This window comes from Pezoporus flaviventris, unplaced genomic scaffold (genome assembly GCF_033815535.1).
Source record: "Pezoporus flaviventris isolate CSIRO_AGI_PZ_B2104156 unplaced genomic scaffold, CSIRO_AGI_Pfla_v1 ptg000066l, whole genome shotgun sequence".
In the NCBI taxonomy this organism is placed as follows: Eukaryota; Metazoa; Chordata; class Aves; order Psittaciformes; family Psittacidae; genus Pezoporus; species Pezoporus flaviventris.
In genome coordinates this window covers 28,321,372-28,392,751 of record NW_026892614.1, presented here as the reverse complement: position 1 = coordinate 28,392,751, position 71,380 = coordinate 28,321,372, and the positions used below count along the sequence as shown (strand labels likewise).

Here is a 71,380-nt window from a genome sequence, read left to right as displayed (position 1 = left end):
AATAGCTGAGACGCGTGTTGGTACACGTGAGGAGCTGGATAAATCAGATACATCGTCCCTCAATTTGTCGAGGTCCTGGGACAGTTTTTTCACAGCTGAGATGATGGAAGGAGTGAGATTGTCTTCGAACTCTCGGAGTTTATGAACCATTTCATCCACTGTTAGTGGTACTATGTCATTCCAGGTCACTGTTGCCAATGAATGGGCATATGATGACGGTGCATTCCGTGTAAGTTTTCGCCACATGGGTCGTGTACATTCAACTTCATCTGGATCTATAGGTGTATCCCCGTTATTCGGCTTGATGTGATAGATCATCTCTACGATGGCCGATTCCCTCAGAGACTGGATGCCTTTGTCTATAGTAGTCCACTTGGCCGAACGACTCGTAACATCGTCCTTGTACGGAAACCTTTCTTTCACAGCTGCCAAGAGCCTCCTCCAAAGGCTGAGGGACTTTTTCTCTCTTGCAATTGCTTTGTCAATTCCCCCTTCTCTAGCAAGTGATCCCAGCTGCTTGGCTTCTGTACCTTCTAGTTCGTGACCATCGGCCCCATTGTCCCAGCATCGGAGTAACCAGGTGATGATGTGCTCCCCTGGTTGACGGGTAAAATCTTTTCGCATATTCCGCAGCTCGGTTGAGGTCCGAGGTCGAGAAGTTACCTCTTCTTCTTCTTCTTCGTCATGTGAGGATGACTCCTGATCAGATTCTGGACCGGGTGGTGAATTCATTGGTTCTTCATCTCGCTTCACCCTTTTTGCCTCCTTTTTGCTTGTTCTCTTGCGTACAGGGGCAACCGATATTGGTACGAATTGGTCCTCTGGTTTGACTGCAGTGATTATCACTGTGGTTTGAGTAGCGACTGTACTTGTTGCTGGGGGTGGTGTAGCTACCGTGCTTGGAGCTGGGGTAACCGCGCTGTCTGTTGCAGTTGAAGTTTGAGCAGCTGCTGTACTTGCCACTGGGGTAGCTGCGCAGTTCATTGCAGCCAAAGTTTGAGTAGCGACTGTCGCTTTGCCCTCAAATCCGCCGACATTCTTTTCCTTTTGAAGGTGCTGGATAGTGTTGAACAAGGCCCTGTAAGCATAGGCCAAGCCCCAGCACGTTGCCGTGATTTGTCCATCTCTGGTATGGCCAGAATGACCACACACCTCATTTAAGTGTTTTACTAATTCTTCTGGATTTTGCAGTTGTTCGGTAGTGAAATTCCAAAATACTGGGGGGGCCCACTGACCTAGATACTTGCCCATACTATCCCACACACCCTGCCACTCATGGCTGTCCAGCCTCTGGGAAAATCTCTCGGTCCTCCTACATCGTCGTTTGACCCCAGACAAGACCCAAACCTGAATCTGCTTAACTCTTGAAATCAGTAGTGGGCAAAACACACTCTGTATGCGTGTTAGCATGGTGATTCCCATCACCATCAGCAAACAAGTCTCAAGAGCATTAAAAGGCCATTTAAAAAATTCGAAACTCTCAAATGTAAATGGTCTGGGGGGACGACTAGGAGGGTAAAAGGATGTCTCCTTCACAGGTTGAGCACCTGAGAAGGAGAAAAAAGATGTGTAATTGCTAAGCACCTCCATCATATACCTCCCAAAGTATAAAGGTGGTGACCACACTGGGAACATAAGCCAGATCAGTTTCATGATCAATGATTCTATTGTATTACAAGTCATTACCATAAAGTACAATGGGATAAAAACCTTAGCCCAAGCCCCACACTTGAAAAACACTAATACAGCCAATACCGGATGGACGTAAGATATGGTATACTGAAACTGTGAGATCAAGAGGAAAAACCTTGAGAGCCAATAAATCAGCATTGTGACGAGTGACTATCAATCCAGTCAGATCTGTCGTTATCTCAACCCTTCGTGCCCCACGTTGGGCGCCAAAAAGAACTGTCGTGGTTTAAACCCAGTCAGGTAACTTGTTCACTCACTCCCAGTGAGTGGTGCCAAGCTGACAACAATCAAGGTCCGTGTTCGTCTCCCCCCCCCCTCCCTGCACCGGGGCTCTCCCCTTCCCCGCTCCCGGAGGAACGGGGAGGAGGATCGAGAGAGTGCAACTCCTACGGGTTGAGACAAGAACAGTCCAGCAACAAATCACCACTGCTACTATCAGCTAAAACAATGATAAGGGAAAATAACAAGGGAAGAGAATACGATACCACCGGCCAAGAAAACGAGTTCCACCCGGAAGCTCCTGTCCTTCCGGGTAACTCCCAGTTACCCCCCACCCCGGGCATGACGTGCTGTGGTATGGAATACCTCCCCGGCTAGCCCGGGTCAGGCGCCCCGTCTCTGCTTCCTCACAGCTTCCCCTCCTCCCTGGCAGAGCATGAGCCTCACAGAGTCCTTGGTCAGGGTAAACATCACTTAGCAACAACCGAAAACATCGGCTTCACCAACGCTGTTCTCAAAACTAGAAGTCAAAACACAGCACTGCACCAGCTAACACAAAGAAAAAAAACATGACTGCTACTGCTGAACCCAGGACAGTTGGACAGCAGTCTAACACCAGTCAAAAGTGTGGTGTCAAACACCAGTTTGACACCAGTCAAAAGTGTGGTTTTGTGTAATGGTCAGGCAGTCTAGCAATAGTCTAGAAACACAAATGTAAAACTAAAACTGTCTCCAAGTGATGTAATTCAGATGCGACCCTAAATTTCAGGAGGTAACCCTGCATTAGCAGCCCACAGAAAAAGCCTGCTTCTAATAAAAATGACATGGACTACAGTCTTTTTTCCTTTCTTTGAAACAAATGCCTCATTGTCTTCACATTACATTCAGCTTCTAGTGTAACAGAAAGATGAGTCTTTTGTGTTCTGTGATGTTGTGGTCTATAGATATTGATTTAATAACATTTTGTAGTACAATCAGCAAAGAAAGAAACAGTACATTGACACTGCTGAGGCAATTTGCCAGTTAGGATCTACCAGAATTACCAGGAGCAGAAAAACGATCCTTGAAATCTGAACAATAACCTTGCTGCTGGCGCATGACCTGTTCTCATATGTGAGAACCCAGGGTGTTCACATGGAAGCATGAGAGTGTTCATTCTCTTTGTGAACAGAAGATGTAATGCGCAGTTCCAAACACTCGAGCCGGTCATTATTGTTTTGTGTTTGGTACTGTGCCTTCCCTGTCTTTTGTGCAGAGGGTCAGACTGAGGTTTAAAATACAACTTCTCAAATTGTTTTCAGTCCAGGAGGCTTCTTCTAAAACAGTCAATGGAAAGGCTATCAATAACTCTGCTCTGAGAATAGCATATGCTCCAGAGTTAACACCCAAATGTGTGGATTCCTGTACAAGCAAAGGACAGGTGAAGTTCAACTGCCAGTTACTGTGACCAGAATTCAGGTTATAGTTTCATGAGATACTGTCACAAAAAAATCCCCAACTGGATCACTGCAGTGATCTGAGTTAAAGTTAGCTCTTTCTGGTGGTGATGGTGGGGTATTTTTAACTGAGTCATTTGAGCAACCCAGTTCAAGTGCAGCCGTGCAGGAGCACGCTGGCGAGGGCAGTGGGTGCAGTTTACGGGTGGGAGCAATGCCTTGAACAGGGGAAGAAGCTGTCAGTCATGTTACTGCTAGAGCCGGCATGTTATTTCTGATTCTGTGAAAACTGGTGGAATGAGCTGGGAAGGGGTAGCTGAGTAACATGGGGACTAGCACAGCTTGACTGGGGATACCTGGGACTTGCTGCAGGTGTTTTTCTGTGTACGACTGCTGTGGCACTAGAGGTGTTCAGCTTGGCACTTTGTTTTTCTGAGTTAGAAACTGAGCTAGCTGGCAGTCTGTAGGCTGAAGCTTTCTGGTGTGAGCTGTAGGGCACCGGGACCTAAGCTGGGAAAACAGAAATTCCAGAAAACTGATTGTCGTGTTTTAAACCCAGTCAGGTAACTCGTTCGCTCACTTCCCCCCTTTCTTGCCCTCCCCCTGCTCCCGGAGGGACGGAGAGGAGAATCGAAAAGAATGCAACTCCCACGGGTTGAGATAAGAACAGTTTAGTAACTAAGGTATAACGCAGATCACTACTGCTACCACCAATGATAATAATGATAAAGGAAATAACAGGGGAAGAAAATACAACACCTCACCACCAGCTGACCGATAACTCGCCCCCCAAGCCCGACCAAGCTCCGACCGATACCTCCTCCAACCCTGCAGTCTCCCAGCCCTTCTGGCTAACTCCCAGTTACATCCTGGGCATGACGTGCTGTGGTATGGAATACCTCTTTGGTCAGTTTGGGTCAGGTGTCCTGTCTCTGCTTCCTCCCAGCTTCCCCTCCTCCCTGGCAGAGCATGAGGCTCACAAAGTCCTTGGCCAAACCAAAACATCGCTATCAGCTCTGTTCCCGAGCTGAAAGTCAAAACACAGCACTGCACCAGCTACCAAGAAGGAGAAACATGACTGCTACTGCTGAACCCAGGACACTGATGAACCTCAACAAATGCTGATTTAAAAAAAGCCATTGCTTTTGTTGTTGTTTTTAGTAATATCCTTCAAAGGGGACTGAGCCTCACAATGACCAAGTTAATGTTGGCACCTGGCAAATCATGGAATGATAAAACTAGGACGGACCTTGACGAGCTCCTTATCTGAGTGGGGTTGGCATGGTCTGTGTGCCCAAGTTACACAAGCCAGCTCTTCTAGCCCTGTGTGCATAGCTCGCCACAATGAGCTGGCATGTGGTGAAGGGACCTCAGAGATTTCTCCAGTCCCCTGGAGCCTAGACCATAACCCTTACTTAAAGAGGTCCGCAGTGTCTTATAGCACACCTTTTCCTTCTGGGATGCAAAGGCAGATCCTGCCACAGCCTGCCATTCAGGGTAGCTTTTTTTTTGGCCTAGAAAACTGCCCAGCAAAGTGAAAGTGATGTTGATGTACAGTGAGTCACCTACACCGATTTTTGCAAAACAGCTGACAATAAAATACCTTGACTCTGTGTGTATATTGGTGTTTTGCACACTGGGTAATAACGCCAGCTGTGGGACAGCAGTGTGAAATAAGAGGGATCTTCCAGAGGGGCGAACTGGCCTGAGTGTTACTGATGCGTGGTCGGTATGGACGCTCAAAAGCCTTTGACTCCTCTCAGCTTCCATACTGAGAGGAGCACTAACACCCCAATTCTGTAGTAAGCCAGTTTTGGAAGCCCCACCAGCAAAAATATAGGTTTTGTTTTCTTTTGCAAGATAAGTTTTCTGCCAGGTGTCCTGGGTTCAGCAGTAGCAGTCATTTTTCTCATTCTTAGTAGCTGGTGCAGTGCTGTGGTTTTGACTTTCAGCCTGGGAACAACGCTGATAACACCGAGGGTTTTAGTTGTTTCTCAGTAATGTTTACTCTGACCAAGGACTTTGTGAGCCTCATGCTCTGCCGGGGAGGAGGGGAAGTTGGGAGGAAGCAGGGACAGGACACCTGACCCAAACTGACCAAAGGGGTATTCCATACCACAGCATGTCATGCCCAGTATATAAACTGGGGGCAGTTACCCAAAAGGCCCAGATCAGTGCTGGGCTGGGCTGAGTATTGGTTGGCGGGTAGTGAGCAGTTGTATTCTCTTCCCTTGTTATTTCCCTTATTATTATTGGTGGTAGCAGGAGTGGTTTGTGTTATAGCTTAGTTACTGGACTGTTCTTATCTCAGCCTGTGGGAATGACATTCTTTCGATTCTCCTCCCCATTCCTCTGGGAGCAGGGGGAGGAACAAGTGGGGGAGTGATCGAGCAGCTGTGTGTGGTTCTGAGTTCCCGGCTGGGATTAAACCATGACACCAGGTTAAACCCCAAACCAGCCCGCATCTGGGTCAAGGGGTGACAGCACCCAAATGGGAGAGGAGGCTGTGATACCCAGCAGAAATGGGGGAACGAGGACTCCTTCTTAAAGAAATAACAAAATACCCATCTCCTCACAATAGTCTTGCATCTGGTCCTGTATACTGGCTATGGCTATGGCAATAGGGAGATCACACTTCAGGTAGCACTGTGATTAACTAGTAAGTGAGCAGGATTTTTGTACACCTTAGCTGATCTAGTAGCTTGCTGCTGCCAGAAGGACTATTGGCACTTTATCCATCAGTGCAATGACATGCCAGAAAACAACCCTTTTTTTCTTATCTGGATTACTTTTCTGTTGGGCTGGTGAGTTAGATCAGCTCATCAGGGAGCCTGATAAGCTGACGCAGAGGAGGGTCTGCAGAGCTGTAAGCTGGTGAGAGAAGCAGGACATCCCCCGCTATGAAGACAGGGAGCTGTTGCAGCAGCAGGTGTTGTGAGCCCTGACCCAGATCCACTGTGAAATGAAATCTGAATCTAATCATACTTTGTTCTATTTTTACCAAGAGCTACCCAGCAAGCAGAATAGGTTTAGACCTGTCATTGGGTGGGAGAAGTGTGAGAAAGACTGAAGAGCTGCAGGAAGTGGGTGAAGAAATCATAGAATCACAGAATGGTTTGGGTTGGAAAGGACCTTAAAGCTCATCCAGTTCCACCCCCCTGCCATGAGCAGGTTCACCTTCCACTAGACCAGTTTGCTCAAAGCCCCACCCAGCCTGGCTTTGAACACTTCAAGGGACGGGGCAGCCACAGCTTCTCTGGGCCACCTGTGCCAGGGCCTCACCACCCTCACAGGAAGAATTTCTTCCTAATGTCTAATGTAAATCTACCCTCTTTCATCTTAAAGCTATTCCCCCTTGTCCTGTCACTACATGTCCTTGTAAAAAGTCCCTCTCTCCCAGCTTTCTTGTAGGCTCCTTACGGGTACTGGAAGGCTGTTATCAGGTCTTCCTTGAGCCCCCTCTTCTCCAGGCTGAACAACCCCAATCCTCTCAGAAAGAACTCTTTTGATAGGAGAGATGGTGCTCTGCCTTTCATCCTTCCTGAGCAGAGGACGTGAGCTGGAGCACTGCAGCACTGGTTTGGAGGGGCTGCAAAGCAGAGGCTGTGGCCACTTGTGGTCAGTAAAGACTGGGTTTTTTGGTACTTTTTCTAAAAGTAGCTTCATTAAATGAAGGGTGTCGGCCAAATTCTATTTGTGTAAATCCATTTTGTCTCTCTCAGGGCCCCTGAAGTATTTTATTTACTTCATGTTCACTTCACAGAAAGAGAGGACTTGCTGATGGTGTGGTAATTCAGCCCCTTGGATGGATTCTCATTGGACAATCAATGTGTGGAGCTCAGCTGGCTTCCGATTTACTCCCGCAAAGAGCTGGAGCTGTATTTTCTGCTGATGGCAGTGCCAGAACTATCAGGGCAAGATACAAAAAAAAAAAAAAATCTAATAGGGAATAAACTAGTAATTTAATAGGTTTCTTTCTATTACCAGATCAGTTTGTGGTAGGATTCCGCTCTGAAGCTTTATACCTAGTGAAAGTCTCTGCCCTAACTCTCTGTATTTCTGCAGCATATTGCTGTTGTAGTACAACCTAGAGCAGGTGGCCCTCAGCCTGAAATGAAGACATAAATAATTCCTTAATATTAGTGCTTGAAAAGCATTTTGGGATCCTATGCAGGCACTCTCTGTGGTGTATTTTGGTAATTAGTGTATAAAATGATTCATGAAAAGAAGAGGGCTTTTTTAACATCCTTCCCTCCCCCCTGTTTTTCTCCTCCCCCCCCCCCCGAGAAAAGGAATATTCTACTAATACAGAACTTATTTGCTTGATCAGTGAACGTGAGGTATTTTCTTCCTCTCTTCTTTTTCTTATAGCTCATGGCCACATTTTAGCACAACTTCAGAATCATTTTGCTAAGGCTGCCTTTCTCTCAGGCTGGATCGCAAGTATTTCATCTGTACATCAAAGCTGAAGCCTACTAACTTTGTCAGAGACAGACCTGCACTCAAGCCTCTCCCTTTTCTTAAGTGTAAAAATATTTTTCATGGGATAAACAGAGATAGCAATTTCAAATCAGAAATGCATGAAGAAATAATAATAATAATATCCAAATACAAGGAAAGGTAAAGCCTTTCACAGTCTTCCAGTCAGGACTACAAGCAGCTGTGACAGAGTGAGGATGATGTGGTTATTGCCTCCTTACGGGACATCTGCTCCTTACAGGACACAGAGCACATGCCTATTAGGCAACATGAACAGGTGTATGTGCATGCCTTCCTAGCATCATCAGAGTAAATCCAGGACTAGCCTGGATGAATGACTTCAGTTGCTCTGTCTGGGCATGTTTGCATTATGTGGCTTCCTTGAATAGGGGCAAAGAGCAGTCCCTTTAGACCCTTGTCCATACACATTTCTGAACCACTACCTCTTTTGGCTCTTTATATGTACTTTCACGTAATCTCCAAATATAAGTGCTGTGGAAGTTACTCTGTTGATGTAGAAAATTACTGACAATACCCTGGCATCTTTCTCTGCCACCCATCTTCCAAGGTCAGGATCGAAATGTAAGAACCTCCACCATGTGTGAGCTGAGGAACTGGTCCATGTTTTCTTCAGCCATCTGTGGCTCACAGGCAGTTACCACTTGACTTGCTGTGTTGGGTCAAGTGTGATGAGCAGCTGGGGCTGCAGGGTGACCTGAGCTGTCAGCCACGTGAAGCTGAGAGCAGCGGGGACTGTGGATATTGACATTTCTGGGTTCCCCTGGAGTTTGAGTACTGGCTGAGCACAAAAAAATCAGGGGAAGGGAAGCCCCCCAGCGCAGCAAACACCCTTTCTCCATGTCTGCCATTCCCTGTCCTTCCAACTCCCTCATTCAGCTGGCATGTGCTGACTTCAGCAGGCAGGCTGACTTGAGGGCAGGGTTTTCTCCATTCCTCATGCTTGCCCTTGGATCAGCAAAGATCATGGGTGAAAATTAGTATGAATGGCAATGCAGGGGTAGTGTGTGGGCCCAGGAGAGAAACAAGTCCTGCTGCTGTTTCCTGGCAGAATAAAAAGAAAATCTAAATTCAATACTGATGAGCGCAGCGGTGTTAACTGTAAAGCGAGAGTGATGGTGTGAATCCAAATATGGCTACATATGTGGTGGATTGCAGTCTCATTGACAAAGTGAATTTAAGGATGACGTTAATAGTGAAGCCTAGAATCAAAGTTGCACTGTATTTTGGCATGTTCTGGGTCATTTGCACTACTGCTGCAGTTCTGTCATCTGGATTGTATATTCTGTGCCTGTGTCTGCTTCTGTTCAGTTTTGTGGGGAAAGTTAAGTTGAAACAGATCAGCTGTTTCATACTAATCTCTCATCAGCAATATTTACCATTACTGTGGTCTGCCATAGGGATCAAAAATTAGGTGAGAAGGTCGTGTCAGCATCATGGATATAATTTTAGCTGTCATCATGAAAATCCCCTCACATTTGGATAAACTGGGGGTTATTGAAGAATGTTGGGCTTTACAAGTTCAGCAGGGGAGCTCATAAATTTCTGAGGTGACAAAGGTCAGGCATGTAGAAAGGGAAAATATTTTTGTCCTTTCCTTGAAACTTTTGCAAATGCAGGTTGTTTCTGGTTTGGAAGTAGTGCAGCAATGGGTGGTTTTAGTGAGGAGGATATAGCTACCATCATCACCTTTCCTCACCCTGAAATCTGTGCCTAGTGGTGTGGGAATAACTGTGTGAAATAAAAGCAAGACTGAAGGAAGCAACCACAGCACACACCAGGATTGGGGAGGCTGGCTGTATCAGTAGAAGAATGATAAGGATGATCACTAGGGAAGATGCATGTCTCACTGCTACTTACTGCCTCTGAATGACCACAGAAGTGTGGTGGATTTCTGTGTTTGAGTGCAGAGAAACCTGAGGATAACCCAAAGGTTTTTCACAAGGACATTGCTACCATACAGAGGCAGTTTTATACTGGGTATCAGTACAAGAAGAGAGCAAGAGGAGGTCAGCAATTAACATTGAAAAAGACTGAGAATGGTTAACACACAGAAATCTGTGATGATGTTGGTGGTTTGAACTGCCAGTCTGATGCAATGGATGACAAACAGGTACATGGTTAAATCTTACAGATTTTCTACCTCTATGCCTCTTTAGTCTCCCACAGCTTTATAGACCATGAGATTACACATAAAAGTCCCTATAGTTTAACTATAAATGCTCCATCCATCCTGGGATCAGCCAGAATTTTCCCTAAATTGCTTCCTCCCATCTCTTGCAAACATGTGAGGCCAAATCCTGGAACTAAAATCAGGGAGGGTCACCCTCCTGTTCTTTCAGTGTTGCATGTATGCACTGAGAACACGGAGAAAACTGTTGGGGAAAAATGCAGTTGGTGCCTGGTATGGAAGAAGAGAAACAATAGGCATGTGGGTAGAAACTCAGAGAGTAATAGGAATTGCAAGTATGTGAGTGTTTTAGATGCAAGAATTAAAAGGGCAAAAATGAGGAAGGTGGAATAGAGTGGGAGTGATTTTCCCAGAAGGCTGTGTAATTATTCATGAGGGATGATACTGTAAGAATCAATCATAACTATGTAGGAAGTTTTTATCTGTAGGATCCTTGTCTCCCTCCTTGCTGAGGTTGGAAAGAATGAGGCAACAATTATACAATTAAAGATGTAACCATAATGACTGCACAAAATGGAAGCAAGTTAAAGTTGCAAGGCCATGTCGATCATTATTATTATGTAATTCAATATTTGAATGTATAAGAAAACTTAAAACAGCTAAAGGCACTCTAAGGGCTGACTTAAAGAAGTTGACTTCATGCAGGTAATTAATAGAATGGCAACAGAATCAAACAAGATAAGAAAGGAAAAAAGCCATTAATGGGTATATAAATTCTATTAGTTTTAAAAGTCACCCTAACAACAAAAAAACTTGTAATGGAAACTATATTTCTACAGTCTTAAGTCAGTGGAAACTTCAAAAAGTATATCAGGTGAGTATAACTTTTTATCTTAGGATAAGGATTTGTTACAGGTTAACTTTTTCATAAACACATAGCTGGCTTGACTTTCAGAGATGACCATTCACTGAGGGCTTTGAAGCTGAACATTTGGTGGAATTCATGGCCTAATTTAGACACCTAATAATGGACATTTTAAATTTAAGCTAATTGGTTTAGGCTTGGTGTAGAACCAGTAAAGAGAAAAGGCATCTTCAGGGGGAAAATAATTTCTCATTTTGGATGCCAGTTTTACCATGAGATGACTTGTCCTTGAAAGATGCCTATTCTTCTCCACTGCTTATAAAAGAAGCTTAAGGTAAGACTTGAATGATCTACTTTCAGGTGATTAAAGACATGAAATAAATCCTGTCAGTCTTGATATCTAACATAAGGCATCCACTTTTGAAAACTAGCCATAGCTGTTTGTAAGGCAATATCAAAACAAACTGTTGCAAATCACACTGTATACTCCAACAGTTAGCTCTCAAAAAGGCTTGGCCAAGCAGTGCAGACACAGACATACTTAACCAGGGTGTGGGCCATGTTGGCAGCAAGCAAAGATTCAAACTGCACTTTTGGAGGATGGTGGGCTGGAAGGTCTCTGTGACTGCAGTCTCCCACGGGCTGCCAAAGATGGCATCTTTTCTCTTGGTTTACCTGTATTTCAGTTTCAGCTAGAATGAGTTGCTTTGTCTTCTGGGGCTTCTTGGTATATATCTATAAGCATGGGTTTGTTTGATTGTAACATTTCCCTTTCCAGACTCTGGACATCTTGTTTAAATGCTCTTTTCAAATTTCTAAGCTATCCAGCTCAGATTCCAAAAGGCCTAGACTGGGGGATTGGACTAGACGATCTTTTGAGGTCCCTTCCAATCTCTAGCATACTGCGATCCTGTGATCTGGAGGAAGGAGATGAGAAACAAGAAATATGCCAACAGGATTTTTTTTAAACTTCCAAAAAGCCTTCTTACTGTCCTTGCTGGAGACCATATAGCTCTCTGGGTAGGTACCGTCTCTTGTCCCCTTTTTTTTTCATCTTTGTTCTTGGTGCCGGAATGAACCAGTTTTTGACAAGGTGGCTGTATTATGATGGATGTGTTGGCAGGCAGACAGGAAGATCTGGCTCACAAGAGAGGGGATGAAAATAGCCAGCTCCTGAAGGTGTCTGTGAGACGGATTCTTGCTTTCCTGGTACCTTTTATTTTTGCTTCTGGGCTATTTACTTGTGTTCCACTCCAGCAATCAGGGTGACAGGTGACTGTGCTCAGCCTTCTCCTGGTGGCATCAGCACAGGCGGCAGCAGCAGGAGGAAGTTGTTGTGAAGAGGGTCATGTGGTTGTGACTGGAAGAGATGACACCATTCAGAAGCATGATCTTAGGGGTATCTTCTGGAGTATGTCCTGGTACCTTCTAGTGTACCTCCAGTGTGTTCCTCATCTAGAAGCTGGGATCTGGCAACCAACTTCTGAACTTTTGACCTCATCTGTGAGCTGGAAATAGTCATAAGCCCCTCTCTGGCTCATGATCCCCAATAGCTTGACAAACTAGCAGGTTTCTGTTGGATACAGAAAGAGGGTTGAGACCCCTACCTTGGGAATTGTGATCAATTTGTAAGTTGCTGTTGTTTTCAGTCATTTTATGAGGAATCTAGAAAAGATCTTCTCCCTTCCCCTGCAGTTCTGTTGAAAACAAAACCTCTTTTAGAACCCTAAGCAGAAAATAGCGATTCAAGGTAAGGCTAAGGGTTTGTGGGTGTTCAGGCCACAGTGCTGAGTAGTAGTTTGCTCATACAAAAATTCACCTTTGCTATTGTACCTTTCCTTGGATACGGCTGACCACATCGCTGGTTTCGCTATTTTACTTTGTAATTACAGATTCCTTTCACCTCATTTATGAAAATCACTATGTGTCCAAGTAGGCCATCTTTTACACAAATAGATATAATTAATGATGAGTTTTAAATATATGTATGTGAATAGCAATGATTTTTGAAACGTGAAACTTCAACACTTTAAAATTGTTTTGCTGAATTAGATGACTCATCATGCCTGGGAAAAAAAGATCCTGTAATTTCATTGTATTTTCCTGTCATTAAGAAAATATTATGCTTCAAGCAGATGAAAGACAGCAAAATTTGGAGACCCATTATTACTGAATAGTGGTAGCAAGGAGAATTGCATTACATTTGCCTACAGATTTGTGAGTGTGTTTTAGCACCCACTTTTTGTTTCTTTAAAAAAAAGTATCAATTTAGAGGACAAAGTAGAGTTGTGGTTTTTAGAGGACAAGGCTGGACACACCAGCATCTTCAATCCACTGCTTCCATGTCTGTGTCACCCATTTGCTCTGACGACTGAGCTTGGACAGACCGTTCTGCTGGGTCATCCACACACTCTGCAGCTTTTGGTGGACTTATTGTGGGTGCTGGCATATTCTCAAGGGGAATGGGCATGTTTTGTGCTGGTGTTGGCAGGTTTTTGGGGGTTGCTGGCATGCTTTCAGTGGGTTTTGGCATGTTCGCGGTGGGTACTGGCACACTCTCAGGCGGTATTGGTGCACTTTCTGTGGGTACTGGTGCCCTTTCTGGGAGCACAAGCATGCTTTTGGTGGGCTTCGTCATGTTGTCAGTGGGTGTTGTAATATTTTCAGTGGGTGCTGATGTGCTTCCAGGGGATGATGGCATGTGTTCAGTGGGCGCTGGTGTGCTCATACTGGGCTTCTCACAGGGATTCCCAGCCTCTGATTGTGGGGTTAGAGGAGAATGAAGCTCTGGCACCAGGATGGCATTACATGTCTGAGCATCACTGGCCTCTGGATTGCTGCTGTTGCTTGGGATGGACCCCTCTGCCTTGTGGGACACCCTAAAGGCTTCAGCCAGCTCCTTCAGCATCCTCTCATCATTAGCGTGCAGCTCAATGCTTGCCTGCTCAGGAGAGGAAGGGCTTCTATCAGCATCATCATCTTCTTCTAAGATGCCATTTCCATTCACTTCTTCAGGGAACTGTGCTTGCTTTATTTTTTTGTACAATTCATTCCTCTCTTCCTGCAGAGCCCGGCAAAGGTTCTCAAGCCTCTGGATTTTTAGCACGAAACATTCATATTCCTTGGTCCTCATGGCTTTCTGTGGTCAAAGACATCAGACAAAAGTGAGAACTGAGTTTGGGTGCATGCAGTTCCTTGGTGGAACTGGCAGGTAGGAAATAAATTGAGATCTAGGCAGCCCTCACAAGACTGTCAGGTAGCTGGCTTTTGCCAACTGCTCTACAGTAACTACGGTCTTTTGTACTGAAGCTTCAGGAGGAAATTCAGCCATGTTACTGCACTGTATTAAGCATTCTCAGTCTCCATACAGATCCACATCAATTTCACTCAAAAATATTTGCAGGAGTACCTGTTGATCTGTGGAGGTGGAAAAATGTAGCGGATGTCTGTATAGACAAGCATCCAAAAGCCTACCTGGACATCCAGTGGGTGTGAATTTTGGTGAAAACAAGCTGTATTATATTTTTTGCTTATTTTGCTTCTAGATTCTGTGAAAGCAGCCTGAACTGGAACATTTTCTTGTTTCTACAATCAATGAGGAAACAAGAGATACAGAAACCCAGAAACAGCAATAGCACAGATCTATAAGTCTAATCAGAAAGGTCTGGTCCAAGTTCAGTGTAAATTTGGGGTGAAACTTTGAGCAGCCTCTTATCTTATTTGGATGAGTTCCAACATGCTTATGAATTTCGTCTGCAATGCCCCTGTGACAGCATGTTTAAAACTATGGTGAGCCACAGTACTTGCTTTTGGCTCTTAGAGTTTGCATACACAGGAAGTTAATGAAAAGTGTAAATTTGAAGTTCATTAGCTAGACCACATTAATTCCCTGGGAGGATGCTCTTATGCAGAAAGAAAGTTGCATGAAGTGAACTAATGCCAATTTGCTTCTATGTGAGAGCATTAACAATCGCACATTTTTAGAGCACTTAAAATTCACAGTTACATAATTCAGATTCTCATGGACGTAATGAATGCCTCTGAACAACCTAAAAGCCCCAGCAGCTGGGGTTGTCTTTTTGTGTGAATATATCTGATTACCAAGGTAGCTGGAAAAAAAGACCCTTAGATTCAAGAACAAAGTTTTCATTGACTTCAGGCAGTTTCAGGTCACCTCATCTCATAGTTAAAGCTTTATGTGGGAAAAGAAGTGCATCCTGAGAAGAAAAAGACTGTTCACCTCTTCAATCATGTCCAGTAATGCTCTGTTACAGTTCTCAAACCTGGATTTCCATGTAGCAGTATCCTTTTCCAACTTCTTCATTTTCCTTGTCATCTACAGAAGCAGGAGGAAAAGCTGAATCACAACAGGAAATCCATGCTGAAGATTAAATTAGGGCAGTCCTTTTATTCAGGTCTTTGGCTGTACTCATAACTCTGCTGCCAGCAGCTGTAGTGGCTGTGCTAAGTAATAATGTATGGTAAAGCATGGATTTTGTTTTATGTAGCTGCTATGTAACTTTCAGCCTTCAGTCTGCAGTCCTAAAGTAGGACCAGTTGATTATGTGGTTATAAGTATAGCCAAATCCCACATTACGAACTATTGCAAAAACAAAAGGCAAAGAAAATGTGGTATTATTCTGTTTGTCTCTTTACCAGACCACAGTGTTAGATTGCTGGGAAGCTAAAAAAGGGCTTGCATCTTCTGAGCCAGCACTGCCAAGGAAGTTCCCTCTGGATTAGTCACCTCTATACTACCTCCAAAATACACTACTACCTAAATAGCATCATCTTTCCACTTGGTTTTCTGCAGACTGAACTCTCTGTGCAAATCCTTAGTGGTTGCCTGGGTCAGGGCATCAGGAATTTGGGCCCCAGTGGCAGAGCAGAACATCATTTATTGTGAAAGTGGGTTCAACACGTGGGTGTGTTTGGTTTTTGACTCCCATTCATTACAGGAAATAAGTACACCAGCAGCAGCGAAACAGCCACTTGGGCTTAATGGTGGAAAGGTGTTGATGGGCTTCAGCTCTGCCTGTCTGTGCCAGTAGGAAGATGTGTAACCTGTGTCAACCTTTCTGTACCAGTGTCAGTCACCCAGGAGGCTCTGGGCACTCCTGGAGACATGGGCTGACAAATGCAGCTTCAGACTCCCCATTTGATATCTCGGGGGGGTCTGTACCCAACCACCACACTAACTTCTAGGTAAAATGATTGTTCTTCCAGGGAAATTTTGGTTTTATCTGAAAGGGAAAGTGAAACATTCAGCTTACATTGCTGAAGTGTAACCTGCTATTGGTTGTGGCTGAGTGTGCCCAAGATCTTATTTGGATGCTGATGAGATTGTTCTCCAAAATGGGCAGAAATGGTCCCATTCCAAATAAATTTATTGCAGTGAGAAATACCAAAATTTAAAAGGAAAGTGTGAAGCATAGAGTTCAGGTATGAGCTGCTACTCACTTTCTCCATCTCCTGTTTGAATGTGGCAAACACTTCATTGCTTTTGGTCAATGTTTTCTGAAATTCTTCAAACCTTTCAGAGTAGAGAGTGATCTGCATTAACAGAGGAAAAAAAAACACAGTAAAATTTCAGAGTCTCCAGGATGGTGAACTTCCTCTTTGGTGGAAGACAGTAAGTTTTGTGTTTGGGCAAGCAAATTAGCTTCTGTTTGGAGACCATGAAACACAAACATAAGGGAACTGAGACTCTCTGCATCTTTTTAAGTTTTCAAGCTATTATGATTCTCTGTTGCAGAAAGGTAAATGGAGGAAAAATAGGAAGACCCAGGCCAGAGATTTTAAGAAGATCTGGGAAATATGGGTGCCTTATCCTCCTGAATGTTGCAGCTATGGGATCTCTAAACTGGGTGCTCAGAAGCAAAAGAGTTCTCTAGAAGCAGAGACTTCTGAAAACATTTCCCTTGGTAACTATAGGGACTATAAAGGGCAGCATCAAAGTCTGAAAAGCTTTCTACTCCCTGCCTTTCCTCACAGGCCCTGTATACTTCTATGTAGAATTGTGGTTGAAATCTAAAGGAAAGAACTCCTAGGATGACCTACAGAATGGAAAATGATAATGTGATACCTGAGCCCATGCCCATGGTCAGGGACTAACCTGACCTGGTCCAACCACTGATGCTGTGCAGAACCAGGCAGCGGGATTAAATCAAGGTGACAGCCAGCATGGTGAGGGCTAAGCTCTATGCCTTGTTTAACCATGCAGACATTGCCAGACTCAAACTTTAACCTGTGGACATAAGCTCTGGCAGGCTTTAGAGGGGGAGCTGAGTGCTACCCTGTGTAAACTGCTTCTGATGTCCAAGTAAACTGTGGGAGAGGTATCTACACCACAGCCACAGTTTCCCCTCTTCCATCTTTCCAGTCCCCACATGGTGGCTCAGACTGTGGCTAGGAGCTGCACCAGGCGCTTGATGTGCTTCACTGGACTTGATGTGCTTCACTGGACTTGATGTGCTTCACTGGACTCCACTGTTGAAGAGGAGCATTGCTGTTCCCTTCCTATGTTATCTGGCATACAGGGTAGCCCCAGCACTAAGCAAAACCCACCCTTGGCTTCACACCCCTGTAATCCTGCACTGGATCCCTTCCAGCTTTGTCTCTGCTCCGTGGTTTGAGTGAGCTGAGAGGGCACCTTGTCAGCTCTGTCTTTTAGCCTGCCTGTGGGCTGCAGCTGCAGGCAAGGCCAGCAAAGGCAGAGAAAATAACCCCCTGACAGCCTCTTCTGCCAGTTTCACTTCACTTCATGAAGCAGAGCAGGAGAAAGATCTGTTGCAATGTACCAGCATTTAAGACTATTAGGGCTCCATATTTTGCTATGGGTAGCCACGTGGAAGCTCATCTGTGGCTGTATTTTGTCAGTGATCCAGATTTTTATATCTAAAAAAAATAAATTTCCAAAGGTCTGAGATCAGTTTTTCTGTAAGAAGAGCAGCTCCATCTCCTCCACTTCTATCTGGTACCAGAGCACCCCCAGCAGTGTTTAGGTGACTGGACATTTCATCTGCCCAGCCTAACAGCTCTCATTAGAAGAGTGACTGGTGTAACATGCAGTGGCTGAGGCAGGGTGGGTGCAGAGTGATGGGAGATTCAAGAACAGCCTGCACTATTCAGGTGTCTGGCTGGAGGCTAACTGCCCTCTTCACACCAGCGGGGTGCTGACTAAATGACCATCTAGGAGCTTGTATTTTGTGTGGTGCCAGGCAACACACACCCTCCCCTGGTGCCTGCTCTGCAGTTACTGAGGAAAAGAAGATTTAGAAAATGTAGTGAATAGTGGGTGGGTTTAATTCTGATTTTGAAATCAGAACACCTAACATTATATTGTGTTTCATATTCATTCTGGCTAGTAGTTATGATGCCCCATGTTATGGCCGTAACTGCAGCGTACTACGGATGTGCCTGAGATAAGTTTAAACTAGGTAGTTAGGGTCTTGGTGGCTGTGAATAAGGCACTGGCTGCAGCCCTTCCTCACTGAGCTGGGTGAAGGCATGGGAGGTTAATCCATGTAGAGCTCGTGATGCCAAAATCAGAGGTAGCTGACAAACTGTATTTACACCAGGCTGTAGCCAGAGCTGTGACCTATGCACAAACAGAAACTGTAAGGGATTTGTTTTACCAGCTAGAGTGCCACAGCATAAGTGGGACATTGATACCAAGTTCGACATTTGAAATAGATGTCATGGCTCTAAGGAGAAATGCCTGAGCATCCCAAAGCCAGTTAAGGGAGCAGAAGTGGGAGCAAGCAAATTGGGGTTTCTAGCCCTGAGCCATTGTCTTAAAAACCTCACCTCAGTTCTCTGTCTCTGCTTTTCCCTTCCAACTTTTGCCTGTTGTTTAATTAGATTGAAAACCTTTTAGATTTGAACAGGGCAAACTCTGATCTCAGCTGGCGCCTGAGGGAATATCATAGCACCAAGAATAGCTTATGCAATTTAAATTTGAATAATAAATTAATGTTTTTACAGTGGCTGGGAACAGCGTGTGAGAGCTGTCTCTCAGTAGGAGCATGCACTCCTGCTCCTCAGTTAGGGAGATGAGGACCCCCTCACTGCTGTGCACCATCCATCCAGTGGCCTTGACAACATGGGCAGGGGGAGCACAGGCAGTGCTGCTGCCAGGTGAGAACTGAAAGCAAGGCTTTGGGAAGTAAGGACATCTCAGCATCATCATGCTGTGAGGTTGCTACAGCTAGGACACCCCTTCGGCCCTGTTAAGTTCTTCTTGGTTGTCATAGCCGGGTGATTGCACTTTGCCAGCTGCTGAAAATTAAAGGCCTTGGCTTTTATCTTCTCACTTTGTTTCAAAGCACAAAGCTGAAGTCTTTCTAAGCAACATGCCTGGAGAGGGTGTGAAGCGTCCTGGGAAGCACCAGTGTGGTTTGGGTGTATTCCCTCACCTGGTGCCAGATCTCTGTTACCATTTGGAGGGCCAGATTTGGCCACCTCAAGGCACACTGTGCCACTCAGAGACAGGCTTGAAAATCATGTCCCCTGATGTGGCAGGCAGGTGTGAAAACAATGCCCCCTGATTCCTTCCAGCTCAAGGAAGCAGTGGGTGTTCATCACCTCCTCTAAAATGGAGTGATATCTTACTCACTATAGCAGACCATGGGGGCTGTATTATGGCTTCTCCTTATCTCACTGACCAATGTCTTCTCATAGTTTCCATGGAGCTGTCCCTCTGTTAATATCTATTTGTTGTTTTTTGCTGTTTGCATCAAGGAGCTCTTTATGCTGTTTCTCTTCTGTACTTCCACAATGGCACCTGGTCCATGAGGGAGGCCCTGCAGTGCCTACTATACTGGAAATAGTAATAATAGTAATAGTAATAATAATAATAATGATGTTATTCTTTTCAGTAATTCCAAATGGAGGTTGCTATGTAGGTGACAGAGCTCTCACACTTGAGCTCTAACTAATGCATATTTCATTTCAAAAGTGAATCACTTAATTTTCATGTACCCAAGTCTGCAAAGGGCACATATATCACCAATGCCTTTGCAGACTTGTTTGATTGGATTGTTCTAAAACCAATTCTACTATTTCAAATGTATGCTTCATATATTCTTGCTTTTATCAGTATCTTCAGTTTCATTAAACTGGCTACAGAGGTCTGCTTCCATACAAACTCTTTCTGGTTAAACATAAAAGCGTAATTAAAACCATTCTGAGAAAATTGGGAGCAGGTTTGCAGTTGGGACATACTCAGCTGGAGGCCTTTGAGGTTTGATTGCAGAACCTGTCAAACTGGTGTCAGCAGCAGTTTACGGGATGTTCTTTGGTACATTACCAGCTTATCTCAGCCTTTGAAGAAACATATAAAGGACCAAACCCCTCTTAGTGTGTTTCCAGGTTATCAAGTTTAATGATAGCCTTTCTTGACTGCTCAACAGGTAGGAATTAGACCATCTATAAGGGCAGAGCTGGAACAACTTACCAGTATGACTAACTGTGAAGAAGGGCTTGGAAGGGGCTTACTGATGGGTGAGGAGATGAGCAGCTGCAGGGGGGCTGAAGGACTGACACCCTCCCCGCTCCCCAAAGCTCTGCTGGGGAGGACCTTTCTTGCAGACAAGTTAATGAAAAATCTACATGGCTGTTTTTATAAGTCTAGGAAAATCTACTAATGCTATCTCTTTTTGATGTGAAAGTCCAAAGTCAAACATGTAATTGAGTGTTCTCACTTGCATTAAAGGTGGATGTGGATTATTGCATTGCTCTCAAAGTGTAGCATATACTGCCTGTTTCTTGTTTTTACTGCTTTTCACTGCAGCCTGACTCTTAGTATAATTTTGGCAAGCTTTTTTACTTTGTTGAATGTTTCAAATTGCAGCCAAACACTGAAATCCTTTGTATAAGCCCTTAGCAGGCAGAATTCCTGCTGAAGTTAATGAAAATGTTGCCTTCACACTGCAGTACAGAAAATCCCATGAGCACATCAGCTCTAGTTTGGTAAATGTGTTTCATGATATGTATGTATTCCAGTGCTTCGCTGGATTAGAAACCTGCCTGAAGGGTAGTTACAGTGAATAATCAAGCCAAGGCACACATATTGTTACGTAGTTGAGTACTTTAAACACTCATAAATCATAGTATTATAGAACAGTCAGGGTTGGAAGGGACCTTAAACATCATCTGGTTCCAACCCCCTGCCACAGGCAGGGATGCCTTCCACTAGACGGGGTTGCTTAAAGCCACATCCAGCCTGGCCTGAACACTGCTATGGAAGGGCTATCTACAACTTCTCTGGGCAACCTGTGCCAGCGCCTCACCAACCTCATAGTAAAGATTTTCTTCCCTAGATCTAAACCAAATCTACCCTCATTCAGTTTAAAGCCATTACCCCTTGTTCTATCACTACAGGTCCTGATACAAAGCCCCTCTCCACATTTCTTGTAAGCCCCCTTTAGGTACTGGAAGGCTGCTATAAGATCTCCCTGGAGCCTTCTCTTCTCCAGACTAAAAAACCCACATACGACAGTATGATTTGCAGTATGGGTTTTACCTTACAGTTGGCTTGAAAATAACCTGTCCCCTTTGCAATAGCCTACGGGTTGTAGAATGAAGCTGGAGGGAATACATATAAAGTAGTATGGATACTTTACCTGGAACACGTCTCATGGGTTAAAAATGGAGAAACAAAGGCACACCATGCAATCACCTCTCCTACATCACCTGTGCCTGCAGGACAGTCTCTTGCTCCTTTAACATTTTGGCCTGGAGCTTCCATTCTGCAGCTTGGTTCAGGAGCTGGGTTTTGGGCAACAGAAAAAATTGTTAGGTCCCTAGTTTACCAGTTGGAAATCCTCATCCTTCACCCACCTGTGCTTCTGCCACTACTACCATGATAAGGAGTAATCTAACTCTTGGATGAGTGTAGAGGAGCTAGGCAAGATAGAGTATCTAGTGCTATCCTGAGACATGGAACAGGGTTTCCAGAGGCATATTTGAATATGAGTTCAAAACCTACTTGGAATGAAGTTGCAGTACAATGGGCTCTAGAAAGTGTGGTATTTAACCATATCTTCAGCAGACTTCTAGAGAATGGTTATAATACTTTCTGGCACTTTCATTTCAGCACAGCTCTGGCCAAATTCCTGCTTTCCAGTGAATGGCAAACTCCCCTTTACATTAATGATCAGGACTTAGCACACAGGTATGGTCACAGTCAGATGTGCCTCAAAAAATCTGCAAGCTTTCAGAAATTTACTATGTCATTTCATGACATAGTAAATGTCATATGCTTTTTGGTACCTATTATCTTTGAGCTCCATTTGCATTGACATGTTCCCAGTGGAGTATCCCAACTCAGGGTGATGATTGCCTCACTTAGATCAAGGAGGCAGCCTAGGAAGAACTTGACTGCAATGTTATCCCTGGCTGCTCCTGGGAAGATGTGATTCCCCACTTTAAGGTATTTGGCAAAATGATATTATGAAGTGGAGGCTGCAGAAGGAAGGGTTGGTCAAGGCTGAATGAACTGTAGGAATGAACTGTACAGAGACTTTTCCAGGCTGCAGTTCTGAATCAGCACTTCTAAAGTGCATGGCAATGTTATAGCAATTGGTTTAATCTGAAAGCCAAAACATTTACTGAAGTGTTAAAAGAAATGTGCCTATTGCCCACCATACATTTGTAAAGGGTTTTACTGGTTAGGCCAAATGTGTTTTAGAAAAAGAATGTTTATGATAGCTTGAGAAATGAGGTAGAAACAAATCAGTTTACCACAGGACTTCCTTCTGTTGGATTAAATTGTACTGCTTATAACACCTCTGCTGGGCTCTGAAAATATGCTGATAATAAAAGTACCATGTAAGTCAATAGATCCTACTCTCATATTGGAAGTGAAAGGTGAGTAGAACCACATGCAGAAAATGCATTTGACCCCTAGTTAAAACTTTTATTCTAACCATTTTGCTGGAAATAACACACGTAAACTACTTGAATACCACCTGGCAAAAGAGCTGAGAATGTACCCTACAAATGCTGACTGAACAACAAAATGAATTCCCTCCTTACAGCTATTCCTGGCACAGAGACTATTTGAATTAGACTTGTTGCCAACACATTTATATATATATAAGCTGTAGAGAAATATTTCTTCCATCAATTCTTTTGATTTAGACCCACTGATTTTTTACCATCTACAATTACCGAGACTGTACACAGCTCGAGTATGCATTTTGTGAAGCAATAGTACATTGTGTTTTATACCTACCTCTTAATATTTATTTTGAGAATTTAATCTAATGCTTGATTTAATGGAGATGAGTCAAATTCTTGCGTTAAGATCTTGTTGACTAAAATTTCAAATAGGTTGTGTCGTGACCAGTAAAAAGAGATGGTATGAGTAGGCCTGGATTAAATGAGCCTCAGTTCATGCATTTATTTTCTTGGGAGACAGTATGTTTTACACACAGAGAAAGAATTAGTTTGGCTTTTTTTTTTTAAGTTTGGATGAAATATGGATTTTTAAGTTTTACCTTTTTTTTTTTTTTTTTTTATGAATTCTAGGGTGTCTGGTTTGAATGATTTAATGAAAAGTGCTTTGGAAAGCTTCAGAGCTACCCAGTCTATAAGGCCAATTATTGCTTCCAAGAACTGGGCTTTTATCTGTATTGTTTAAATCTCAACTATGATTGCCTTCATGCCCACTGTGCCTGGGATAACGAAAAGGTCTCACCTGCTGCACCACATCTTCCGCCACAGCACAAGAGATGGACAGCGAAGGCTAAGAAAAGTTGCTTCTTTTGCCCATACTCTCTCTTATTGACCCACATAGCTTCTGCAGCCAGTAAAAGTTCAAAAATTAATAAACTCTTCTATAATGGAAGCAAGCCACAGAGAGGCTTGCTCAAATTAGCATGTGCTGTTATGCAACCTGAGGTCATCTGCAAACACCAGGCTGGGAGAAAACAAGTCAGGAGAACTGATACATTTATTAATAGGCTATGAAGTGGTAACAAGGAGGCCAGAGTATAAAGAAATGAATAAATATCGCATGTGGTGTTTACAAAGCAGCACTTCAGTGAAGTGTAGTGATGTTACACTATATTATTAGAGCAGTGATAGCTGCTGGAGGCCCAGACAGTCACATCATGCTCAGGAATTAAAGAACCAGTCCCCAGGAACATACATTCCCATTTAATGACATGGATCTAGGGACTGGCTTAGTGAAAATTAAGCTTCCCTTTTTGCTGCAAGACTCTGCAAGTTCCAATTATGTAGAAATCTGATCAATACCTTTCAGTCATATACTTGAAAGCCACAGAGGATTTAAACTGCAATTAATTGCCCATCAAAGTTTGCATTACAAGTGCTAAAAATGTATGGTATGGGGAGAAAGTCCACGTAGTTCTGAGCAGTTATGGGATGATAGTAAAATTGAATCCTTAAGTCAATCTGACCCTTTGGGAAGGCCACACAGTATGAATCATTGCTGCTTATATAGGAATTGCATTCTTTGTTGCACATGTAGAGTGGATTGTGCAAGCAATGAGATAATCTACCTATTGAGATGTGATGTACAGAGGCTGCAGGAGATGACATTTCTCTTAGTCTGAGGTAAAGAAGTTTTGTATAGGGGCAAGGATTCCTACATGGAAGAGCTACCTAGGAAGACATCAAAGTAAGCCTACAAGGAGTAATCAAATAGGTAAAAGAATAGAGAAAAAATTCATTTACAGACATATGCAAAATCCTGCATCAAAAGTCATGTGTAGGGATGTAAGAAAATGGTGCCAAGAGAAAGGTTTTGAAAGCTGTTCCCTCAGATGACAGGATACTGAAAAGCAGTAAGGCTCTGGCTTTTCACGCTACTGGGCTGGAGAAAAATTCAGCTAAATGAGAGGACTCCATCAAAACTACTTTGATTTCATACATACAGATATATATATACATTACTCCCACAGACATTAGCACAATAGCTGGGTGGGTGGGACTAAGAGCTCAGCAATAGGATTAAGGTGGGAGACAAATGTAGGCCAGCTCTCTGGGTGCTGGGCTACCTGTGATGAATCATGGCATGCTAATCATGCCTTGACTTGTAGCATGGCTTTTGGCCAGTCACTTCAGTTCTTCAGCTAAATCTACTTTGCTCTAAGGTGATGTTAGCCATACATCACCAGCCTACATCAAAGGCAGGGTTTTTAAGCATTACTTTGGACAGTACAAAAAAATATTCTTTGTGCATGGTGCATATCATTATACACCCACTGCCTAAAGGCTTTGTAACTTCTTTTCAAACCTGCTATTTCCTAGGTGCTAGTCATACATAGCAAAGCCACAAAGGAAATCTCCCACTCCCAAATGTAGATAGTGATGACGTTCACTGCTTTAGAAGAAATTAAAATATGGGCATATCAGTTCTGGATAAACTACACAAAGATCTGGCTAGGAACAGGGCCAGTCATAGGCAACCACAAAATGCATGTTCTGTGGGGCACAGTAAGAAAGATCATTGATACAAAGCGGTATATGTCAGTTTTCTTCTGTTGCTTTTGTTGGTGTTTTTTTGTTTGCTTGGATTTTTTGTTTTTGTTTGCTTGGGAGTTTTTTTTTGTGGCTTGTTTGGTTTTGTTGTTTGGTTGTTTTTTTCACCCAGTATCTGAAATCTGGTACTAAGTACCAGAACTGTGACAGCAATAAAGTAAGCCCAAATTTGCTTTGTCATTGCAAGGGATTTCTTGGAAATGTTTCCTGGGATTTGAACCTGCCAATAATCAATGGTCGTGAATGAAATTTTGGGGTTTGTCTTTACATGGGCATCACAGGGAAAGAAAATAACTGAGCTGGACCAAAAATCATCATGCAGTGACATGCAGATGTGCACACGGAGAGCCCTTAGCTCCTCTTCCCCCTCAGCCTTTAGCTGGGAGTAAAGCTGAGCAGGAGTGGGTATTCCAGTCACAAGATCAGTGCAGAGATCTTGTGCAGTTATGGGATGATAGTAAAATTGAATCCCTAGGTCAAATTGAACTTTGGGAAGTCCATACAGTATTGGATCGGGGCAGCCTCCTCCATCAGACCCAGAGGAGGATGTCTGGGGGTCTCTGAGCCTAGGGGGATAGTAGTCTTCAGCCATCTCATGTTAATCCCATGTTCTTGTTCTCCTCTCTGGCTGTTTAAATATGCTCATTTATCATGTGGGGAGATAGAGTATCAAATATCAGAGCCTTTTGAAAACTAATGGCATCATCTGACCCATCATGATGATTCAACTGTGTAGTAATGCTGAGTTAGCTAAAGCAGTCTGTGGTCTAACCTACCACTCTGCAGTTAGCTTCCAAATCTGTAAATGGCAATGGAAGCAGCCTTTCAGATGCTGTTTCTTTACATTCAGCATTGACAGTAGCAATAAAAGCATCTCTACTACTGTAACCCAGCTTGGACCCGAAGAACCAATGTATTAGTGAAATAGCATGCAGGGCTCATTTTGACCTAACGTTAGGAAAGAGGCAGGCAGATTAAAAGGATAGGTACATATTCCTTTTCTTTCTGATGTCGCTCCTCGGCTTCCTTCATCATTTCCTGAGACTGCTCCAACTTGGCATCCACCAGTTTCTGTTGAAGTTCTCTGTGCTTAAATATTTTATCAAGGTGCTGTAAGAAAATAAGTTCTGCTGAATGTGCAGGTTTAGTTATGTACACAGAGCTTCATGCTCACACATGTACAGCTGTCTACTAGAACGCTCGTAAGACAAAAACATTGCAAAACAGGAAGACTCCCACCCTACTGCAATTATTAAAAAACTACAGCACTGACAAGAACAAATTGTGCCAGAATTTGCATGGGAAAGGAAACCTGTTTACATTACCTATTTTGATTTATTTTGTGAAAATGAAATAAAATAAAATAATAAAGTAAAATAAAATAAAATACTTTAGTGTCTTTGCCAGTTCCATAGTCCAGCTATGAAGTCATCAGTACAATCCAATATAACTGAAGATCAAATAATTGCTCATCAATAATAAATATGCAGGAGGGACACTTTTTTGAGCTGTTAAGTGGCCAGCAGATCTAAGCCACTGTGTAGATAAATGTGTAAAGATACATTGCACTTGCTGTACACAGCTCTGTAAATACAAGCCCTGTACACACCCTTTGCTCTGGACATACATGCACAACATGGGCTTGGAGGGCCTGGGTGAAAGTACATGAGTGGGGATGTGGAGGAGATCAAACCAGCTGAGCCAGAGGCATCTTCTGCCCTGTATAATGTCTGGCTTCATGGTGACCTTTGCGAGGTAAATGCTGCTGATAGACCTCTTCACTTTTGATTCATTCAGATAAAATTCATAGGAGCCAATATTCTGATTACATCCCTCTGTTTTTCATCTTCTTCTCATAGAAACCACAAGACAGGAATGTACATTACTTTCATTCACCGGAAGACTTCATACATGATTCAATAGATTTGGTAATGCACGTATTTTATTGGGCATTCCATATTGTAAGGACAGATTACTTACGCTTTATTCAGTATGATAACGTTGTCTGATTGCACTGAGGCTCACAGTAAACGTATTTAGAAACAATAAAAAGACCCACTGTGATGTTTTGTAGCATTTGTCATAAAATACTAAAAAAAAAAGTTAGTTTGGGATCTTACTGAAGGGATGTTTTTGTGTCAAAATTTTCTGACCAACTCTAATGTGTATAGAACAAATAATTTAACAGCTGGCTACTATCTGCCTGATCTTACGGTGAGCATTGTGCCTGCAAAAAAGAATCTATTCCAATGCAAAGGGCCTCCTTTATCTGTCATGTTTTCTGCTTCTGAGGAAAGGTCAAAGCATTTACACCAGAGCCCATCAGACTTGTGTCTGAAGAGAACACAAGTGTACCTGGCATCAGCAACAAAGCAGGCTGTCCAAAAAGATGGCAGCCGGGAGGTGTTTTGGGGGTGACTTAGGGGAAGCAGGAAAGGAGAGCTGGGGAGATCCATGGGGATTTGGGGAAGCTGTGAGAAGGACAGGGAGCAGCCTAGAAGATGGCTGGCACACCTTGCTGCTTGGGTGTCTTGGCCCCTGTCCCCAGAGCAACAAGGTGGGTGCTGCAGGCAGGGTGCTGGTTCACACAACCCCTTGGCTGCAGAGTTTGTCACACAGAGTCTGGTTGGCTTCTTACATGCATAGGCCAGCTTGGGGTACTGCCCTTGTTATCTCCATGAGACATGGTAGCCAGAGGGGAGGACAGGCTGGCAATGCTTTCTGCTTTCCCTCAGTGAAACCAGGTTTGCTGCCTGCCCCTGCGGGCAGCCAGGGCATTGCTCTCACCTCTTCCCGCAGCTCGTACTGGTCGATGATGCTTTTCAGCTTCTCTGCAAGCTCTGTGTTCTCCTGGCAGAGCTTCATGTTCCTCTCACTTTGCTGCTCGATCTGTGCTTGGATTTCACTCAGCGTGCCTTGGAAATGATTAGTTATTTCTTTCCTCTTCTCATCTTCCTCCCGTGCCCGCTGAATTGTTTCTTCCTGTTGTTAAATGGGAGAGAATGCAGTCATGTAAGAAAGACACATAATAAGAGGTTCAAGAAAGATACTGTTTCAGGGTAGCATAATGCTTCCCTTTGAAGGATTATACGTGTTTGTATTCCTCTGTGGAGATTTTCTTGCTTTCATCTGCTCCAGCATTAGGCATGATTCTAAATTTACAGAGCAAATTGCACATTGGCCTTGAAAAAATTAGGGAACTAAGAATTTGCATTTACAAAGATGGATGTAGAGCAGTTTCAGATCAAAGCAAGCCTGGAAAGGGGGCATACATGCATGTCTTGATTCATGATACTGCATCACAGTTTTTGATTTGGAAGAAGATATTCAGTGGAAGTAGTCAAAAGCACTTTTATCAAAATTCTTTTTGATTGAATTAAAAAATCACCCTTTAAATTGCCTCCTTTTAATTAGGAATCCTCATATCAAATTTACAGTCTTTTGGACTTTAATGTTTAAGAGAAATCCATCACTTTCCGTAGAATTCATCCCAATTCCTCAATTTTTCTTCCGTAGCTTTTTTACTGACACCAGAATTTGCACTGATTTATTAGGTAATGGAATCAAGGAAAGCTTATCATCTGTTTCTTACAGAATCAAAGCAAAGAATCAGAATTTTGCCTGGAGGATTCTGGAGATTTTTTTTTTTTTTAATTACTGAAATTCTGGTTTGGATTTGGATATAAAAGACAATGCAGAAAGAATCTGCATTCATTGCTTTGGATCCAGAAATACGGACTATTTTTATTCCCTACTCATTTTCTTCCAGGGCAGTCTGCCCTTCTGTGGAATGTAATCCTGATGTGCAGTGGCTAGGACAGTATCTGCTGTAGTTACAAATCATGCCAGAATCACGCTAAGAATCCACTCTGCAGCATGCAAATGGCACACTCTAATGAGGTTTCAGCTATCATAGTCATTTACATAAAAATCTCTGATAACACTGCATATGGATAGTTTCTATAAATGTACTTGAATAAAGCCTTAGCTGACTCTAATGAGGTATAATTTATATCATAAATTTGACATAAAAGGTGTAGATTTAGGCCCTAGTCTTAAAGTAAGATGAATACCAAATGACCCTAATTCTACTTAGCATGCACCACACAAGCCTGATCTTGGACAGCTGCTGTTCAAGGTAGGGGATGTTTGTCCTTTAGCTCACCAGGGAGTGACAGAGATGACAACACCTTGGATGATGGGAAGAAAGTATTGGAGCCATTAGTGCTAATAATACCGTAGTGATTAAGAAATCACCATGAAGCCCTGCTGTGCTCTGCAGTTCACACAAGAACACATGTGAGTACTCACAGACAGAGTAAAACAAAGTGTAAACCCAGAAGGATTCTCACTCTTAAGAGGAAGAAATGGTTTCAGATAAAGCTGAGCAAATGACTTGGAGGGGTCCTGGTTCAGTCCCTGTGATGAAATTGGACACACACAGTTTGCAGCAAGGTGAAAGAGAAGCTCTCCAATATTTATTTATTTTTTACATTGGCGAGAATGATTTTAATTTAGCCTGAAACATTTTGCTTGACCAGAAATAGGGCTGTGTTGTTTGTAATTACTTTTAGGTTAGATCTTTTTAGTGCAATATTGAAACAGAAATGCTGTTGCAAAGTGCAGTTAAAAATGCTACTCAGAAGGTGTTTTAAATCTGCTCCTTTAGCATTCCCAAATGAAACATCTGATTATCTTTTTTTTGAAAAGGGACGTTTACAAGCAGTTCCTTTTTATTTTTGTTCAAAACGTTGCCAAATTAAACTTGAATTCCTAGAGAGTTTTGGTCAAGTCAGAGCTCCATTTTACCTTTAATACAGTGTTTGAAAAACTGCTCAAGCCTTTTAGTTCTCAATTGGATAGGTGCAGCCCTTAGCAGGGAGAAGAATGACCAGGTGCTCTCATGTCAAGAAATCAAAGACAGAGTGAAAAATTGAACTTGCATGTCTGGAGTCCTATTTCTATGGCTTCATAACATCCTTCCTCAAAAGTACTTTATTGTTGCAGTGGATGAGATGGTGTTGTAACACGTCACCACTGTGATTTATAGCTCCCCAGAGTAATAAATCCAGCTGAATATAAACCAAAAAATCAGTGGATGGTGCGCATGTCACACTGAACATTTCTGTTACAAGGTGAAATGAGACATTCTCTAGAGTAGCAACCACGCAAATGTAAAAAAAAAAAAAAAAAAAAAAAAAAAAGAAAAACCAACCAAACCTCTATGCGTTACTCAGAAGATCTTATTTCCTGCTCATTCTCTCCTCTGAGGTAGAATAATTACACAGCACAGAGACAATACAAATATTCAAGGTTAAAGACACTAAGCCAGGAAGCATTTAGTTGCAGGGCGCATTGTTTCTCTTGACCTCTTCTGCTTCAGAGAAAAAGATATCTTAGGAGGATATTTGCTTGGGGGTCTGGCTGTGTCCCAGAAGGCTCCTCAGAGTCCCTCATAAAACAGCAGTGATTTCTGAAATCCCTGACATTCCAGGCAGATTAAGGGTGGGTGTGGGTGAGAAGAGCTGTCTGAACAGAAGGGCAACTGTGTGGCTACGGCACTGTGCAGGGACCTGCAGGCATTGCCTCTTCCCTGCTCAAAGGAACAAAACCCTCTGTGTCCCACTGCTCTGCCATGCCAATGCTGCCAATACCCAGCTGATGGTAGGCTAGTGTCTGACCCCTAAGTTTCAATGTCAGAGGTTTCTAGGTTCTACTGGTAATACCCTGGAAATAGTGATAGGCCTTTGGAGGTGTCTATTTTAAACCTGAGCCTTTACTAGCTGTAAAAGCCTGAGGCTGCATCTACACTAGAGCTAGGGAGGGGGTCAGATGCCCACATACCACAAGCAGAGCTTTGTGTCCCTGGCAGTTCTGCTCTGGGGCTGTGGTGCCAGCTCCGCTTTACCTACCTCACCTGGACAGGCACAGTCTGGCAAACCCCAAATCATTGGCATCACCCAAGTTTTATTATCACAAGCCTGCAGCCCCATCTCTGCTTATACCTGTCGCCGTAAACTGAGAAAATGCACTTTTTTTCCAATAGGTTCTTTAGTCCTTCCCATTTCAAGACGCCATCATGTAAAGTAAGATCCTTAACTTTCCACCAGATTGGAGGCTTGAAGACTGACTTCTGTTTTGTGCTACTGCTTTAGAGTAGTAGCACTCTGCACAGAGTCCAGAGCTCCTGGCTTGCTTGGTTGTAGGGAGCAAGAGGGTGTCTGGGGTGGTGACTTCTCAGCATCATCATGGTGAATTCATAACTTGCAAACCATGATCGGCCTTGCCAGCTGCTTCACTCTGTGCTCATTCTCTTAATAGTTTGAAAGCAAGTGTTCAGTTTAGTGAGAAAAAGAAGTCATTGAAAATTCTTTTAGATTTCTCCTTGCAGAAGACTGAAGTCTGACCAAAACCCATTATTGCCTTTCCTCTGCCCCTTTTTAGTCTTTGTGATCCATACCTATCCTATCAAAGATGTAGCAAAGATTCTTGTGTCCTACTGCAGTACTCCTATCAGTCTTGTGATCTACGGCTAAAAACATAAAAATGCATTGAATAAAACCTTGCAAAATTAAGACAAGGATATTCCGCAGTTTGGGGTTTATCACTGGAATGTGTGATAATTTGCAAACAGAAGGGCAGGATTGTCTCCGTTCTTCATGCCTCCTTGGGGTAACTAACTCAAGAAGACTGTTTGTCTGCAGAAGCCATATCAGCTGAGATGATATGAGTGCAGACTCTTCATTTTCAATTAATCATTCTCTTCATTCCCAGGCATCATGGTCTGAGCCAGTTTGGAGCTGAGCCTATAATCAAAGCTGTTGACTTCCACGACATTTGTATGAAAGTCATTGCTTAATGCCCGATAGCAGGAAGGACAAGGGACCTGAGATGTTCATGTAACTACAAGATGCTAAGTAGCCACCAAACTATGAGATAATTGACAGAACATGAATACCATGCAGAAAAAGGAGTTGCTGTTGGTCTTACCAGAGCTACTCTCTATTGCAGTGGGAACACATTCTGCTATTTCACGAATATTTATTCCACTTTTATTGGAAGGAGAATTAAACATCTGTTTTCTGCTGTGAAGTGTAGCTGCAAAGAAATAAGCTGGATAGCTGGGCTGTAAATAAGTCAGATTTTGAGGCCAGTATCCAGTACTAACCAGAAATTTTTCTTCTCTGATCTGTCCTGTGGATTTTCAGTGCAGATCCACACTGCATATTCCTCACCACTTGGCTGCACTGATACCCAGTTAATGGGAATTCCACACACCAGACGAGTGAAGATGACATTTACATGACGTGATGTGCATATAACGTACCACATGGTAAGTCAGAGGAGGTTCGTGATCTGGACAGGCCAGATTCTCCTTTGCTATTGAAATGACGCAATCTCCTACACTTTGGAGCATAATCAGAAGTGTTAATCCCAAGCGTTAAAAAATTCTGAATCAGCTTTCAGTCCTGCCAAAACCAGAGTAAAAGTTACTTAAGCAGAAGATTTTAAAAATAATCTTTAATGGACTCCACTGTTTTGGGTCCTCTCAGTACAGTCATAAGTGGAAGAAATTGTTATTAATTTAAATAAACAGAAGATGAGATTCTGGAGATGCACAGACCTCCAGGAGCTAAAGCTTAAAGGCAAATATTCCAAGAATTCTGTTAAAATTCTTAGAGGCAAAACCAAATAAAGATATTGAATTCTTTTGTTTATTAATTTAATTCTCATTCATTCTGCAAGTCTATTTTGTCTTACTGTCTTATTTAACTATGGAGTTTTTTACACTGAAAGCATAGGAACCAGAGGAAAGCTAATATTCTGGGTTTCTTGGAAAGTCTCCAAGTTCTTAGAAAGAAGTGGCAAAAATTTGAACACTTCTTCCTGCTACCTGATCAGCTCAGGTACCTTTCCTGGCTCACCTGGTGGAGGTACAGGATAAAAACCAGAACTGCGTCTGAAATTGATAGGTTTGTTTAGGAGACGTAGTCCCAAAGTAAAACAGTCCAACAAATGAAAAGATGCTGGAGAAAGGCTTCTCTAAATGTAAAGATGAAATGTTTAATGAAGTATTTATATGCAAAGAGAGAGGAAAATCATGCACTCTTGTAGTGAGATTAATAAGCCTATGGTATCTGGGCAATAGTGTGAGGAATTCAACAAGTCCTGTTCCAAACAAATTTACAAACATAGTAATTTTTTTTCTCTATAATCCAGTTTCCACTGATTTGTTCCACTGATACGGTTCGTTTAGAAACCTCAGTTAAGTCTATGCAAAGCACTGTACACTGTACTCTTAAATTACTTAAAAATTAGCTTGTATATCTATTGAAAGATTTTGCCCAAAGAAAGTCTGGTAAATCAGTGTGGGTCAATATCAAGGTGTACGGTTCAGGTCTGGTACAATGACAGACACAAATTTAATTGGCGCTACCAGTTTTGTGCTACTATAACTGAGCACACAGAGATCTGCTTCTAGTTTTCCTAACTATCTCTTATACTGCTTTTGTCCTTCTACTGGTGCACAGTTTGAGTGTATATGTGGCTGTGCCCCCTCCCAGCTATATACCAATGTACAATGGAAGTCAGATTTAGAGCCTGAAGGCCTGCTCCTGAGCTGGTGGAAATGAATGAAAATCCATTCCACTTAATAGAGGTTATATCAGGTGAAATTCTTGCTCATGACAATTCATATGCATAATTTTATACATAACTATATCCCCATAAGGAAGGATTTTGAATAGATCAAAGCAGAGGATTTTTGTATAATAATACCACCACCATCACTAACATGTACTCCAGAAAAAAGGAGGATCACAACAGAAATATATTTCTTGGACCTAAAGTTTTTCAAGAAGTATAATCATGTTATAAATTTCACATTTAAATGATGTGATGCACCAAGCAATAGGCAAGACATGGCATATGGATCCCAGCCTTTTGACACTCCTGAAAATTTCCTTTTTGAACTGATTCTTGTAATCCAAACAGCTTCTACAAAAAGTGCTGGCATTCTTCTTTTCTTGAGGTTTGATGTCTTGAGGTTAATGTCCTGATTGACTGACCCTCACATACCACTTGAAAATGCCCAACTGCTCAAATTACATGAAAACATAGCCCAGCCTTCAGTAAATCCCCTGGAGCAAAGCTGTTATTTTGCCTATGCACATGCATTCACACCTGCAGTGCCATGGCCTGGTCTGTTAGCACCATTGGTTTTCTCTGTGCTGGGCTCCCTGATAATGCAACGGGCACTCACAGCTAATGTGAGCAAACTCAAAGCCCAAAAATGCTTGGCTATTTCCAAGCAAGAAATAAAGAGGGCTCGGCATAAATGGGCCTCAAATCTACAGCATATGGATAATTATATATTGCATGTGCAGATGAAAATGTCTCTTTGTTTTGGTACTAGAGCAAGACGGAAGGCATCAGCATCGTCTTTTCCCCCACTGCCAGGTATCTTGATAAGGCCACTACTCACCTTGAGGTTTTTGTTGTGCCTCTGGAGCTCCCGGCACAGGCTCTCAAGCTTGCTGCGGGCGAGGATGGCTCGGCTGTGCTCACTCTGTAGATGGTCCTTCTCCTTGGTGACCTGGGCCTGCCTCTTCTGCAGGTACTTGAGCTTTTTTTGCTCAGCACGATGTTCTTCGAGCTGGGCAAGGAACAAGGATTAAAATGAAAGAAAGAGAGACAGGAGAGAAAAGAAATCTAGTTCATTTGGTTTTAGGAAAGTCTTTACACTTTCTTAACCGCTTAGGAAATGTTCTGTTTTTATCAGCACTAATGGGAGAGGAGAGAGCGACCTGAAGGGAGTTGCAAGCCCACTGCTGCAACAGTCCCAAGTGTGCTGTAGTGTGGGTGGGTGAACATAATTTTTAACACACTTGTCACACCATTTCAGACTTTCCTTCCTTGATCTGAACTTCTTTGAAGGACACCTGTGAGGTTTTTATCTTTGCGTCAATGTTAGGAACTTGAGCAGCCGGTAGTGCATTACACGATGAGATTTCTCCAGATCATGAGACAACGCAGGAGTTGCTCATTCTGTTTTTGCAGCTTCCTGAAAAAGAAACAGCTTCCAGCAAAGAGGTGCTGGAAACCTGGGATGCTGTTTGTGTGGGGTCTTTGCTGCTGATGGAGGAGAATGCTCTGGAGGGAAGTGTTCCCCAAAATGATGAGTGGGCACCTCCTCTTCCCAGGCTCCTCTTCCTCACAGGAGCACAGGGGAGCACTCATCACTTGTGTTCCTGGAGGTGCCATCAACAATGTGGGTGGGTTATGGTGAATCAAACCTCTTTTGGGCTCTTTGGCTCCATATAATTACTAAAGAAAACATGGACAATCCCTGACATTCACTTGGAAACCTGCTGTTCCTGTGGGTGCATGGCTCCTGCCTTCCCTAGACAGCTGGCAGGGAGGAAGGTGTATTTGGAAGGGGAATGAGGGGCATCAACAGAATTGCTACCACCAGTCCCCACACAGGCCAGTCATTTCTTCTAGCATGTGCCTGTTACTAGCTGTTTTGGAAAAATTCCTTGCATTGCATATTAACACCATAACAGTCACATCAAAGAAGCATTTCATCTCTGAAGCTTTCAAAGATTTTCTCCCTTTCCAAAACACAGCAGCCCTCCTTGCTGTATTACAGGCGTGCATACGTTGCGAGATATTTCTGAAGTCCAGCTGTTTTTTGGTTGAAAAATAGCAGCACATGAGCTGCAGTGTGCAAACCTTGATAATAACAGTTGCTGTTAAGATAACATCATCTAGCAATATGGTACCACTAGTATTATTAACTCCAGTATGACTGGGAAAGTTTGTGAGTGCAGGGGAATGATGTGCAGCTCAAAGAAGAAGGTCAACAGCCATCATATATTACACTTTCTCTGCCTGAGGTTTTGTTTTCTGCAGATGTTCTGTAATTTATGCTTACAGTACAGAGCTGTGTGTATTATCAATCAAATCACAGCTAGGCCTGCTACGAAACAATGCAATCACCAGCTTGGAGTATATTTACCGTTTATGCCCAACTTTCAGCATGTGTAATTGTGTGGGTTTACCCCCATAGATCAGAATAGGGGCTTTTGCATCTAATCAAGCTGCACTAGCTGAAATAATATTTCTAGTATTGTAGGGAAAAAATAACTTCTCTGTAATGAAGGCTGACATTTTTTTCCTTTATAAGCTTGATTTTGGCCCTTTCTCTTTTAAAAACACACAAATAGGGTTCTTTTTGTTTCATATTTTGCATGTGCAGCCTGTGCTGAGTGGATAATGATTTATCCAAATTTGAGACGATTCACTCAAGCTGTGTGAGATAGGGGGCTTAGAATAAAGTAGGTCTTAATTGTGATATGAGAAGTCTTCCAAGCATTTTCTGCTTTCTTGTTTTAACCCCCACAGAAATGACTTGTGCTAAAAGCTTGTATTTTAAAGTTCTCAGGAATGTCTCAGACATAGTCTTACTTTTGTACTGAAGAAGAGAATTCACTGGTAAACATGAATGACAAAAGGGCCACCAATGATAAATTTTTAAGAATAATTAATATTGGCTAAACCTAACTACAAATAGAAGGAATTCTGATTTTGGAAGGCTGACATAGAGAAGTGAACTCTCCACTTAGGAAAAAAAGTTTTATCTTGATCCCACTGAAGAGAATGGTAACACGCTTATTTATTAGGGCATAGTTCTTGCACCCAGCACTTGTGAGACCCTCAAGACCACTGAAAATAAGCTGGTTACAAGCAATTCTGCAACAGCTATTTGTAGAAAAAAGCTGAAGTAAAGCACAGCCTGCTTTACTAGCCCCAACCATTCTGCCTACACCAGTATTAGTGAATAAAATGTTCTCTAATGGCAAGAAGCATGGCACAGCTGGTATCCAAAAGGCTATGCTGACTTGCTTTCCTGTCCCTGCAGGAATGGCTTCCTTCACACTAGCCCTGCCTTCCCTGATGTCTTCCATCTTTTGGGGTAGCCCTTGCTATAGACTTGTGCTGGGGCTTGTATTAGCAGTTAAATAGTATATAGTCTGTGGGGTAGTGCTGGTGCTGCATAGTGTGCCCAAGCAGAGCATCTTAAACCACAGCTAGCAGCAACAGTACTAACAGGGCTGAAGCCATTGCCAGCACCCAGCTCAGCCTGGCACATGGCTGCACCTTCTCCTGAGCTGTGCTGCAGTAAGTGTTTGTGTCACCACAGGGTTCACCCAGCCAGGGAGCTGATCCAGTTGGAAAACAACACAGCAAAAGCAAAAAGTGACCTGAAGTGTGTGATGGGGATGAATAAGAGGGAGCAAAGAGTGGTAATTACTGCAGCTTACTGCTGATAGGTTGTTAACCACACTACACCCCTCAGGCATGCTAAGTAAGCAGTTTCAGGCTTTATCCAACAAGCTTTTAGTTGTATTTATCAAGTGGTTTAATTTAGTCACATTGCCCAGGATGTCAAAAATGAATACTCAGCATTTTCTTTTAGCACCTTTCTCCCACAGGGCAATATGGCCCCTGTTTTATAAAGTGCTTCAGTGATATTTGAATGCAATGGAGAGTACATTATAGAGGAAGAAGACCCATTTCAGTTAATCTGTGGGAATGAAGTCCCTTTAAGCATGAGCTAAACCATAAACAGCCTGAGACCATATTATGAAATCAGAGGATTTCACATGAAAAAAGGGAAAGCTGAACTTCACACACATGATGAGGCATGGACACATCTGTGCATAAAACCAATTACAAAGTCAACGTTCTGCTTAGCACATTTTTCACCACTCCACATACAGTAAAATGCTGTGGCCTTCTCATTTGTAAGATTTCCACAGCTTAAGGCCATACAGCCCTTTAACTAGAAGAAAACACTTGATCTGAAAATAACCCACCTTAAGTATAGAAAGAATAGAGTCAGGGAGGTGGCAGTGTTACAGAGATGACATGGTGGCAAGGGCTTTGACTCTTCATTTCACTGTGTTGTAGTTTCTGTCATGATCAGCCTCAGTTCACCATTTTGTGATCTTCTGCTTCCTAACATTTTCTACTAAGCCCTGATTTATTTTCATTTGGTTAAATCACTGATACACAGTTTAAAGCAATGCTCGCATGCAGAGGTATGTAAAACTCCTTGCAGAAGGGGAAGGTGGGAGCAGAGACACTAGTCTCCAGTGTGAGCTGTTTTAGCAGAATTGCCTTTAAGTACAAATATTCTGCCTCATCAGTTTTTTAACCCAAAGTCCAGCTTGTTTTCCTCATGTTTTACTTTTTTTCTCCTTCTCACCCATAATTGATTATTTGACCCTGACAATTATTTTGGGATATAATTACCAGCACAGGTGCTATCACTACATGAGGTTTGACCATGCTACATAGCATATGCTTTTTATACCTTCCTGTATAAACAGTTTGCACAGAAAAGAACCAATGCTGTACTAACCAGCTCAGCATACTTCTTAAATAACAGGTCCAGCTTCTCCTCCGGAGTATTCAGCTTGTTCAAGCTTTGCATCAGTAAGGTGGCTTCCTTCCCTTAAAAATAAAAAAAGCAGCAGAGATGTGATAGTAGAGGTAGTTCATAGCTCATGTATTGTTATGAAATTGTTTGATGCATGGATCTGTAAAAACTCCATGAGAAATGAGGCATTTTGGAAGGAAGGAATAAATTTTGCAACAAATTTCTGGATTTTTCTTCTCCCCATAAGAACAAACATGCTTGAATCTTCCATTTCAGACCTCAGTAATGTGCTGTCTTCTAGCAAAAGAACTGGCTGTGAAATGCTTTTGTCCTGTAAAATCTGATTTTCATTTAATAATTTTGCGACATTACTGGATCGCATATATGGCACATTTGACTGAAATAGGACGGAAACTCTGAAATCAGATCTATTTGCAGGCAAAAACTGATCAAAGCTGGTGTACTCAGCTCCTGTGCTGCTCAACCCGTACAAGACATGAGGAAGATTAAGTCAGGTATGAAGACTGTGGTGTTGATGGAAACACTCAGAGAAGCAGTTACTACTTACTACACACCAGAGGTGGACTACATGATAGGGGTGCAATCAGTTCCCTGACCTGACAAAGAGAGTACAGGTACCAGAGACAGTCTAATAACTATCTGGGCATGAGTAGCTAAATCACTACATAGCCATTTATGTATTGCTTCTCTTCTGATACCTCTTGGTATTCATTCCAGACCTGCGTAAGAGCTGAAGCTTGAACACTACTTGTTCATCAAATACAAAATCTTCCTGGTGTCCCTGGAGATAAGGATGGCTCTGATGACAGGGGCTTGAAAGTGCTTTCCTATATGCTCCTCTTTCCTGAAGCTGAGACAGCAAATTTGTTTTCTGCTTTATGTTGGACTTTTTCTGCTCCAGGCCTAGCACAGTTCAGGAATACTGCCTGTGGAGGAAATCCAGTGTTTCACACTCAGTTCTCACTACCGCACCAGTATAAACAAGTTGAAAAGAGCTTAAATAAAACCCTGGAGCGAAAACTGTTGCAACTGCAGCTGGAAAACTGAGCTTTGGTAGTGTTTTCACTGATAGCAGAGAGGTCCTAACAACTGCACCAAACCCAAAACAGTGGAAGCTGATTAGCTTTCTTTTCCTGGATATTGAAGGAGTTTGGGCGAAAAAAATCCTTGCTCTGTCCTATGCTTAATCCCTTATCTGTAAGAACGTCCTTTAGTGATTTTTCCCATAGGATTAGTCTGCTATTGGGTTTGGGTTGTCACGTGAAACAGAGTCTTGAAGATTGTCCTGAGTTAAATGTAGAAAGGCAGATGACTCGCGTTTCCAAGATTGGATGTAGCTACATTGCTCTCTAGCGGCTGCCCAGTGGGAAGGACATTACAAAAACCTGAGACTTCTTTCTAGCTCAGCTAACAGAGCCCTGCCATGGCTGAGCTGCTCTCTACACACTGTACTTCGAGAAGATAAACTTATTGGCTTATTTCATATAGTCTGTGATGAGTCTGGAGGTCTGCTAGACGAAAGGCAACTCGGGCATAACAGTGAATTTGCTCTGCAGATTTCCACACCACACAGTAGCACCATTAGCACCGTTATAACTGGTGATAAATAATACCTGAGGAAGCAGGGGAAGAAACAAATTTACTGATGCACAAACAAGAGACCAGGTTCTCCTTTGTCTAAGAAGCAGCCTTCCACAGTGTGTCATCATACTCAAGAGTTCTGGCTAACTAGTTTGGGCAGCCCAATAGTACATCAGAATTATGTGAGATAATCCCCAAATTTTGCCTTTTTAAAAGGAATAATATCTGACACAGCCTACATGTATCTGTTGAGTAACCACTGAAGATAGCTATCAGTTAGAGAAAGGTTGTAAGAGCCGCTGTAATTTTCAGTGGTAACTAGAGGTCCGTATCATCCACGGCAGCGGCTTAACACTGGGAAAAGCAAGAACCAGGGAGTTTTTACTTCTGTTCACAGAAGGGCTGTATAAGTATGCAAGTACTTGCCTAGTCCTTTCAGGATTTTCTTCTCCAGCTTTTGCTCCTTGCTGCCACCGGCTTCTTTTGCACTGGAAGCATCCCCAGGAGCCAGCTTCTCTTTCTCACTCTCCTCATTTACATCTTCATACTCTGCATCCTCCATGCTGCCTGGCTCTCCCTTCTCAGGCCTGTCAGTTTCTGTAGTGGCACTTTCCTTCTCCATTAGGCTTACAGCAGACCCATAGGTCTTAATAATGTCCTCCAGCTGCCGGCTCAGCTCCTCTGAGATATCGCACACAGCCGCTTCAGGGCAGGCATTTGGTTGCTCCATGGGTGCTGGAGCAGGGGCCTGAGAGCCAGGGGCAGGTTTACCCCCGCTCTGCCCCTGGATGTCCTGCCCAGTCGAGGCGGGAGGCTGGTCATTTTCCATGGTTGGTGCTGTACCTGACAGCAAACAAATGGAGGATTAGTTTAAAAACACACAGAATTAGTCATCTAGCTGTTCCCAGAGGCTGGCCAGCACCTGAGTGATTTTGTGTGGAATTTGGGATGGCAGCTCATCTGTTGGATCTGGCTTGATAAATATGTCACACTTAAATAAACAACTGAGGTGATTTGCCTACAGGGAGAAAAGCAAATTACATACATTCCAAGAAGAAAAGCCTGCCCAAATCTAATACGTGAAAACCAAAACCTCTTATTGCCATTGCCAGTGACAACACACAAAATGACACCAGCATCATTTATACAATTTCCCTCCCCAAACACACTATTTGCCACATGTTTACTTTTCTTGATCTGTTTAACTGCAACACTGTCTACCAATATGGGCAGCTTCACTTCACAGCTATATCAATTTCAATTCCCATCTCTCTCCCATCGGCACATCTTAAATCAATAAGTACAAAAGAGGAATATTTTAAATGAAACCTGTGCACTGAAAATTGTTCTGTGGTCTTGGAGAGCTCAGCATGGTGCTTGATCTGCAAGAGTCTTGGCTTGGTACTGTCACAATAATGGCAAAGAACAAGATAAGCAGCTATAACACACTCTTCTCTTGTACTTGACGCGTGCTGTTGACAGCTTGTTTGACAAAGTACAAAATATAGAATAAATCACAGCAAGGTAAAACTGACCAGGTGTAACACGGTTTTGATAGTCTGGTATTTTCTGGGGTGAATTTCAGCTTATTTGTTCCCAGTTTGCAAAGGGAAGCTTCTGTTTTCTCATGTCTTTTAGTGGCTGCACTCAGCCAGGTGAATACAGAGTCCCCATTCTGTGTTCCTCTGGAGGCTGCTTCAGCTTACCCAGGACATGATGATAAGGGTGTCAGTGAGAGTGTCTCAGGCACCTGATCCCAGCTCCTGCAAGGTGTGTGCCAGCAGAAACAGCATCTCTGACTGTTTGTGGATGGCGTGTAAATTTCTACGGCTTTCAAAATCATAAACTGACTTGTGCAAAGGCAGTCTTTGATAAGAGAGATGTAATTTACTGTAATACATGACTCAGTGGTTGGTATTAAACTCTCTTCACTCAAAGTGATGTCTGGAACCACAGTGATGGCCATCACTAAGGCAACGTTTTTCAAGATGTCTAGCTATTTGACTGGGCATACAGTCAATACAGTCAAATATTATGGTTATCATGTCTCAAGCAAATAACTGAAGGCTTTGAGTGGGGGTCAAGATGTGCTTGAAAACTGATAGCTATAAATTCATACCCCTGCAGTTCTTCCAAAGGTACAACTTGCCAGCAGGAATGCTTGGGAAGGCACCTGGACCTGGTCTCACAGACCCTGCCAGACAGACTCATCCCATTTGTTCCTTCCTGCTTGCGGCATGGTCATTTTATCCCTGCAAAGTGATTGTGAAATTACATCCACCTGATTTGACGTCATTGAGTTTAATTTATGTTGAAAGATTAGACCCTACATGTGCAATTTAGGTAAATAATTCCAGATAGCATGAGTGTAAGACTAGTTTGTGATCTTGTTTTAACTGAAGTTAATTGACTGCAAAATAATTCAAGGTCAGTAAGATTATTGCAAATGCTAAACTAGAAGCTCCACAAAATATATGATTACTTCTGACATGTTCAGACTAACGTTTATAATTGTATTCAGTAATTTGAGCTAATTGACAATCAATCAGCTAAAAAACTCAGGATCACCAGCTCTTGTCTAGACAGAACAAAAGTCTCACAAAGTATATCCCCAATTTAAACTAGCTATTTTTGTCATAACATTCATCACAGAAGGAGAACAGGATCACTAAACGCTCCATTTCCAAATATTAATTTCTCTTCCAGCTATCTCCCCTGTTTTGTGAGAAGGCACAAGTGAACGCAGTTCTCACTGCACCCCAGCTCTCTCCCTTGGCTGCCTCCCAACTCCCAACTGCATTGCTTATGGAGCAGCACTGTCCAGCTAATGGTTTCCTCCTACATGAATCACGAAGCATGCCTGCAAACACAGTAGGCTTTAAGTCAATAACAGCAAATAATTTATGCACGGTGTTTCTCAGTAATAAGGGAAAACCATGGATGAATGAAGGAGAAACTGGATGTTTAGAATCAAGGACCCAAGATGTTTAAAAGCAGGCACTGCAGGAAACCTTTCCTAACATACATTCCTGGCTAGAAAGGGATTAGTTATAATCAGTTTCTGAAACTATGGCAATTCACATTTGCTGAGGTTCAGGCCATCAGCACGCAGGTGAGTGGGCAGGAGCCACAGAAATACCCAGCAATGAACCTTTAACCCAAGGGTGCCAACCTGCAGGGTCATACCAGGGACTGTATTTACATGCATTAAAATTACTATTTTAATGCTTTGTTCCATTCTTCTCCAGGCTAAAGCAGATGACTGATAACTACTTTCAATCACCAACATGACATTAAGACTTCTGTACCTTGTTTTGCATAATGGCTTCCATGCCTCACAGAGTTTCCATTTAGGGAGACAGGGCAGCTCTCATCTGCTGAAAGTAGCCCACTTAACAGCTTTTAATGCTGGGAGACTTTACTGCTATTAGCCCCAGTCGTGCTAGTCCTCTAGCCTGTTTAACCTTGATGTATATCAGGAATTCTTCCTTATCAGGCCATAAAAGACTTTTAGTGCCAATCTCAGCAACACACAAAGTATTTACATTATATGCTGTCTTAGACACAGTAATGCCGAAAAATTAGGTGACTGAGCCCAGAAGAGGAATTCCTTGGTTCCTCCAGGAATTTTAGACCTGCCCAATTTTAGACTATCTGCCTCCTGAAGTTTGTGACTTCTGCTACCCTTACAGTTGTCTACAGGCACCTGAATTTCCAACACAGCCTTATCCTGTTTTATGGCAAGGGTTGTGGGGACTGACCAGTTATTTCACCGAGTCTGAGCATTGCATCTTGTTTGCTGTTTTCCTCCTGCAGTCCCAAATCCTGGACCTGTTCCACAGTCTGAGATCAGTCTTTCCCGGCCCTAGTGTCTTGGATTGAAACTTGATCCCAGACACTTGCGGTTGCTGCCCACAGATAGTCACTGTGCCCCTCCTCTCCTCCAGTGGAAACACCCCTTAGAATCAGAGGGTGTTGCCGCCTCTCCGTTGTGGGAGCGGCTCTTCTCTTCTCCATCCTTCTCCTTCCTCTGGGATAACTCAGCATGACAGTGGAGCTCCTTGGGGCACAGGTGACCTCCGGTCTCAAGTGGAAGGTGACACTGGTCCCAGGCTGATGCCTTTTTGTAGGAGGACTCATGGCCATGCCTGCCGTCCCTTAGTGAGACTGTTGCTCGCAGCAGCAGCCGTCTGTGTTTGGCCCCAGTGGCACAAACCCGGGCTGAGCGCACAGCACAGTCACAGCTGCACTCAAAAGGCAACAGAAAAAGGTGCGCGGCTAAGCTCAGCCTGGTAATATGCAGTGTTAATTTGTTTCTGTATCCTTTAACATTTCACATTAGGGCACAATTTGCCTTCTCTCTGCTTTGAAATCAGCCAGTACTTCCAAAGTAAAAGGTCAGTCAGCAAGAACCAGTGCCTGATTTAGCAGAGCTGCAGCAGCCATTCCTCTGCTGCTGGGAAAAACATGCCTGTCCTGGGCTGCGTCGGCACCAAAAGAGCCGACCCTGCTGTGAGGCACAAAACACAGAACACATGTCCTTAGCTTCTCTTGCAGATTGTCCTACGTGCTGTTGCAGAGTTTTGTTTATCTTCTTTTAAACAGAGTGATTCCCCTTCCTTCTTTTCTGGGATTTGCTTCCTCCTTCCCTTCTTGCAGCTTGAAGTTCTAGGGGGTTTACAGACTTAGACTATATTTAGCTCTTGCCTCCCGTGTATCCAGCAGAAGGACACATGGCACCTGCTCTGCAGCCAGGAGTTATTTTAAGCGCTTCTAAAATGGGTGTTGGTATTTAGCACTTTACGCTCAAAATTCTCGTACAGACACACAGAGTTCTCTAAAACGAAGCATTCCATACACTTGCACCAGCCAGCATATGTTGATAAAATCTGAGATTTTACCTCTACATGACGCCAGACTTTACTACAGTAACACCTCAAAGCGGCAAACATGAAGCTCTGGAATGGCCCACGCTACAGTAGCTCCAGTTACCCTCCAGAAAAACACAAGTGCCTTATTATAGCCTAGGCACTGTCCTATGTATTACTTCAGAAATCGGAGATAAAGCAGCTTTATCAACTGTGTGCTACATTTGAAAACCTTTATGATTTATGCACAGTTTTCTAGTACGAAACTGAACAAAAATTTGGAGGCTTCATGGCAGGTTTTTCTAAAGGCATAGAAAGAACCAGACTCAAAAGACTTTCTATAGTCCCCTGCCTCTCATGCCGTACCTGAGTCTTGATCACTTACTCTTGTGACAAGTCAGCTATAGCCCCAGTCTCACTTAAAGGCAAGCTCTACCAAAGTCAGCTTCTCTTCAGAGAAGCATTTCTTACTTTCACCAACAGCCTGAAATACTTGCCTGTTTTTCTCACACATCACACGGGCTTTTAAGGCTATTCCTGGAAAATGTGGGCTGACAGTCCCAAAAGTAAGTACTTTACTTAGATTAAAGCCCTTGCACCATGCCACCAAACAATGACAGCAAGAAAGCTGTTCATCAGACTTACCGGAGCAAAGAGGAGAGCTGAGCAGAGAAAAAAAAGTCAATCAGAAAGCTCAGACAAGGGCACGGCAGCAACAGGACACTGGTACTTTAATTCTGCCACTGAGGGAAGAGGGTCGGGAAGACCAAGAGAGGGGGGAAGGACAGAATGACACAGCAGGAGCAAACACTGTGCTTTGCAGGGGACCGGCTCTGATAGGCGAGCTGGGAGGCTGCCTGCTATCTGGCAGCATAAGTCAGCTATGTTGGCTATTCCCTGCTCCAACAGAGATAACATGAGAGATTCAAGACTAGGGCCCTCAGAGAGAGAAAATAAAGGAAGGATTTGTACACAGCTGCTAGTCTTCAAAATTAAGTCTTAATCCTTCAATGTCTTGATGCATTGTGCTGTGAAATTTGTCTGTATTGACTATGGATTGGTCAAATTTGGTGTAATTTTCCTGTCTGTACCAGAAAGATTGGGATGGCTTTCCATGATGTGAACCTGGGATTTGGGCAGGATTTGTTAGAAACCAGTCTGCTTTTTAATCATAGAGTCATTGGCTGGATGGGACCACAGGAGGTTTTTAGTTCAACTTCTTGATTGAAGCAGGCTTTGCTGTGATCTCTCAGGTCCCTCAGGGCTTTACATTGATCTTAAAATTCTCCAGGGATGGAGACTGCATAACCTCCATGGGAAGCCTGTTCTCCTGCCTGCCTGTCATATTGAAAAAGTTTCTCCTTATACCTAGCCTGAACTTCCCTTGTTTCAGCCCATTGCCTCTTGTCCTCACACCTTACACCCCTATGAAGAACCTGTTTCTGTCTTCTTGATAGGGCTGCAGTTTGGGGGCCTCCAAAGCTGTCTCTTCTCCAGGCTGAACATCCCACTTCTCTGGCTTCTCTTTATGGCACAAGTGCTTCAGCCCCAGCCACTGTGGTGACCTTCCAGTGAATTGACCAGCCTCTCTCATTGGGGCAGCAGTACTAATGGGGATGGCTGGTGTAGCTGTCCCCCTGATCCCAGTAGCTCCCAAACAAATGTTCTCATTGCTGCAAAGGTAACCTGTCTGAACTACTTTCTGCATGTTACTGTGCCAACTCACATTGGCCCAAAGTTGTTTATACAAACAAGCAGAGCATACCCTAGGGAGCTCAGCTGCACACTCTTCATCCAGCAACCAGCATCTCCCACTTCTGTGACCCAGAAGCCACTCAGGCAGCATCTTGAGATGCCAGATGGCCTAAGGACCATCTGCTGCCCACTCCCTAGGGAGAGATGTAGGTCAGTTTAAAGCACAAATATGCAAACAACTGAGAAGCAATAGGCTGATACTGGAAGTGGCAGCCAGGGCTATTAGAAGAGAACTGGGACTTTGGCTCCAGTGAAAAATAATACAATCAAGCTCAGAACAATAACAGGAGGAAAACCACATGTATGCTACAATGATATGGAGTAAGTCTTTAAACCAAACTATTGTTGCATGGCACTAGAGGTCTCAGAAATGTTTTGCACCTGATTTACAAGGGTATATGAGAGAAAACAGTACTGGGCAGTACTGGGCAGCTCAGTAGCCAAAAGTACTGGCTTAGAAATAGTCCATGTTAGCAGCATCTCAGACTTTCACTGGAGAGGACTAAATGTCCTGCTATATTTGTTAAGACAGTGTGGGGGGGGGTAGAAAGAACATACTTAGAGTGATTTCTCATTAGTCTTATCTACTTGAAAAGGCAGCTCATATTATCTGGGGGTGCATGGGCATCGTGCTTCAAGGAAAAATTAGTTCTTTGAATCTTCTTCAGACACTGGTGGTGGCTTGGTATTGCTCCTAAGGAAGTCACAGATTCAACGATAATGACAGGGAGATTGCAAGGTCAGGGGCTTTTGTTGTGAATCTTTTGGAAGGGGTTGGAAACCAGCTGGATGTTTTGGGAGAAGATGAAGCCTGTGACAGGGCGTCCTGAGCGAGCAGACTAACAGTGAAGATAAGGGTGTTTGTTCAGGCTCCTTGTGCTCTTCCTGTTTTAATTACAGATTTCTCCTGTTCCAGTCCCCTGTTCATTTTTCTGTTGAAATAAAATCAGCTCCAGGGTTTCTGAGATCAAAATGCGCAACTGAGCTACCAAGGACCTAAGCAGCAGCTGGGCTGTGGAAAGTTACTCCAGCATATCCTCACTCCTTGGCAAACACAAGGCAAGACATGTTCAGCTTTGCTCTCTTTCACTGGGGTTAAAGCTATTACGTGCAAGCTCATTTTTTGCAACAGCCTGACAGCGTGCACACAGTCCCTTATTATAGCTCAAATGACATGCAAGGATCCACTGGGCAGTGAGAACTTGGTCATGTTCTTGAGTCGTCAGAGCATACTGATAACAGGAAATTTGTTTGGCTCATCATAAAAATTAGCTGCAAGAAATACAAAGCTACATGTTCTGAGTTGTTCCTAAATATGCAAGTAAAGAAAACAGTCTGGTACAGTCAGGGAGTGGAAAAGGGCAGATAAAACCAGTGTTCCTGAGTATGTGGGGAGTATGTAGTTCTGGAAGATTAAAAGAGGTCTGCTGAATTTGGTCGCATGAGTTGAAGCAACCACCTTAATAATGGAAAACAAAACTCAGGCTGAGAAATTTAAAGGAGTGTGTTGAAATTGCCATGGAAGCAATTTACATGCTGACTACAACCAGCTGACTGGCATCCACATTCTGTACGCTGGTATGGTTGCATCTGGTGAGCTGAGGAGAGAGCTGGCTGAAAACGCTCTCTGTGAAACCTACACTGCTTCTGAGGTTTCTGCTTTTGCGATGCATTGGGTATTTCATGTCCCCATTGAGGGGAAGAGAAATAAACGCTTTCTCTAGTCCATGAGAAAGAGGAGAAATGTACCTTCCTCATATGAAAGCTAGACCACTCCTTGAGAATTTGCCGTAATAAAGCTGAATTTATTTTTCAATTGTGTTGAGTTGTGATCTGGACTGCATATCTGTAACCCTACACTTTCTTTGTTGTGCTGTGGCATTTCCACTGAGGTTGCTTGCAATGTTACACAGAAATTGCCTGTTTCTGGGTTAAACATAATCATCAGCAGCATAAATATACTGAAGATAGAGACTATCCAGGGGAAAAAAGCTAATAAGTAATTTTCTACCTATATTTACAATTTGCTCTATATGATAGTCAATGCATTCAGCCTTATCAAACAGACAAGTTAATCATTAAATCAATGCTGCTGAAGCATTTGAATTTTCTTCCTATCTTTTTCTGCCCTGTTTTTCCTTCCTTTCCCCAGGCCATTTTCCTGAACTGCAACATTCAGCTCTCACCTGCTGATGCTCTCTCCCTCTTTCCAGTACTAATGTCATTGGCATTGAAAAAATTACTTTTTGGGGGGTTGCGTATTCCTTTTGCATGACATAGGAAGGTTTAGGTGAGTGACCAGTGCTTCAAGTTCAGAGTCTCTCTTGCAGATGCTGAAAGGCTTTAAAAATGTAGACTTTGTCAGAAGGCAGTACTGTGTTGGTTAAAACCATTTTTAAGGGTTTTGAGGGTTTCTTTTTCACCACCAGCAATGGCAAGCCTTAATTCTTCTTCCACCTAAAAACCAGCTAAGTTTCTGCAGAAGCCCTAATATCCCCTGGAAGCCCTACTGACTGATTTGGTCTTCAGGCCAGTCTCTTAACAGAAGAAGAGGCTGGGGAGGGTCTCCTGCCTTTTGCACTTGCCAGAAAAGAGCCATCTGCACCCCCTGCAAATTGTAGCTGCTCTGTTCCATGAGACCCTGTTTGCCAGCAGCACAAGAAAATCTGGAGACAAGCATTCCTGGTTCTGTCATACAGGGAGATGCAAACTTCAGTGAAATCATAGAATTCATAGAATCATAGAATAGTTAGGGTTGGAAAGGACCCAAAGATCATCAAGTTCCAAGCTCCCTGCCAAGGGCAGGATCACCTCACACTAAACCATGCCACCCAAAGCTCTGACCAACCTGGCCAGAACACCAACAGGGATGGAGCATTCACAGCTTCCTTGAGCAACCCATTCCAGTGCCTCACCACCCTAACTGGAAAGAATTTCCTCCTTACATCCAGCCTAAACTTACCCTGTTTAAGTTTTAACCCATTACCCCTTGTTCTATCACTACAGTCCCTAATGAAGAGTCCCTCCCCAGCATTCTTATAGGCCCCCTTCAGACACTGGAAGGCTGCTATGAGGTCTCCACGCAGCCTTCTCTTCTCCAGGCTGAACAGCCCCAACTTCCTCAGCCTGTCTTCATACGGGAGGTGCTCCAGTCCCCTGATCATCCTTGTGGTCCTTCTTTGGACTTGTTCCAACAGTTCCATGTCCTTATGTTGAGGACACCAGAACTGCACACAATACTCCAGGTAAGGTCTCACAAGAGCAGAGTAAAGGGGCAGGATCACCTCCTTCGACCTGCTGGTCACACTCCTTTTGATGCAGCCCAGGATACGGTTGGCTTTCTGGGCTGCAAGCGCACACTGAAGCCATCTCATGTTCATTTTCTCATCGACCAACACCTCCAAGTCCTTCTCCACAGGGCTGCTCTGAATCTCTTCTCTGCCCAACCTGTAGCTGTGCCTGGGATTGCTCCGACCCAGGTGTAGGACCTTGCACTTGGCATGGTTAAACTTCATGAGGCTGGCATCAGCCCACCTCACAAGTGTGTCAAGGTCCCTCTGGATGGCATTCCTTCCCTCCAGGGTATCAACCGAACCACACAGCTTGGTGTCATCAGCAAACTTGCTGAGGGCGCACTCAATCCCACTGTCCATGTCACCAACAAAGACGTTGAACAAGACCGGTCCCAACACCGATCCCTGAGGGACACCACTCGTCCCAATGTCTCCAGCCGGACATTGAGCCATTGACCACAACTCTTTGTGTGCGGCCATCCAGCCAGTTCTTTATGCACCGAGTGGTCCACCTATCAAATTGGTGTCTCTCCAATTTAGAGACAAGGATGTCGTGTGGGAGGTGTCGAATGCTTTGCACAAGTCCAGGTAGATGACATCAACTGCTCTACCCCTGTCCATCAGTTCTGTAGCCCCATCATAGAAGGCCACCAAATTGGTCAGGCAGGACTTCCCCTTAGTGAAGCCATGCTGGCTGTCACCAAGCACCTTGTTGTTTTTCATGTGCCTTAGCATGCCTTCCAGGAGAATCTGCTCCAAGATTTTGCCAGGCACAGAGGTGAGACTGACTGGTCTGTAATTCCCTGGGTCATCCATTTTCCCCTTCTTGAAAATGGGGGTTATATTTCCCTTTTTCCAGTCATCAGGAACTTCACCTGACTGCCATGATTTTTCAAATATGATGGACAGCAGCTTAGCAACTTCATTTGCCAGCTCCTTCAGGACCCGCAGATGGATTTCATCAGGACCCATGGAGTTGTGCACATTCAGATGGTCTCGAACCACCTTTCCTACAGCGGATCTAAGGTCTTCATTCTCACAGTCCCTGCATCTGCCTTCCAAGACTTGGGTGGTGTGGTCAGAGCATTTGCCATGGTCTGACACCTCCACGCCAGATCCATATCTGTGAGAGCATAATTTTTGGATTCTAGCATAAAAACCCCACTAAGTACCTGGAGGAGTTCTTCAAAGCTCTCCTGATGAACAGTTTTTCATTTATTTTTGGAAAGACACAAGTCTTTCAAATGATATTGTACCTGGGCAGGGCCAATTCCTGTAATACCACTATTTCAGTCAATTATGTTGGAAACAAAATTGATCCATTCTGTTTAAATATGTACCATAATAGACTTACATATTGTCAATATATAGTAACAGTCATTTAAGGTATATAATGAAAATACAATGCTTTTGAAGAATTTAGGAATCTGTATCATAAAACAGACTTTAGAAAGAGCCCTCATCAAGGTCTTGAGACACAGAAGCATGGGGTGATGTGTGAGCAGCAGTCTAGAAGTCAGAAGCTTGCTGAATCTGGCACAGACTGAGTCTCTGCTGTGGGTTGCTACAACTTAGCTGGTGTTAGGGGAGTCCTATGAGGTCCCAGTGCAAAGTCGGTCAAGACCGTTCTCCCCTGGGCTTAATTTACTTCTATAGAATGTCATAAACACCTGGACCAATCAGACATTTTGCATGGTAACCTCTTGGGAATTATTTCTCTCTTGCTTAGTCCTGTATCAATGATTAAAAAAAAAAAAAAAGTGAGGGAAATAAAGTATTTGCATTTATTTGCATTCACAAAGCAGGTGTTCCACACTGTATCAATTTTCTTCAGGTTTCTTAGCTCCAAATCAATCTCAAAAAGGTTGGGAGGTTATGATTTGCCTTCTAATAAGATATTATGGCCTGAGGGGTTTATCATATACCTAAAGTTTGCCAAGCTTTTTTTAATTCCACAGCTCAAAGATCCTGGCTAACAATGGCAGTTAATAACGCAGCCAAATTAGATGATACAGAAAATCCCAATAGGCAAAAGCCTTAACTATTTTAAGCAAATAATTTAATTCTTAATCTACATCAGTAAGAATATAATTTCTGAATTTTAGCAAGGAAATCACTCTTAAGAATCTGGAGGAATTCCCCACGGTTTGCTACTGAAGAGTTTTTGATTTATTCTTGGAAAGATTCAAGTCTTTAGAAACTTTAAGAGCAAGCAAAATCAATTATCAAGGTTTCAATTTTCTCCAGGCAATTTCCACCACTTCAGCTTTCCCAAGAGATAGACTGTCCGTGAAACATTATGCTATGTGCTACTTGAAGAATTTGGCATAATGGAGAATAGCTTCACTTGAAAAATCACACATGAAGTAAAGGAATCCCTCAGGTGAGGCATGCAGTCACACCTCAGTGCAGCTCTGCAGTTTGGAAACAGCTCTTCTCCAGTCTATACAGGTAATTCATTGGGAAGTAAAGGAGCTGTAATAGCTGTTGCCAGTTATTCTGTTACTGCAATGAAGTTTGCTGATTTACACCATGATAAGCTAACATAAAATCTAGCATGAAACTTCAAAAAGATACTGAATCCTGAAACAGTCTATTTTTAATCTAATTAAACTTTGAAATGATGCTCTTCTAGCTACAAACAATCTTCTATCTTCAATAGACTGTGTGGGAACAGAGTTGGGCCAAGTCAACCATCAATCCTGGGCATTTTGTAAACCTGCCAAGGGAAACTTCTAGGCCCAATTCAGATGTGATTGTACTGTAAATCACATATCAGATGCAATTTAGAAGTCTTTTAAATGCCAATGGTACATTGGACAAGGGTGAGTTGTAGAGAAGAAATTATCCATTTGAGTGAGATACTGTAAATGGACTTGCTTTGTATGAGGTAGCTCTTTGCCTCTCTTTCCTTTTTCTAGCCCCTTCCATTTGCTAGCAATGTTCACTTACATCAATTTAATTATCAATAAGCAAAGTTATTTTTTTTTTTTAGATTGCTGCTAGAACTGACTTGTAAAAATTAGAAATGGAAAATACTCATTAAAGAGGCTCAGTCCTGCAGCTGCTCCATGTGTGGAACAGCCACTGATTTCCCAAGCAGCACCTGCTGGTGAGCACCACAGAGAATGAAGCAAATTAGACATTGAACCTAGCTCTCTCAGCCGTACAGGCTGTACCATGGGCAGTAAAGCATCTTGTAATTCAAGACAAACATCTTCCTCTGGAAAGGACAAGGTCCAAAGTCTGCTGACAATCTTAAGTAAGCTGAGTGGGGTGATGGGGCTGAGCAACACTGAGGTTCTGGGTAACCTGTCTGAAACTACAGAGAAGGGAAGAATAGAGACTGACACAGTGGGAATGACACAGATTGATATAACACCTAAAGAGTGCCTGGAAATATGGGGAACGTTTGTGGTGAAAGATAAAGACCTGTAGGAAGAAGGGGGGAAATAATAGAGACAGTGATGGTGAAAGAAGTCCCAATGAGAATCTTGTTTTACAGGACAATGACAGGGTGGCTGATGAACTGTTAGTTCAGAAGGAACCACGGGGTGATCTGCAGAGCTGGCAGCACTACTGTGTGATGTCTAAAACTGCTGCTGAGGTAAACACGAATGACCTATTTTAAGACATGCATGGAAAGAGAATGACTGCATGGGAAATGAAAAAGGATGCAAAAGGTATATTGGTATTAACAGATCAAAACTGTGAAACAGTGTTAATTAATTTTTTATGAAGGTTTTCTGGCTGTCTTGGTAGAATCATCTTATTAAGCATAACAACATTTGGGGGACCAGATAAGTGAAGAGTAAAACCCAAGAGATGAAAGGATGAATAAAGAAAATATCAGGTGAGAATGACTTTTGTATTTTACTACGCAGGAAGACAAACAGGAGAGATACCACCAAAGTCACCAATTTGTTAGAATATAGCAAATCCTCATTTTGTATACATCAAAAGCCTGTACAAGTCATATTTATTGTGAAAGGCAAGTTGGTCTCTAATTTAGATCCTGGACTCAAATAGGACAGACATGTATATGCAAAATACTTGGGTATCTTCAGATGTGTCTCCAAAACTCTACTACAACTATGGCAAAGTTTAAAAGTGTTTTTCCTCTAACGGCACTCTAAAAGAGAGGATGGGTTAATGCTTCTCAAGTGCTTCTCATAGCCTCAGAGCCGTTATGGAATTTGGAGACTCCCAAACCTGTTGGAGTATGGGAAATTGCAGAACCAGGAAGAAATCAACTATTTAGCACCCCCTTGGAAGCACAGAGAACAATTCTAGTTCACTCAGATACTCTCAAGTCTTCATCAGCCAATCTGTAGTACTGTCTGTGTTCCGATAGCATTGCAAGACACATCACTAGTTTCTGTTTTCCCTATTATCCCCCCCCCCTTGTCTATTAGTTCTGTTTTCTGAGCCCAAAATGTATTTTACTATAAATCGTGGTTATCTAAGGTTAAAATATTTAAATCAAACTCTTAGAATGGAAGACACAGGAACAAACTTCTGTGGCAGTGATTTCCAGTTGTGTAGCACCTTGCATGCAAGGATCTAATATAATCTATTAAGCAAGCTCAACATCAAGCAGCAATGAACTGCAAAAAGCACCTTGTAGTCATTATTTGAAAGAGTAAACTGGGACATAAAGTGTTACATGTTAACACACAATAAATAATGGCTTGCCCAAGGTCATGCAGATGGAAACAAGATGTGCTCAGTTTCTCTTCTACTTTAATTGTGCCGTGCTTGCTTGATACATGAGGACCAGAGCTGCATGTTTAGGTTGAAGGGAAGGGCCACCTCACAAAAATGTTCAGTGTCTTTATGCGCTTTACGTGCCTTCACTTTCGGCAAAGGGTTTTGATTTGTTGTGAAGTTCGTAAGACTTTTCTAGTCAGCTTGAACAAGGATGGTCTAAAAACTGCGCTGCTTTGCACAAAGGAGGCCTAAGTTAGGTAAATTTTAGGACAGAAGGGCCTAAATGTTAGTGAATATAAAATAATTCTCCCTATACAAAGGAACTTCACATGTACTTCACATGACTGTGGTAAATTCAAATTTTGATTTTCATTTAATTTGTAAGACATCTGTGAGATCTGTGAGCTATCTCATGGGTTGTGACTGTCACAACCCACACAGGACAATGTAAATAAAATTCTGGGACTGTCATATTGATATTCTAATGACTAATAAATATTACGTTTTCTCAGTTTACCTTCTCTTTTTCTCATCATCTGGTCTCCCACCTGTGTTCCCTGTCTTGTAAGAAGGTCAGTGGGTAAGTCCCCAAGAGCTACCTTTCTTTTGCCCCCCCTTGGAAGCATAGAGAACAATTCTAGTTCACTCAGATACTCTGAAATCATCATCAGCCAATGGCTGATGCATGCCAAGTTTGCGTGATTGTACTCCCCTGGCACAGCAGGCTCCTGATCTCAGGTTGCACCTCCAGGTTCTTTGGTGTTAGCTTCTGTGTCATAATCATTTCTCACTAGGAGATTAGCTAGCAGAGCAGGCAGGAAGAAGAGTGACTATTCGTAAGATTGTGGGTTGTTTCACCAACCAGAAAATGGCAAAAATAAAATACATCTTTAGTTCTATAGTTCTATTCTTTCTCACTTCTTTGCCAGTCACAAAAAGCAAAAGCTATTGGAGGGTACACCAGCAAATAAGTCCTCCAGAAACCTCCTACGTTTCAGCCAACAGCAAACAAAGAGAAGATACAATTCCTTTAAGTCTGGCTTGTTCTGTCTTTTCTTGCTTTTTATGTCACCAACTAGCATTTGACTAGCTGGATCCTTGTGAGGCTTTATCAATTTCAAAGTCTTGTTCTGTCATCCTGTTTCTTCCTAGGCTGTCAGGTGCCAAGGATGCCCACAGGTCATCAATCTTCCAGGTAACCTTCATAAAAAGTGGAAGAAGAGAGAAATTCAACATTTCAGCATGATCATTCATCTCAGGCAACAAATGCTAAGGAATCATGAACATGGTAACTGCTGGAGCAAACAAGTATAAGCTGGTAACTTGCCTTTCTAAAGGAAAGTATGAAACCCCTGATAACAGTGGATACTTTACTGGCAACCTGAATTGGTTGGGATATTAAATATTACACACATCTATTTATTCACTGTTCACTGAGAATAACCAGAAAAACAGAAGTGTCTATACCGCTAAGATGTGACACACATGAAAGTGAAACATGCATTTATTTAAGCTTCCTTAAAAAGTAACATGCAATTTCCTCTCAATGCAAGAGGCTGGCAAAAGCCACAAACCAAAAGCAGTTTGGAGCTGTTCATTTTTGTGAGAGAGGAAAAGGAAAACCAAGGAAAATGTTAGTCAGATTTCCATCTACTTTCCTTTTCAGTAGTTAAAGGCCACCTGCTACCAGGGTGATAAAAAAAAAAATGAACCCTTCCAAAACCCAGAACTAAGAAAAAAGAAATTTTCAAGTCATTTCACCTTACATGGAGGAAAATAGTAATCAGAAGGTCACACTAAATAATTGTAAGAATGGTTTTAACAGTAAGTAAGCTAATGTCAGAGGAAAATACGGATCAGAAAATACTTTAATCCATTCCTGACCCAAACACCACTCTAAGGTTATACTTAAATATGTGATATTATACTTGAATTAAGTTAATAAGGATCTCAGATATGCTCTTTGTCATCATAGTGATTGTGAATCCTGACTTAATCCAATCTGAAATTATCATCGTAACACAAGTTGTTGGAGTTACAGAGGATGGTTAATATCTGCACCTACAGTGCTGTGCTTATGCAATGCTTTAACTTGGTCAAACTCCAGAAACATCACTGCAGAATCTCAAGAAGGACTTAAAAGATCTGAGACTGATTTAGACCTCTGTGGTGTATTCTGGCCAAGAAATGTATTGTCCTCCTAAAGTGAATAATGTGCTCAGGGCACTTTTAGGCACACTGACACTAGTGGGGTGAAACTGAAATAACTGTGTTAGACTTAGAATATGCAATGTAGTTTTAACATAACCTACTGCCTACACTCCAAAAGGGATCCCAAGGGTATGGCTGTACTGGATAAGCCACCAGTCAGGCCCTGATTTTTGACTTGGACACCAACAGCTAAGCAGTTACCTAGGTCAGAACTAAACCCAGAGTTATCACTTATCTCAATTTTTTTGATGAATATTACCTGGAAAAATCACAGGTAAATAATAATCTTAATTCCTGTTAATCTTCACAGTTCATAAATGAAAATTACTGAAAGCTAACTGAAAAAAAAAAAAAAAGGAGAATGAGGAGAATGAACCTCCTGAACCTGGCTTATGCACCACGTCTTTTCTTTTTTTTGCCTTATCTTCAATCAAAGTCGTAAGGATACAACTCAGGACAAAGCTGTTATGTACAGAAAGAGCTAGAGAGATCTGAAGGAGAGGCAAAGAAGCAAAATGTTCTCCTTTTCTTCCTTAGGCCAAAATACTAGCTAAGAGTTCAGCTTTGGAATTCAGAAGTGTCCTGCTTCAATGGTTTCTGTGGAGTCAACATCCTCTTTTAAACACAGAACTTGGTAATAAAGCCTGGGGGAAAAACACACAGTCCTGTAGTAGAGGACTTCACTGCTTATAATATTTACATATAAGATGAACCATGTCAAAAAGAGTCCTGGACTAGAAGGTCTGGACTACTGGAACCGCAGTCCTTGTGCAGCCTTCTCTTCTCCAGGCTGAACAGCCCCAACTTCCTCAGCCTGTCTTCATACGGGAGGTGCTCCAGTCCCCTGATCATCCTCGTGGCCCTCCTCTGGACTTGTTCCAACAGTTCCATGTCCTTTTTATGTTGAGGACACCAGAACTGTACACAATACTCCGGGTGAGGTCTCACAAGAGCAGAGTAGAGGGGCAGGATCACCTCCTTCGACCTGCTGGTCATGCTCCTTTTGATCTCATAGCAGCCTTCCAGTATCTGAAGGGGCCCTATAGGGATGCTGGAGAGGGACTCTTCATTAGAGACTGTAGTGACAGGACAAGGGGTAACGGGTTCAAACTTAAACAGGGGAAGTTTAGGTTGGATATAAGAAGGAAATTCTTTCCTGTTAGGGTGGTGAGGCACTGGAATAGGTTGCCCAGGGAGGTTGTGAATGCTCCATCCCTGGCAGTGTTCAAGACCAGGTTGGACGAGGCCTTAGGTGATATGGTTTAGCGCAAGGTGTCCCTGCCCACGGCAGGGGGGTTGGAACTAGATGATCCTAAGGTCCTTTCCAACCCTAATGATTCTATGATTCTATGATTCTATAGTAACCTGATTTTTGTGATGGGATTGTAGAATTGCTGAGGTGTCATTCTTGCATTAGGAAAAGGCTCCATTCCATAAGCATCCATCACTATTCACTCTGACTACATTCATTCAGTTAAAACGCATACAATAAATCTGCTCTTTTAAAGTCTTTAATCAATGAGAAACGCAGGGTTTCAGCTACACCTAGTGGATAAGCTCTGAATACTGCAACCTTTCTGCACCCACTCCTATAGCGTGGTTGTATCTATCATGTTAAATGACTCCTGCTTGGTTTCAATACATAAAATATGAATTGGAGTAAGCAACAATTGTATCAACGTGTATGAAGTATGAACAATTCAAACAGCTCCTTTCAAAAATCTGTGTGATTATCTGTGCATCTCTCTTTCATGTAAATGGCTTGATTAAATGGTCAGGCAAGAAGACCCTGTCGCAAAAGGCAAAAGCTAAGGCATAAGGGAAAGAAGCCCTGTGATGGGTCGGTGGGCTGCCCGGCAGCAGGTTCCTGTCTGCAAAGCCGTGGATGGGATGAGACACCCATCAGAAGTTCCTGTTGTCCTTACACGGCAAAATCACACACAAGGTGACGTGTGACAGGCTGACTGTTGCACTCCCCTACCATCCCACAGCTGCAATAACCCACTGCTCAGGCTGACTGTGCATCCCAAAGGAAGCTCACTGCTGCTGCCCCAGGTGCTTTCAATTCATTGAAACCATTGTTGTGGCCTGAGTAAACTGAAGTGAGGACATGGGAATGCATGGGACCTGTGGTGCTTCCTGACCGCTGATAGAGAATCCCACCAGATGAGGCTGAGATACTGGATTACAAGGGATTTAAAAAGAGAGAAGGTGTTTTTTAGAGCAGGACTGAGCACAGAATTCAAGTCCATCTTCTGGCTACAACAGTTTTTCCAGCGTGGTGGCTGACTGGGAATGGGACTGCTCCCTACTCGTCTTCAAGGAGCAAGGTCCATCCTCAACAGCAGAGCAGACAGCATGCAGGCTGCTTTGCTCACTTACATCTGGCAGAGCAAATTCAAGTTTATGCTGTAAATAATGGTCTGAGGAGAAGACTAACAAACACCTCACGTTTCCTCAAATTCAACACTTCTCCAGTGTACAATGTTGTGCCCCATCAGATAGGACAACCAAAACCAAGCTGTCCCCATTGCTGCATAGACAAGCACCTGTTTATAGCTAGTGGGTTAGGGCTGGCTGGTTTTCAGACCTATCCCCTAAAACTTTCTCTGTGATGGTCATAACTAAGTTGTTTTTTTTTCTGCCTACTACCTAGAAAGATTTTATATTCATCTTTGTACCCGTGTTCAAACTTTGCCCTTCATAATTCTATGATTCTATGATCTCCTTGTCAGATCACACACCAGCCTTAGTGCAGCCTGCAGATAAGCAACCCAGTAGCAACCCAAAATATAACCCTTATAATCCTATAAACAAAATAGAAATGGCTAGATGCTATACAAACAGACCCATGCAGAGGCTTGGTGTCACTTCCTATGACTGGAAAATCCCAAGTATCCATTCTTTACTTCTTTACTTCATACAAAGTTGATGGAGGACATAGAACTATGCAAGGATTGTAGACAGAGATACCAATTATTACATCAAATAATGCAGCTGGAAGAAAACAAAATATTTTGAGTAACAAGCCTTTAAGTACTTATCCCGGCATAGAGAGAAAATGGAATCTGAAATTCTCTGTGTCACCCCTGTTTGAATAGCAGCAGGTAAGACATTTTATATACTTTCAGAAGTGTCACCCTCTCCTGTGAGGTGCACTAGTGTGAGCAAAACACATTGCAGCAGAAAACTCATGGTACGATTGTTAGAAGGCTTTCGATCAAAGCTGGACATAAGTAGGTTGCCTTCAGTATCTTACTAGAGCAAGCAGCTACCAGATTATTAGCTTTTGAGCTTAAGAAATGCTGTGTACTCACACCAGTAACTTCAGCCACAGTTTTAAGGAGCCTCATAATTCTGAAGGTGTCTTTTATTTTACTTTATTGCTGATAAATTAGGGAATATACTGTCAAATGAACACACCGATACACAGAGAAAACAAAATGGCCCAGTGAAAGAAAAAGGTGAGAAAATTGGCCAGCATTTTATGAAGCCTGATAAACTGGAAAATCTTCTGCTTATGCTTAATGAAGTAAATATGTCTTCAAAATCTCTTTCACGCTTGTGATCAAATGACCCCTCTGTAATTTTTTAAGAGGGGGAAGGGCACAGCAGATGGAGAGGGACTGCAATACCTGATCCATCTCTATTAAAAACCTGGTGTTGCAGATTTCTTTCTAAAATAAGTCAAAGAGAATAACAGAGAACCTACTGTAACAGTGGTTCATCTGCTCAGTCATTTGGTGTATCTCGTTATTGTTGCCATTACTGAGACTCAGCTTTACCTTGTGTGTGAGCACAATAGTAATAGTGGCACCATATTGAAATGTGTATATTTTCATAAACTATGTAAAACACCTCCTCTGCGCTGACAAAATGATGCACTTTGAATACATGAAACCCTGAGAAAAAGCTGCTGCCTTGGGTTCCAAATTCCTTTGATTCCTCATCTTGGCTTTATTGCACATGCAGTGTTATCTGACAAATATATTTGCCTATTTAAAAAATACTTTATCTTATCATTTAAACAGCTCCTGTCAATGTTACTCAGTCCTTGATCACAATGCTATCCCTATGAGTGATGGTACAGAAATAGACCAGGTGAAGGTGAAGTGTGTGTAGTCCAGGTCTGTAACATTTGTATTTCTTATTCCTGCTTGCAGTAGCCCTACAGCAAGTATTTTGGAGGATATGAGGGCTTCAAAAAGAACAGTGGTAGGGTCAGTGACAAGAACTGCTTTTCTGACTTCATTTTCCTCCCCTTGGACTGCATGCCCACCCTGATTTTGCTGAGGGGGTATTAGCCCCTTGGGTACCAACTCACATCTTAAGGCTTGCTGTGCTGCACAGCCATGAGGGAGTAGAGGCAGCAGGTAGGGGGAACAGGACAGGATTAGGATGACTCCTTTAGCAAGAGATTGATGCGGAAGCTTCCTATGCCCTGAAGAAGCATTATCAGTAGCTTCACAGACGCGTGCCATAGCTTTTGGCCAAGTGCCAAAAAACATCACCTTGGGGAAAACAGGAAAAACAACCAAAATAAATAAAGTAAAAAAAAAAAAGAAAAACAAAAAGCCGAAAGGAACTCTGCAAATCCAGACTTCTCCAACCCCTGTAGGAAGACAGGATAAGCATGGGATAATGCTCGTTTGTGTACCTTTTTTTTTTCTTTTTTCAAAGATAAAAAAATAAAACCTGACACAGGCATGTTTTCACACCGTTTATTTGCTTCTTCTCTAAACCCACGCCGAGAAATTAAGGGGGCCCCGCACCTCCTCTGGCCGCCTTGCCATGCCATGCAGTGCGGCTGCCTGCTGGGCAGAGAGTCGACTGCCACCGGCTCTCCTGGCGGCGCAGGGCTGCGCCTTTCCTCACTGTCCGGCCGGGTGAACGCACAGTCCCACGCCGCGGCGGAGACGAGACCCTCCGCTTACAGAGGGGAGTCCCGCGCGCTTTGGCCCCTTCGCCCGCCGCACTGGGCCGCGGCTGCGCGGAGCCCAACAGCGCCAAGGGGTGGGCGGTGGCAGGGAGGGAGGCCGACCACACGGGGGCGCCGTGGTGCCGCCGGCCGCGCAGCGCAGGTGGCAGCAGCAGCAGCCGCTCTGAGCCGGGCCGGGCCGCGCCGCTCACACCACTCCGGGGGTCCCGCAGCGCTGCAGGCCCGGCGTGCAGCAGCGGCGCCCCGTCGATGAGGAGGCAGCTGCCCACCTACAGCCCCCAGCCCCAGCGCCACCCGTTGCAGAAGGCATAGGACTGCGTTAATCGGCACCTGATTTTCCACTGAGCATGTCTAGGGTGTCGAGAGGGTTTAAAGCTGATCTCCCTTCCAAATAAAGTGCCGCGTCTATTTATGACCATGGCTTACAGGGGAGCAGATCTCATGTACCATGTTGGAAGTTTTTGAAAGCCAGCCAAAGCACAGAGGTTAAGTTTCCTGAATGCAATTTAACAAGACACAAGACAACATCCTTTGCAAGGATCTGGCCGTAGCTGGAAAAGTGGGTCACTGCGTGTTTCACTAATCATTGAGTTCCAATGGTAAATTACTTTGGCGTATTTCTAAACAGTGTGGGCGAGAGAGGATCTACGTAAAGGCCTGTTACAGCTTCAGCCGTGGGAGCCAGTGGGAGCGCTGCCAAGAGGTGCACATTGGGAACATGCAGGTCAGGACCCCAGTATTGCTTGGGGGATGATACTATGGACACACAAATTTGTTGTACTATCCACTGGGATCTAAAATGAGAAATAAAGGGACAAAGTAGGCAATATGATTGTTTTGCAAATTTCCCCTGAGTCTACTTTTAAGACATCTTAAAACTCCTTGCTGATGCCTTGCCCAATGCCAGTGCCTTCAGGAGCTGCTGCTGTTCAGAGGCAGCAGCTCTCAGGAGTTCTACAAGGAGTCATAAGCAAATAGACTCTATCGGTGCACAAGTGAAACTGCTTGTTCTTGGAAAACCTTAAGTGGACGGATTTAATGTTGACTGTCTTAAGTAGTGATGTCTCAATTGTGAAGAATCTGTTGTTTAACCAACTGTATGAAGCAAAATTGCTTAGCATTAAAGTGAGAACATTCCCTTCTGGTTTAGGAGATCCTACAGGCTTTAAACATCTCTGCAATTTGGTATGCACATAATTTGGTAGTTTGTTTTATAAGAAGTTGATTAGAATCAGAAAATTCACCCTCCCAAACTCCAGCAGAAGAGGGCAATGCAACGCATGCAGATCAAACAGACATAAAGTGGGAAAAGTATTTTTGTAGTGGCAAGTTGGGGAATGGCTACAGCTGTATTCTTCTAATCACTCCTTTGTTATTGGCGAGTCGGTAAGTTATGATTCACTGACATTCGATGTTAAATTTACTGTCACAAAAACGTCAGCAATCCCTGGCTGAAATCAGGTTGACTTTTTCAAATTCTTGGGTGCTGAGAGTTGTCTAAGAACAGGCTGTTACTGCCTGCAGAGAACATCTTGTCATAAGATTTTCCCAGGTGTGGAAGCACTTCCTTCTGTCTACTTTTGCTAAGACTTTGATACAAGCATGCATTTATTTACTTACATTCATAAAACATATTAGCTGCTTTGTGTCTGCAAGGCAAAGAAGGCCAAGTATCACTTTTCTCACCAGCTGGGACAATTTTAGCAATAGTCATCAGTTTGATTTCCCAGCTTGACTCAAAACACTGCTATTTACACTCCCATTGTGTGGCAATATCCTCCCCTATTTACATTCCCAGGCTTAAAATTTAACTACATCCACCATGCTGGCTTTCTTACTAATAAATCAGAAGATGTGGCTGAAAAAGTAAGCAGAAAGAAAGCACGGTGTTATCACCCCTGTATTGAACCTGGGAAGCAAGGCTAAATGGGATTACATGTATTATTAGGGTCCTGATCCCACAGTCCTCACTTAAGTAATAACTTGTACAGGAGCTTTACCAAAGGCCGGGGGGGGGGGGGCAGAAGGCTGTAACCATTGGCACTAAAGGAGCAAGATGTCAACCGCCTTATGATAATGGGCATTTTTCTCCCAAATATTTAAAGTAGACCCGTATGGATTTGTATCGGTGGCTTCAGTTGGTCCCAAGTTCTGGGAGAGAGGGGTCAGAGATGTCCCACGGTGGAATACTTTTACGATATATTCTCCTTCTCCCAGGTCACTGGAAATTAAACACAATTGGTTCTGGTGTGATGCAGAGCTGGATTGATGCAGCAATCTCCTGTTTTAGCCCTGCAAGGCAAGAGGGACAGGACGACACCCCCACCCTCTCTTCCCAAGTTACAGGTACTTGTACAGAACTTGATCTGTTTACATAGCTCTTCCAGGTGAGAACAAATATACAAAAGAACAAAGTCTACTATATAAATGAAAGCAGATTTATAAAATTACAAGTTTAATAGATAAATATAATAAATACTTTATGCATCATAACTCTGGACAACTACATTTAAAGCAAGTATGTTGGCAAGTCACAAAAAAGTTGCGCCTTGGCAACTTTATTTTTCATAAAACCACACTGACAGGCATATTACAACGTTACGTATGAGGCTTTATGCTGTATGTTTAAATCCCACTCACCTACCAAGTTCACCATGACATATATATGGGTGTAGTGTACCTTCTATTTTGGAATGTCTTTTTGCACACTAACATGGTTGTACAGATAGATGTTCTACTCACCAGGGGCAGCGGGGAAGAGTTTTGAAGAAAAATACTGGTAAATGACTTCTAGAAAAACTAAAGCATTTCTTAACTTTTTATTGACATTGGCAAATTAAAATAGAATAAATTAACAATATTTTCTCAAAAAAATGTTTTGTACAAAAATACTGTCAAAATTTCCTGAAAGCTTTCAACACAGTAGTATCTTTTCATGTACTGAATAAACTATATTAGCACAGTGTCAAAACGCTGAAGACGGAAACAAAATAATAATAATTAAAAAAAAAAATCTGTGAAATGTTTGCCACTAGTCAACATTCCATCCACACCATATTATTGTCTGTACATATATGGGGGAGGGGGAATGGTAGTAGACTTTTTAAGTAATAGTATTACTTGTCCTGATCTGGAAAGGTTTGGCCCACATCTGTTAAGCTTCCAGTTTAGCATATTGGAAAAAAAGATAAAATAAATTATTGGTCTGCACTGCAATGCATAGTTAAGAATTAAGCAAGATGGCAGCATTTGTGCAGTAGGATCTGCCCTTCAAAGTTCATGCAACCAACTAATGCAGGGGTTTTTTTGTCCCTGTTCACTCAGAATTTGAATGTGGTTCAAGTTGTTGGAAATCATCGTTTACAAAATCCACCAGATTAAGCAATTTGCCAAGATTAATGTCTAACGGTTCAGCACTGTGGGAATTATGGGCATGTTACTGCAAGGAAATTAAGAGAACAAGGAGGGGAAGGGGGGGCAACCAATATAAAAAGGTAACAGCTAGAAATTATGGCTATGGGAGGGGATGTGAATGTCAAAGCTACAAAAAAAAAAAAAGTGGCAGCAATTAAAAAAAAAAAAAAAGGGAATTTATACAAGCGCATAGTTGACTCTTGCTTTCCAGATTCTCACCTTTTCAAGCCCCGAAAAGTGAGACACCGTGTCTAGGGGAATGTTTTCATTCGCACCGATAGAAAGTCCTTTGTTTGTTTTAAATGAATCAGCAGCTCACCCTGCTGGGCTGCTGTTTGCAAACGAAGTCTGTCATGAAGTCGAATTCGTTCTGTCCCAACCACAGCTCGGGAAGCTCCTTGATGCGATCCAGCCCCATTTCGATGACTAAGGACATGAGGACCTCCTCGTCGATGAAGTCAGTGTCTATGACATTGGGCGGCAGCATTGCTGCGGGGACGTGGGGGACGGCAGGCGGTAGCCCGCTCCCGCTGCTCCCGCCGCCGCCGTGCTTGGGGTTGCAGTCCCTGAAATGCTGCTGGCTGCTGCCGTTCAGCTGGTGGCTGCCGGGGTGCAAGTCCGGCATGTAGTGGCTGTGGGGGTAAGGGTGGTGGCTGAAGTACTGGTTGTTCAGCTTCTGGAGCTGCATGCTGGCACTCAGCTGCCCTCCCGGGCTGGCGACGGGGGGGGCCAGGAACTGGGAGCCGCCGAAGCGGGCGGCGGGAGCCAGGCTGCCAGCCGGGTGCCCTCCGCTCACGCTGCCCGGCCCCACGGCGTGCCTCCCCCCGCCGCTCGCGTTCAGGCTCCCAGCACCGTAGTGGAGATGCTCGCCCATTAGGGCGCTGAAGGCGTGCTGCTGCTGCGGTGGCGGCGGCGCCTGGTGCTGGTGGTGGTGGGGGGTGGGAAACTGCCCCATGCTCATCCGGTGCGCGGGGTGGTGGTGCAGCCCTCCGGATCCGTCCGGGAATCGCCCATGGTTCATGGCCATCATGTGGTCTGCCATCGCCCACCTGGAAAGTTAGCGTGTGAATACATTAAGAAAATACACCCTCGGACATCCATCTAGCCATTCAGCCATGCAGTCAACTGCCCTCTCCCGGCCCGGCTGCATCTGCCTGGCTCTAGGAGCAGTTCTCCGGTCTCGCCGTCCTCTCTTTCTCGGTGGGACAGAGGGAAAAAAAAAAAAAAAAAAAAAAAAAGGAAAAAAAAAAGGAAGAAAAAAATCTCCTACCGCGGCTCTACCGTACAGTACAAAGGGAAAAATAAACGGGGAGCAGATGCCGGTCCCCTCCGCTAATCCGGCGAGCAACACACGGCTTCCCACTCGCTCCAAGTTGTCCAGCACCCACCGGCGCGGAGCGGTGCCGTTCCGTATCGTGCTATACCGTACCCTAGCACGGGCCGCCACCACCGCCACCCCGCGAGGGCAGGAGCCGGCCGAGACCCCTCTCCGGCGGGGAAGGCGGTAGGTTTCCGCGGCACGCTCGCCAACTTGCGGGGAACAAGGCGAAGAATTGGCAAGTCCCACCTAGCCGCTGCCGGCAACTTTTGGAATGGAGTCCAAATTATTTTGGTAAAAAAAAAACGGTTACGCACAGATAAGGAGGCAGAGCCGGGCAGCCGGGAAACACCTTTCCTCGCGTGTTTAAACAGTCACATTTTTCCTGTTGCACACAAAAGGGACACCCAGCATCAGCTACGAGAACGCCGCACTCACCTCCCGGCTTCTTCCTCCTCTTGCTTCGAAGGTGGCGGTGAAATCGGTTAGCAGAAGTCACCCAGCATAGAGAGGGCGGCCCCGGCTCCCTCCCCGGAGCGGTGGTCGCTGCCGCAGCCCCGGCGCTGCGCTGCGCTTCACTCCTCTGCGAGGCTCATCGGCACTTGCCAACAATGAGCTGTGTTTCTTACACGGCTTTGGCCACGGCTAATATAGGATTTCAGAAGGGAGGAGCAAAACCCTTACAGGCAACCAGAAGTAAAACCTGGAGCAAGCGAGGGGAAAAAAAAAGGAAAGGAAAAAAACCCCACCAAACCCAGCCCCAAGCCCAGCACCCAGCGCGCACACGCACACAGACACAGGCAGGGGCACACGCGTGCAAAGTGACACGCGAGAAGGGGCACGGCGGCTCAGGGAGGCACCCAGCACGCCGCTCCTCTCAGCTGGGCCACACATGTGTTCGTAGGTTGCTCCCCCGAGAACAAAGCGGGGCTCTTCAGCGGGCAGCACCCCCACAGCCCCTCACCCACCTCTGGTCCGTTCTCGTCAGGCACCGCCGGGCTTCCTCACGCCCCGACCGCTAGTGGCGCTGTGGACACGCGTGGGGCTGGGCGCCCCGGGACGCTGCCTGGGCAGGGCGAGGTCCGTCCCGTCTCCCCGTAGCCTGGCTCTGCCGTCGTGCAGGTGTCCGGCCCTGCCGGCGGGAGCCCCCGGACACGCGTGGGTGGCCCTCGGGGCCCTGCCCGTCTCCCGAAGGCGAGATCCGAGATCCGCCTTTTTCCGCAGACACGGGCGCTGCATGCAGGAGGGGAAGTTGGGGGTGCTGCCCCCCCCCCCCCCTTCTTTCCATCTCTGGTATTTGCCCCATGGGCTGCGCAGGGTGAATGCCCACCCGCTCTTGCCCTTGGCCTGGTTGGTGGGTTTATTTGAGTTATTTATGATTGTTTTTCGTGGAATGGCAAAGAAAACCTGAACACACTGGGCACGGTGGGTACATGCTTTGCAAAGACTGTCAGCCTGGCTGAGCACATCCCCTGTCAGTGGCCCCTGCCCAGCCCCGCAGTACCGACCCGGCACGGCCACACGCGTGTGCCAAGCCACCATTGCCACCATCGCCCCGAAACTAGTGCTCCTGCCTCTTACTCCACATCCACCAGCACCCTGTGGACGGATGGCCAGGTTGAAGCAGCGGGGAAGTGCAGAGGGCCTGGGAGGCCTGGCCTGCAGCAGGGAAGTTCTGGATGGTGGCCCATTTTCAGCAGTGCCTTTGCCTGGCTTTTTGCTCCCTCTCTCCACTTTCCTCCTTTCAGCTGCCCACGGGCGCACCAAAGGGGGCAGCAGTAGGCAAGACACAGTTCCTGGACACAAGGAACCGTGTTGGTCCGCTTTTGAGGTCAAAGCTGCCGTCACATAAGTTGAGATGCAGGATGGCTTCCCCAGACACAAGGAATTGTGTGCGCCTTGAGGTCAACACAGCCATCATGTAGGCTGAGATGGGGTTTCTGCTCCTACACACACTCCACAAGGATGCAGGAGGTCCCTGGGGAGGCAGAGGAGAGGGCAAGTGGGATGCTTCAAGATGCTGTCCATGTGGAAGCCCTCTTGGCCCCTTTTGGGTGGGCTAGGAACTCACCTGGCTGCAGTGTGCTCCGAAGGGAGGGTTAGCCCCAGCTCATCTGGGGCTTCCATCATCCCTCCAGATGGAAGCAGAGTTAGGTTCCTGGGCACAGTGAAGTGTGCCCTGATGGATTAGACAAGGGTAATTCCCTGTGTGGCTGCTGTAGTCCTCAGCAAAGCCATACGGGCAGGCAGCAGTTGGCGGGCATATACAAGACACCAGAAAAATACCAGGCTGACACCTCAGCTATGAGGGACAGGAGGGATGGAATCAAAGCCCTGGGGGACAGGAAGTGTTACAAGTGTCAGAGTTACCTCGAGGGAGTGACCTCATCCTGCAGCTCCCTTTCCAGCAGTGATTAAATATGGTGCCCACCAGGATTTCACCTTTTAGTCTTCAAATGTGTGCAAGTAGGTGGACATCTGGGAGTTGCTGTTGAACCAGAAGCCCCATTATGGGCTGGGATGGTGAGGAAGGTAACAGTACATTTCTGGAGATTTTTCTTTCTTGTGACTGTGCAGGTTTTACAGGGCAAAACAATGAATAATAAGAAGATCCTGTTCCATTTGGCAAGTAGTCAGCTGTGTATCATGACAAGTGGTTTGTTTAATGTCACATATCCATGGTGATACTGGTATGCCTTTTTGCTCTCCACTGCCTTAAGTTTGTGATCCTTTTTAAAGCCAAGCACACACCATATCTCCACCCTGCAAATGCCCTTTCCTATTTTCGGCTTTCAGATGCTGGAAGCTCCCTGCTTGCCAAAGTGAATGATGGAGAGTTGGCATGAGACTGCCAGAAACAACAGTAGGGAAGTCGCAGCCTCCATGACACCTCACTCACACAAAGCGTGTCTTCAGATATTTACAGCACAAACACAAAGAACTAGGCAGGATGGAGCTTCCTTCATCAGTGGTTGCAAAGAGGTGCCACATGAGCCAAGTTTGTTGTTGTTTATGGCCATAGCAAAGTGGGAACACAATCAGTTGGTTCCTTTCCAGGAAATGGCTGGAAGACTGGTGACAGGCAGCTAGGGGAATGCAGGACAAAGCATGAGCCCATCACCACTGAGCTAGCAGGAAGCCCTGAATCTCATCTGTTTGCCTCTTCTGATCTAAATAATCTACGGCTATTTAAAGAATCTTTTCACACATATTCTTCGAAGTCTTCAACATACCTGAGCTGGTTCTTCTGTCAAAGCAAGAAAGCAGGGCACTGAGAATCGGGAGAATGCTGGAGATGGCCAGGGGTGAGAATGAAAGCAGCAGGGTTTTCAGTGCAGAATCTGAGTGGAGTTGAAAGCAGGTTGTGACTGCTGTGCCCATCTAGGAAGAATCACTGAGAAAGAGCAAACATGACAACAGAAAAGGAGGGAAAAGATGGATCCTAAGTTAGTTGTTAATATTTGGGATCAGAAGTTCAGGCAGGCACTGAGGCTGGGTTGCAGATGCAGCCTTGCTCACTCCTTCCAGACTGGAATGCCTGCAGAGTGTGGTGAAAGGAAGGAAAGGAAAATCAAAAAGGAGAATCCCAGATGTGTTTTTCCAGGTATGTACTGGAAGTGTTCAAGCCAGATGAATACTTATAGATCAAGGGATATATCACTGGAGCAAAAAACACAGGGAAGGGATTTGAGGGGGACTTGGACGTCTAAGTCCATTTTTGCAGTTTGGAAAATACAGTCCCTAACTCTGAGACTTGTCTGTCCCAGATCTCCATGGATGTGAATTTCTATGTGTTCCCTCCAATGCTGACACAAAGCAGTCAGTCAGGAAAACCCAGTTCAGGACATCTGCTAGGGTTATCTGGTAGGAAATTTTATATTAGAATGATATCCTGGAATAAATGCCCTTGCTGTAGAAATGATTAAGCTCTGCTATTGAGAAGACAAGCTGTGATTTTCTGGCTGCTCTTGCTTTTGACCTCCTCACAGCTTCCTTTAATCCCACCCTTCCCTGGGGCACCTGGCTTTTGGGAGGGAACTGTGGCGCAGGAGGTCCCCAGCTCTTTGCTTTACTAGTGCTGAGCTGGATGGCTGCCACTGGTTTCACTGCCCACCCTGAGGAAAAACAATAAATATGACAAGTTTGTTCCAGATGGGCACCCAGGAAGCAGAGAAATCTGTTTTGGTCTCTCAACATGCCTTTTTTTACCCTGGAATTCCCTTTGTGAGAAGAACAGTGTGGGTTTTTTGCCTGTGGGGTGAAAAAACAGGGGTTTGACTGGAAAAAGTTCCATTGTTTGACATGCTTCAGTGAGAGACATATTAGTCTTGTTTGACTAGGGAATAAGAGTGGACACAAGATTACCTATGGGCCTGGGTGTGAGATCCTCAAGAATCCAGGCAGGAAGGAATTACCTTGGCAAATTTGTCTGTTTGAACAGCAGGAAAGTCCAGACAATGGCAGAACATTGC

At 43.8% G+C, this 71,380-nt stretch overlaps 2 protein-coding genes across 3 annotated transcripts; both read right to left on the bottom strand.

Moving 5' to 3' along the window:
- Positions 1-11,761: 11,761 nt before the first annotated feature.
- TXLNB (taxilin beta) lies at positions 11,762-46,032 on the bottom strand. Of its 2 annotated transcripts, XM_061471706.1 has the most exons (11): positions 45,914-46,021; positions 41,323-41,418; positions 40,827-41,243; positions 38,781-38,872; positions 34,836-35,006; positions 28,139-28,333; positions 26,342-26,461; positions 21,536-21,610; positions 16,301-16,393; positions 15,081-15,176; positions 11,762-13,979 (listed from the first exon to the last, which is right to left on the bottom strand). In XM_061471706.1, the coding sequence occupies exons 3-11, from the start codon at positions 41,227-41,229 to the stop codon at positions 13,167-13,169; spliced, it is 2,058 nt and encodes a 685-aa protein (XP_061327690.1). In that variant the 5' UTR covers positions 41,230-41,243; positions 41,323-41,418; positions 45,914-46,021; the 3' UTR covers positions 11,762-13,166. The 2 variants fall into 2 exon arrangements, with proteins under 2 accessions (XP_061327690.1, XP_061327691.1); XM_061471707.1 differs by lacking the exon at positions 41,323-41,418 and having other exon boundaries at positions 45,914-46,032.
- Positions 46,033-64,614: 18,582 nt separating this feature from the next.
- CITED2 (Cbp/p300 interacting transactivator with Glu/Asp rich carboxy-terminal domain 2) lies at positions 64,615-67,542 on the bottom strand. Its single transcript, XM_061471704.1, has 2 exons — positions 67,347-67,542; positions 64,615-66,639 (listed from the first exon to the last, which is right to left on the bottom strand). Exon 2 carries the CDS (start codon positions 66,630-66,632, stop codon positions 65,898-65,900), a length of 735 nt encoding a protein of 244 aa, XP_061327688.1. The 5' UTR covers positions 66,633-66,639; positions 67,347-67,542; the 3' UTR covers positions 64,615-65,897.
- Between the last annotated feature and the right edge of the window lie 3,838 nt (positions 67,543-71,380).

Coding starts and splice junctions, on each gene's coding strand:
- TXLNB (XM_061471707.1), bottom strand. CDS start 41,229: ATGGAAAATGACCAGCCTCCCGCCTCGACTGGGCAGGACATCCAGGGG. Junction 21,611..26,341: donor ATCAGAAAGAAAAGGAATAT/GTACCTATCCTT, acceptor CCCAAAACCCAG/CTCCTGAACCAAGCTGCAGA. Junction 15,177..16,300: donor TCAAACAGGAGATGGAGAAA/GTGAGTAGCAGC, acceptor CTGCTTCTGTAG/ATGACAAGGAAAATGAAGAA.
- CITED2 (XM_061471704.1), bottom strand. CDS start 66,632: ATGGCAGACCACATGATGGCCATGAACCATGGGCGATTCCCGGACGGA.